The sequence below is a fragment of the Vipera ursinii genome (assembly GCF_947247035.1).
Source record: "Vipera ursinii genome assembly, chromosome: 3".
Lineage (NCBI taxonomy): Eukaryota > Metazoa > Chordata > Lepidosauria > Squamata > Viperidae > Vipera > Vipera ursinii.
Genome location: NC_139516.1, coordinates 36,310,759 through 36,382,847, shown reverse-complemented (window position 1 = coordinate 36,382,847; position 72,089 = coordinate 36,310,759). Strand labels below are relative to the sequence as shown.

The window sequence follows — 72,089 nt, the reverse complement described above, 5'->3', positions numbered from 1 at the left end:
CTGAAATTATACAGAATAGCACTTTGATGAATCAAGTCACTCAGAAATTAATTTAAAAACAAATCTTGACATGTGTAATACATTCTGTCTTAATTAAATGACAACAACAACAACAAACAACAACAACAACATAATAATAATATAATAATAATAATAATAATAATAATAATAATAATAATAATAATAATAATAATAAAAAATGGACCTTGGAGGTCATCTTGTCCAACCCCCTGCTCAGGTAGGAAACCCTATACCAGACATGTCAAACTGAAATGTATCGGAGCCTTCTATACCATTTCAGACAAATAGCTGTCCAGTTTCTTCTTAAAAACTTCCAGTTTTGGAGCATTCACAACTTCTGATTAATTGTTCTGACTGCCAGGAAATTTCTCCTAAGTTCTAGGTTATGTCTAATTGTGTCTCAAGCTCTAGAACTTGGTTAATCCACTTTTCCCTTTCCTGAAGTGTTGATCAATAGCTGTGTGCAGAAGTGGTAGATCTTCTGAAATGTTGCATGCCTGCCAAAATATACTGCTCAAAAAAATAAATAAAGGGAACAGAAAATAAGACATCCTACTATTAAATACAGTACATTGTGTTGTTTAAGTGTTCCCTTTATTTTTTTGAGCAGCATATTTCCTATCATAGAACTACTATGGCAGGAAAAGCTGCAGATTCAGGTGCACTCATTTACTTTGGCATTTTATTTGCAGTTGGCAATTACATTATGTTATACTTATTGCTGGACTGAAGTAGGGACTGCTCTGAAAGCGAGTCCTTTGATCCAGCACCTGTAGATTATGAACAAGGTTGAAATGCTGCTTCATTATTAGAAATACCTTATTCTATTGTTATTATACTAGCAATTGTCCCTTTCTGAAAGCCTCGCTGGCTGAAGGGGTGGGAAACCTGGGGGAACGGGAGGAAAAATATCCAATTGTCATTGGGTCACAAAGCACCCAACTGCAAATGGCAGATGACACCAGTCCATCATATTTCCCAATGACAATTTTTTCTTCTTCTCTTGCTGTCAACCCGTCAGAAAAATGCAGCCTTCCGAACGGGGGCCAAGGAGCAATGTTTGCACTTTTCCTATAGAAACAGCCCTCCACCAGCAAATACTTTTTTCTGATTTTTTTAAAAAAATCTGTTTAAGCATCTACTTCACCACAGAATGACAGATACAGAAGTCAAAGATGCAGATCTTTTGGTACGTTTTAAGAAATATTTCACTCCATTCCTAAAAAAACTATTCCGGCTTTTCTAATGCAAGAAGGCTTTCATACCCCCTAAACACGATTTTCCTTGCATGCTAGTGTCGACTTGGGAGGGGTTGCGAGACAAAAAAAAACGTAATGGAAATGAAATGTGATCGTACAGGCGCCCGTGAAAAAGGAGATCCCATTCCAACTCGGTCTTCTCGGGTCAGGTGACGGACAAGGATTCCTTTCCCTTCCCGCGCCCATTTACTCACCGGCTGCCGGGCTGCATCTCATTTGATCATGGGATTAAAAAAAGCGGCCATTGGGTTCTTCCTCGCCACACCATGACAAAGGCGCGTTGCGATTGGCCGCAGCAATTACAGCTCATCCAATGAGAAGACGTTCTACGCTCTCTACCCTTTCCTATGTTTTCCAAGTGTCAGTTCTTTGGAAGGTCTTTTTGGCTATTAGGCAGGGCTGCTTTACAACAAAAAAATTCCTTGCAACTTTTCCTTTTGTTTAAGCCCCACGGTCATCTCAGTACTCCCGCCTGTTGGCTGCATTATCGCTGAATAATCGTGTGTTTTTTTTTCTTTCGTTCTCCACCCGGCAGTGTCAGTTGCAAGCGCTCAAATTTACTTAAGAGTAAAGCTCTGTAAACACAGATTTTACTCCCATGTAGTTCTTCCTTTTACTCAGTCGTTCCCTCACTCCCCAGATACGTTGAATCATACGTTTCATGATTTTTGGTCACTAACCATTTGGTTAGAGCCGATGAGAGTTTAAGTCCTGAAAAGCAGTCGAACGACTCAGCAAGTCTTATACAATAGGCTACAAATTCATTATCAATACTTTTATTCCAGCTTTTGAGATTGAATGGCTTGCGCGGGGGAGGGGGGAGTGGGAGGTAAGTATATTATTGACGTCAAAACCTGTGTAGATTTACTTGGTACTATGATTTTGGTCTAATAAAAGCACTGACTGCACATTGCTGTTGGAATTTTTATTAATTTCTTCATTGTGAGATACTGAATGTCTGCAAAAACTTATTTTCCATCATGAGGTGGTAATTTTATTGTAAGGTTTCATAATTTTACTGACAAAAAAACCAGGCACATAGATTTTGGAATGTTTATGATATTCAACACGTTCTCATTCTGAGACATAGACTTTATGGTTTCTATTGCCTCACTGATGGCTGGGTTATAACAAAAGTTCCAACTCATTTTCTACCACTGGATGGAAAGACAATAATATGGAAAAAGCTGCCTTCTCAAGTCATCACACCCTAGCATCACATCACATTGGCAAGTGTGGTGAAGATATTTAAATCCTCCCTCCCAAAGCTGTATATTCAGAAGCTGTCACGTGGTTGTAAATTTTGCTGTTGTGCAAGACCGTGTGCTTAAAGTTTAATAAATACATAAAGTAAGCAAGTTAAATAAAGACCTTGTGTAATCAAACCAAGTTAATTAGAATCTTGGTAATTGGTTTTTTTTAGTCTGCTGTGCTATTGCAAATTTCTACAACTTGAGACAGGTAAACTCTTGTCTGTTCTTTGCCACTACCACCACTTGCCATATAATGAATGGCTCAGCCCCCAAATGTTATGAATCATTCAGATTAAGCCTTCATATAGGCAACTTGTCATAATTTTGTTTTTCAGAGAAATACTACTTTTTCTTTGTAGTAGGGATCCTCGGGCTTTAACTGGAACAGGTAACCTGCTGCCCCAGATTCCCATTTATAACCCTCAGAGCCTTCACTATCAGCAAAGCTTAAAATATTACAAATATTAGCAAGGTTAAAATAAATCCATAAATTCCATCCTTTAAACTCTTTCCAAATGGAAATCATTATCCCTGCCCACTGCTGTGATTTCATTATGGCACTGGTCATGCCCAGTGGGGCAGAGGAGTAGAAGCGAGATCCCCAGTCAAAAATGGTTGTGCTTCCCTGCTTTAATAGTTGTATTATCTTTCATTTTAAGACATACTGTAATATCAGTATGGAAACAGAAAATATACAAAGATGTAAAATGACAAAAGATGCATGAAGTAACATATTTGTGGGGGAAAAATACAATCTAAACAAAATATATCTTTACATTATACACTGTGATTTTTGTAACATTACAATCTCTAAGGAAAACAAATCCTTTGAATGTAGCTTTTTAAAAATGTATTCATAACAAACTCAATATTGAAGCCAATATTTATCTAGAACACTACAAAAATTAAAAATACTAACATTTGACTTCCAGCCAAAAAGCCCAGGCAGAGCAAGGAGATATAAGATAGTGTCAGATGAGGAAAGAGCAGAAACTGACACAGAAGATTAAAGACCCATCTGTGAGTAATGATATACTCAAGTAGGTTATTAATTTCAAACAGCCCAATTTCAGCAACTACTTTTCATCAATACCTGATATATTCAACTAGTTTCTGCTAGTTGAGGATTGGGTGTATATTTTTGGTTCCACTGTGAACTGTGGAATAGGATACACATTAAGGGAAATCTAGCTATACCAATAAAAGTGACCGTGGATATGCGGAGCCTCGGGATCTATTTTTAGTTCTGGTTGGGGTGACACTACCTCAGACAGACCTGGTGTGGAACTTGGGGTTTCTTGTAGGACTCCTGCTCAAAGATTTTTTGGCAGTTGTGGCTAGGAAAGCCTTCGTACAACTTTGTATGGTGCACCTACTGTGTCCTTTTTAGATTGTGTGGATCTGTGTTCAGTCACTCACATTCTGATTATTTTCTGCTTGCATTATTGCAATACATTCTACATGGGGCTACCCTTGAAGAACATTTGGAAGGTACAATTAGTCCAAAATGCAGTGGTGCAGACAGTTTTGGAGGCCCCTAGGGTGACACATGTTGCATTGGCTACCAATCTTCTGAGTACAATTCAAGGTATTGGTTATTACCTTTAAAGTCCTTTATGGCATGGGTCCAGGATATCTGTGGAATCGTCTTTCCTGAATGGGATTGGTGCACCCCACTCGTGTTGACAGAAGAGGCTGACTGTGGATCCCATTAGCCAAGGAATTTCAGCTGGTGGGATCCATGAGAAAAGCCTTCTATGCCATGGCTCCTGTCCTTTGGACCATCTTGCTGAAATCCGCCCCACCCATTTTAGAATGTAGGAAAAACCTAAAAACCTGGTTATGCTGATTGGCATGGGGTCCCTGACTAGAGGTAGTTGGTACACTGACAGAGAAGGTGCCCCACCTCTTTCCTCCAAACCCTTGTTTTTTTAGCTTGTTTTAATTTTTGTAATTTCAATCCATTTTTATATTTATAATCATTGAATGCTTGTTTTATTTTGATGTAAGCCTCTCAGAGTCAAACCATGAGACAAGTGGTAAATAAATTTGCTAAACAAACAAACAAACAAACAAATAATATATTTAGCTCAGGAGTCGAACTGTGGAGTCCTTGGTGCTTTATAATCTTGGTTGTTTGCTTGCAGATGTTTCATTATCAAACTTGGTAATTTCTTCAATGCAACAGTGGCGAATATCTGTAGCTCAGCTGTAGGATGAGGGTGACGGTTTGTTCTCCAAGCTTGTGGGTTGGTTTTTGGATGTTTCATTACCAGGCTTGGTAACATCTGCGAAGTTTAGGGGATGTCAGTGTCACATACCTAACTCACACCTGACCCATCCCCCTGCCACCAGTTTATCTCCCATTGACCCTGACCTGATGTAACCTCTCCATCACAAGACCCATCACAAGCCTCTCACTAATGACTCATAACTGACCCATCACTTGACACATCCACACCTGAAGCCCTTATAAACAGAACACTGACATTCCCTAAACTCCACTGAAGTTGTTACCTAGCCTGTTAACGAAACATTCGGAAACCAACACACAAGCTCAGAGAACAAACCTTCACCCTCAATGTCTTCAGTGCTAGAAGGGAGTGGGGTTTGCTGTTTATATACAGTAGTTTGCCTTGAGTTAGGGGTATTGTTTTCTACACAATTTGAATAGAATATTTAAGGGTACCTTAAAATTAGTAGTTGGGTTGTCTACCAAGCTCCATTTTACAAGGCATTCTATAATTATAAAGTTGTAGAAAAGGTTCATTGTCTTCTTTTGATTAACCTAGTAGTTTTTAATAGTATTGTAGATAGCAGCAAACAGAATTTTCTGTCTTCTTATAAGCAAGGCAAGATAAAAGAATCATTATTTATGATCTTAATAGGTGGACAGATTGATACCAAACAATATATATGAAAAATGATTGCCAGTCTTTTTGGAAGTGTACTGGTGTACTTATTGTAAAGTAAACTAACAAATACCCCCCCACTCATTACATTTCATTCAGATTATTTTTATTAGATTTCTGCATCAACTTCAGTAGAGAAACAGTGATAAAATGCATTAAGAAAACAGAGTATGTTTCAATGACATCAATTGATAATAACATTTACAATGATTACATGGGAAAGATGCTTAGTCTCCCATGAAAACAGCTTGATGCATGATGTTGCTAGATAGCAGAAACATCAGAAAGGAGGAGTATGTTTATTTACACTTGTATCAACATTTGGAGAATTAATGAAGTCTTTTGCACAAATTCTAAAATACACATTTCAAGGAATGAAAATACTAGTTATGTACAACTACTGCAATAGAAAGTAATGTATTCTTAAATAAAATAATGGATTCCACAAAGGGAATCTGCAGAGTAAGTATACAGCTATCTTCAGATGCTGGATCTTTCTGGCCTTGCTCGATCCATGCATAATTGCTGTGAGAAATGCAATCCCAGTTCTCCAGCAGATATAATCCAGTACTCCCTAAAGGCAGTGAAAGGTCTAAAATTCAGAATAATAATTCCCAGAGTTACTGAGAATTTGTATTAAGCAGGACAGAGCATCTATTAGATGCATAATGTGCCCATGGCTTTCTAAAGAACAAAACTAGGATGAGCTGCTGTTCAAAAGAAGGTTTAATAAGTGCTTTTTAAAGGCTCAATTTATTTGCTCCTTCTCCTATAATAAGGCACTGCTTTATACATTTGCAGTGTCATAGTGCTGAGGTAGCCTATATATCTATAGTGTAGGTATAATAAATGCTTTTTTTCCTGAAGACCTTTGGGAGAATCTAATCCTACAACCTCCACATCTTTCTGAAACTGTTGCCTCTAGTATATTTATAATGATAATTTGTTAGGATACAAAGACTGTATTCCTTAACACAGTTGAGAAAAAAAGGAAGATGTCAAATTTAAGTCAGTGAAGTAGTAGCACAGTTCAAAGGGTTTGTACTTCACAAAAATTAAAATGGCATCCATGTGCCGCAGTAGTGAGTCATCAGGAATATCTTATACTGTATCACAGGGGTGTCAAACTCAATTTCATTGAGGGCCGCATCAGCATTGCGGTTGCCCTCAAGGGGCTGTGTGGGTATGGCCAGGGTGGGCGTGGCCTACTGGGTGGGTGTGGCTAGAGTGCATATGGCCTACTGACTGGGCGTGGCCAGCTCTACATCGTTTGCATCAAGGGTGCCTATGGGGGCCTGGGCAGGAGTGGGACAGATCTGAGGGTCTCTGGCAGAAGGAGGGTCTCTGGGCCAGGGCCAAGGCAGTGGGGGCCGTTCCCTCACTGTTTCCAGGATGGCTTCGCGGGCCACATGAAACCACTTTGCGGGCCGGATCTGGCCCCCGGGCCTTGTGTTTGACATGTCTGCTGTATCATATAAACTTGGAAGAGAAGATGTGGGCTAGTTAGCATGGCTTTGGGTCGTTCTTAGCCCACCTGACTTCTTTCCTCTTAAGTGAAACAACTTAGAAAATGTATATGCCATACACATAATTTATATGCTATAAAAAAATGTAGTCCAAGAATTAACCCTTTCCAATATTCAAGATATGATGTTTCAGAGATGTAATTCAGTGTAAGGGACTACCCACCAAAATGACACTGGAAATTGTAAGATCAGGAGAATAGAGCCATGGTGTTTTTAAAGGCACTGGTAAGATTTTTTGACAGAGAAAGAATATATTTAATTCCAATCTGCATCCAAACACATATTCTTTTATTATTTTTAGGAGTAGATGATCTTAAGACAAATGTTAACAATTATATTCATAAAAATAAATACAGTGCTATGCAAGCAAGGAGATGGAAACTCACTTCACTAAGCTTCATGTTTGATTTTAATTTCAAAATTCTATTTATAGAATTGGTATTTTGTCCTGTTCTTCAAAAGGCACTTAAAAGATAAAGAAGCAGCCAAGCAATAATAGATAACTTTTTGGAAGCGAGATTGGTTTCTCTAATGAGTGCAACAACAAAATTTGCCAACACTCATACATTTTTTTAAAGTAATGGCATATGTGTATGGAGGAAGGTCTCCTGTTTTTCCATTACCAGACAGTGCATGTGTTTTCCAATCCATTGTCATAGCTATCATATTCACCTCCCTGCCTTCTCGTCCTGGTGTTTAAGCCACAGCTTATTTATCAGCATTGTTTAGCAAGGAGGTCTGAGGTCTATAAAGGACAGCCATTTCATAAAAATCACAAATGGTCACCAGCAGACAATTTGGAACCATTTATGACCTGGTACTTGTTCATTGATACTATTTTGGGGCTAGTACAGGGAGTTGGTGTACTTTCCCAGCATAATAAAGGAGAATATTTGTAGCTCAGGGTTGACATGAGGGGTCCTTGGTGCTCTCTGACCTTGCTTGTTTTCTTGCAGACATTTTCTTATTTGAACAAGGTAACTAGCACCGATGATGTTACCTAGTTCAGGTAATGAAACATCTGCAAGAAAACAAGCAAGCTCAGAGTTTCCCAGCATAAAAAATGCAGCTACCAGAATAAAACTACACTTCGCCGGTATTTACAGCAACAGCTCACCCAGCTCTTCTAAAACCCAAATGAGAAGAGAAAAACAATCAAAAATGAAAAACAGGAGTACAGATTAAATAGAATTTGTCTTCTGCTCCTGATGTGGAAAATTTGGAACACAGAAGATTTTTCAAAGTCTTTCTCAAAGAATTTCCCAAAATTATCCATGCCAGTTACATGGACTGTCCTGACGCAGCTTCCCAAAGACTTCTAAAGCTAGAATGTAGAACAGGAAACAGGGCAACAACATTGCCCAATGCTGATGTGCGATCCAGCTGAATAAGCCCTGAGTCTGCATGAAACACAGGAGGGCAAATAGAAGAGGCAGGAACAAAGCAGAGCTGAGGATTGTAGGACAGGGCGATCTCTATGGAGACTCAGAAATTTTTCCAGTGTTTCACATCCTGTTTCCCTTTCTAGGTTGGTTTTAGATTGCTTCTGGTCCAATTTGAGAATGGCTGGCATAATAATGAAAGAGATGTCAATTCTTAAGGATATTTTGCAGGTAGTCCATGACTTATGACCACAAGTGAGCCCAAAATTTCTGTTCCTAAGTGAAGCATTTGTTAAGTGAATTTGCCCCATTTTATGACATTTCTTGCCACAGTTGTTAAGTGAATCATTGCAGTTGTTAATCTGGTTTCCCCATTGACTTTGCTTATCAGAAGGTCACAAAAAACACATGACCCTGGGACACTGCAACTGTCATAAATATGAACCAGTGTCCAAACATCTGAATTTTGATCACATGTACCTGGAGATGCCACAACAGTCATAAGTGTGAAAATGGTCATGTCACTCTTTTCAGTGCCGTTGTAACTTTGAACAGTCACTAAATGAACTGTTGTAAGACTAGGACTACCTGTATTTTAAAAGAAAAACTAATTTCATGGGGAAATCAATTTTCAGTCCTTCTGCTTTCTTTTTATTCTGGAATAAAAATTCCAAGAAATCATTTTCAAAACAGAAAGTTAGCAGAAATTGATTCCAGACTCTTAATTTTATGATAGTTAATACCAATGACCTTTCTAAAGTTAAAAATTATTACATACTTATTTCTGTTTCTGTTGAACATAAATTTCTGATAGGAATTACTCCAGAACTGATGAAACTGCTTCCTAAGTAACCAGGCAGTTCATTTACTGTAGGTTCTCAGACCGCTAGTAATATCTTCTCCATTATATGGACTTCAGGAAAATTCCAGCATCCAACTGGTCTCAAGGGCAGTTGTGAATTAGGCATTTGATAGCTTTCCTTAGGTATATCCCCTATCTCTTGAGTTATTTTCTAATGGGTGCAAATAACCTATCTGGACTAAGCAATAGAGTTAATTGAAATTTGTTGGAGAGATGGCGTATAAAAGACTGAGAAAAAAACAGGGAATAACTCACACAACTTGGGGCACTTACCCCTTTCTCTCTTCGACACACATACACACACACACACTTGAGTAACTCCCTTTTTAAAACCCTGTAATCCCTTAATTCAGGGTAGAGTTGGGACAACTGGATGGAGCAGAGCATTTATTGCTGGATGCCCCTCCTGATGCCTAAGTAGAGTTCTCGGCACACTGAATTTCAGATGAAGACCCCAATAAGAAAGGTTTCCCCTGAAATCAAATATGCTTTGAATATATTTTGATGAAAAATGTGCATGAAACACATAAGAGGGTGTTTTATTAACAATTGAAAATTTCCTAACACATTGTTTAAGATGGCCTGTTTCTAGTTAAAAGATAAACAACTAAATAAAAAGAGACAGAAAGACTGAATTATTGCTTGAGTTCTGATTCTTAAAATTATAGCTTGTCAGGAAAGGGACATTTAAAAGTTCTCACAATGCACTTTCCATTTAAGTCACTGGTAGAACCCCACTGATTGTAGTACAGTATATTAAGACTGCACCACAATGATTTGCCTCTTGCTAGCTTAATTTTACCAAATTATTTTTAATATATAATTTAGTAGAAATTAATATAAACAAGACAAAGCACAGTTATAAGCTATAAACAGCCTTGAGGTATTTTAAGAGCATTGTATCATTTCTACATTTATCCAGTTTTAGATAGCCATGCCATGACTAGATAAAAGTTTGATGTAGTTAAAATAACATGCAGCAATTAGATTTTCAGAGATAAAAAAACAGAGTGTATTAAAGTACACCTGCTCACCTCTCAATGTTTTAATTTTAGCTCTATAGCTAGAACACTAAGGACAGGGTTTTAATTTTATGACTGATTTTGGCATGTGCTGTAAACATTTCTGGCAGGAACAAATAGCTTTTCTTGGAGCACTGATTGGCTGCACTAATTTCTACCAATCTGAGAACATAGATAAAGCAAAAGACTGAACTATGAAGATTAATTTGTCTGATATAATTTGTTTAGATACAGGATTTAGGAAAAATTTAAACATGTAGAGTTTCTTTCAATATAAGCTTTCTGCTTCTTTCCAATTGTATTAGTGCCCACAGTTCAAACAACTAGAGTGAAGCTTAATATGAATTCTGTGTCTGGGATGGTTGCATAACTGTCACCATTATTAGTTATTATTCTTGACAATCATTAATGACAATTCCTGTAATGTAATGCTGAACATTTGTTCATGGTCTTCAGGAACTGTCTATATTCTCCTATACACCTAATCCTGATCTGAAGTACTTGTCTAATGCTTTTGAAGTTTGCTTTGAGCTTCAAAATGCCACACAACTGCCTTGAGTATTTGTGGATAGACATGTTATTTTAAGAACATTTCTTTTAAACACACAAATATGCATACACAAATTGAGTTAATTTTTACCCAAGGTTTAGAAGTATTGATTTCAATGAAAGCACATGGCTAACTTGGATTGAAACATAAAAATAATAATAAATATTATTTTTATATTAGGTATGTTCCCTATTGTGTAAACCAGCATTCAATTGTTATAACAAATAAAAGGTTGCAAACAGCATTATGGTTATTATAGTCTCTGTGGCAAATAACTGAGCTGCATTCCTAAGGGTATTAATGAAAGGGTAAGTCCCAGTGAACAGGAATTGATTTTGTATCAACATACTTTAAGGGATATGTTGCAGTGGCATGAAAGGATATGGTGTGCATTGCGTAATCATCATAGTAAACATATAAAATAGTTTGGGCATCAATTTTAGATTATGCTACGGTAAGGTTTTCTGGTCCATATTAAAAATAATTAGGACAATAGATACGAAAAAACATTTGGAAAAAATAACCCAAGCAAGGAATAGTTTTTTGAGTGAAAGTAAGTTCCTGATCAAGGTATCTGGTCATGTTTTAAATAGACCCTATATAAAAACATGACTGGACAGGATATCTTGGTCCCAATAAAAGTTTGGGATTTAGCAGATCTCTGCTAGTTTGGTACTTTAACTGATCTCTGCTGGTTTGGTACTACCTCTTGGTTTTTGTTCTACTTTTCTTTAAAAAGGTCAGATAATTCCCCATCAATCTCTATCACATAAATAATTCTGCATATAAGTAAATATATAAATACACACACTCTTCCAAGGGGAGAGCTGGCAAGAAGCAGAACACATTCTTTAAATATAGTTATCCATAGGAGAAGTGGCAGAACCTGGAGCCAGAGTCAAAAGAGGAATCAGCCTAGAATCTCTACATACCCACAACTGGACTAAGTCCCCCTTCTTGACTTCCTTTGACCATTATCTAAAGTCAAAACAGTGTTACCCATTACTTGAGTAGATTACTTGCATAGGCAAGAGTAGTAATAAATCACTTTAATTGCAACTTCATATGTAGTCCTAGTCTTTCCTGCCTGACATTATCTTAAATGGCATATTCCAAAGATTGAAAGAAGATAAGACAGAGTACTCATTTCCCTAAAGAAATTTGCTTCTCCAAAAATGATTAGTAAAGAGGACCCCATTTTGAAAAACCTTTTACCAGGAAAAGTACCCAAGTGTGTGTGTGGCTATACACACATGTGCATGCATAATATACATATTGCAGAAATATGCATGCAGATAAAGATACTCACAAAACATACATACAATAAAAGGAACTGTATATACAGCTATAAGTGCATCAGCACCAAAACAAGCACACATACATACAGGGCCTATTCCTCCATACCTGTGCAAAGTCATACTTCAAATAAGTTTTAGTTTTAGATACCACTGATCGCCTTGAAAAGGAATTGTTAGCCTATTTTATTGCTCATATCTTAATTCTTTAAAAAATTTAAATGCAATCACAGGAAGCTCTTGAACTCATCATACACCCCTCTTTTCTGTCAGTTGATTAACTTCTAATTAAAATAGATTACAGTTGTTAAGTTGAGTGGGCAAGCACTTCTTCAGAATTGTGTTGCAGCTTTTCTTTCAGTCCTGGGTTCAAAGTTACATGATACAGGAAACCTTCTAAAGCATGTCTCTTGTATTTCGGATAGCACAACAAAGGACCATGCTGAAGACCATGCCAAAGATCTGAAAGATGAGAGCATTATTTTAAACTTTAAAAATGCAACATTTGTCACATATGAGCAAAGTTTCAGAGAATGTGAGTGGTTTTTCTTGGGAATTAATCTCTGTTCGCTAGACTTCAAGATCACAGTATGATACTACAAGTATTTTATAAGTTTTTTCTCCTTATTTTTCAGGAAAAAAACCCAAATGTCCAGATATTTGGGCTGTTGGTTTGATATCTGAGCTTGGCGATTTGTCTGCAAATGTTTTGTCTCCATTTGGGGGGTGGCATCTTCAGTGCGCTTTGAACTATGCTCGTCTGTCAGAGCACTGACCTTTACATACATTTTTGTGTGATGTAAATTGGTGTGGGTGCTATTTGTCCAGATGTTTCTGAGTCATGGTCTGGTTTTGAGCTAGTTGATTGGCTGGTTGTTGTTGCTGGGCCATAGTCTTCAAACCAGGCCAGTGCTCTGAGAGACAAGCACAATTCAGAGTGCACTGAAGATGTCCCCCCCCAATGGAGATGAAACGTTTGCAGCCAAATCGCCAAGCTCAGAGATCAAACGAATGCCCAACTACCAACCCGAGCTACTAATATTAAAATGCTTATCATCCAGGTATCTACCTGATTCTATTTTATTAGTATTATGTTCCCAGCCAGGTCTATGTGAATTATTCTGACTGGCAAATAAAACTCTGGAGGCTCTTGGTGCTCTGTGAGTTTACTTGTTTTGTTGCAGATGTTTCATTACCAAACTAGGTAACATCATCAGTGCTACCAGAGATTTTGCTTTAATGCCTGATCTAATGTCCCTATCCCAGAACCTACCTACATAGATAGATGTAGATGTAAATAGGTACATAGATGACCGTTTATTTTAAATTAAATAGCTAAAAGAAGTTAAAATATATATTTTTTATTTTTAGTGTTGTGTCTTTTATAATTTAAAAGTAAAAATAATAAATAAAAGTTGTTTGTTTATATTGTTTTTAGGGTTTTTTGTATACCACCAAGAGTGTGAGTGTGGTGAGCGGCCATATAAATATGATGAAATACATGAAATAATGTAATGAAGTAATATAAATATGGATCATTAAAATTTGAAGAAAGTCCTTTTACTTCCAAGATCCTGTTCTTGGTTGTGTGGAAGCAATTAACATCCATATTTTTCACCTAAAACATGCCATTTACAGAGAAGGATCAGGATTGCATTTATTTATTAATTATATGGCACATTCACATCACAATTTGATCAAAACACAAGGGATAAAATACAAAATATAAAAAAGATCTAAAATATTATATCTAGATTACTGATATACTTTTTTGCTTTTTTAGTCACAGCCAGAAAATTAACAGTCTCATTATAGGTTCTATTTTGGCACTCTGACACGATGTGTTGGAGAGTTTGTTGTTTGGCCACATAGTCATAATTCAGTGATAGTATTATGACTATAATGGTCAAGGAATCTTACATCTTGCAATGCTTTTAGAGCAAATTTTTCAAATCTCAGATGTATGGACTTCATCTCCCAGAATTCCCGCAATCAGCATGCCAGATGAGGTCCATGCAAGGGAGACTTACAGTGATTCTCAGTTCTCTTTAGTAATCTGCTATAATTTCAGTGTTTTGGAAAGATTTCAGGTTTGTGTAAATACAGTGTTGTTGATGATGACAACAATAGTCAATACAATCAGATAATTACTTACTGTGATTCCAGCAATTGTAATCCCAACAATGCCAAGTAAATGAAGATTTGAATTAACGAGAGTCTCTATTTCAGTCATACAGTTCTGTTCAAAACATGAAAGACATTAAAGTCTTAAATCCTTTCCTAAATTTATTAATATGAATTCTCAACAACCACCTCTACCTGTGGCAGATTTTTTTTAATCTAGCACCTTATTATCTCCTTTTCCTCTTTTCAGCTCTTTTCTCTGATCCTAAGAGATGCTAGAACACCCTTCCTGCTCATTGAAAGCAGCCTTGATTCACTGAAATAGCATACATAGGCATCTGCAGAATGTCAGGATACAAACTATGCCTCTTATGTTTTTGATGCAAGCTTCCTCTTTTGCCTCCCATGCAGATGCCTGCGACTACATTCTTTTCTTTCCCTGGATTTGTGCCTCTCTAGTTATGCAGTGCAATTTTCCAGGTCTACACATAGAGTCAGTCTATGAATAAAAATACTGGAATACAGAATTGCACTGTATCACAAAGTGGTGTGTGGCATGCATGGTTAAGCTTATATTTGCAGGCAGGAAAATCAGTAAAGAGAAGCTGAACTATATAGCATACATTATCTATGACAATCATATAATGTAATTCTATTTTCATTGAAAATAAAATTAGACTGTCAACTATGTATTTGTCTAGTTTATTTTGTTTGAATTAGCTATGAAAGTTCACACAACCAAAATTAAGTTCATTTGGTTAGGTCTGCCATATAATTCTATTTGGACCCAGCTCTAAGTACTTTCTAAGAGAAGGTCACCCGGAAATTTTGGCTCAGGAGAAGAAATCAGATTAAACTAAACCTCTCATGAAGCTACTCAGTAAGAGTGAGGGAACCAACATAATCCGTTAATCCTGCAAGTTGCATGAATAATGTAGACATCCTTGCATGTAGAGGTAGTGCTTAACTTACAACAGTTTGTTCAGTGACAATTGAAGTTACTATGACTCTGTAAAAAGTGACTTTTGACCATTTTTCACACTTTGCAGCATCCCCATAGTCATGTGATCAAAATTCAGACACTTGGCAACTGACTCATATTTATGACTGCTGCAGTGTATTGGGGTCATGTATCACCTTTTGTGGCCTTCTGACAAGCAAAGTCAATAGGGAAGCCAGACTCACTTAACAATTGTGTTACCCAATTTAACAACTGCAGTGATTCACTTAACAACTGTGGCAGGAAAGGTTGTAAATTGGATCAAAACTCACTTAACAACTGTCACATGTTGAGCTCAGTTTTAATCATAAGGACTATCTATACATGGTACATATTAACCAAACAATAGAATGTAGGTAATTATTTTCTCTTTTTAAAAAAATAAACAGCAAACTATACATATGATTACACTGGGGACATTAACCTTTTTTTCTGCATTATGAACTGGATGAGGATAATTCATCCACACTGCTACTTGCCATGGCATGACAAATAAATTTTAAAAAAAATTTGCTCTTATTTTTCATTTTAGCAAGACCAGGAAATGGCAATGACCAGTTCTGACAACCCAGGAGGTTACAAGCAAATTGGAAGGGTGGGAGAAGCAATTGGCTGCAATCAATACTGCTTGCTTTATTTTGCAGTCTTCTTCAGATATATGCATGTGTCTATAATTGGCAAAGCAAACAAATTGCTTACAAATCATCTTGCTGGCATCCTACTTTTGGTGCCAAATGGCTCCTGTCCAGGTCATCTCCTCTGCCTCTGGAGATGATATTCCCAACATGTCTCACCCCATTTCCAGGTTATTTTTGACTTCCCTATCAGGATGACATGACAGAGGATGACATGACAGAATAGAGGCACTTACTTTAGATGACACAATATCTTTTGGACAGGTGGGTTTTACTTGAGCGTCACTGTCTTTCCCACAACATTGAAGCTGGAGGGAGAGAGATAAGATATTACAAATCTTCCCACAATAATCATTTTCAGATGATTCAGAAAAACCCAAAATACGCTTATCACAATTATATTATTCAAAGTGTATACTTATTGCAAAGTATAACATGAATTAATAATTCCAATCCAATTTATAGATACAAAGGAATCATCTTCCATTCAAACTTGACTGGTCTGTATGGTTATGGATATTAGAGTTGCCTCAGTCTGGCTAGTATTCCACCTTTAACCTTGTTTGAATTAACAGAACTACTACACTGGTTCTCATATAGGTATGTGCATATGTGCCTGGTGTTCAGTAACCGTATGGTAATAATATGGATAAAAATTAAGCCCTTTTGTAATAAGGGAGACAGCTCAACTCCAAAGGCAAGCTCAGATCTGGAAGCAAATTCATTGCAGTTGTTTGTTTGTGGCATTTTTTTAAAAAAAGAAATTATTTACACACGTGCAACATGGAGAATAGACTATTGCACGTGGTGAAGTAAATTTTTAATGCTTAGCAACACTCTGGGTAGAAACTTCAGAGGAAAGTTTTTGGGAGACTTTATCCAGCACAGAGGCAAAAGAGAGTAAGCATTTGGGTTTCCTTTTCCTTTCTAAGAACCGTGAGCAACAGATCACGCTTTGGGAAACATTGATCTACGTCCTGCTAAGGAAAAAGTAAACTTAGCAAATGATGTCAGAAATATATGTGGCACAACATTATCTCACCATTGTCATGAGTAAAACAGACTATATTGGTACAGATAGTCTTGCGAAAACCAAGAGAATTATAATAAAGTTTTTTTTTAAGGAACGGTGGTAGAAATAGTTTTATACATGCTACCTTAACTGTCAGGATGAGTATAATAAATGCATACAGCCTCTATGCCAGGATTCTTATTATGCCTTCCCGGTAATGATGCCTGCAGTGTTTTCAAGATATCACATGTGACTTAATGAAACTTCAGGGCTTTACCAAAGTCTTCCAGAGGAAATGTCCATATTTAGGAAGATTTAGAAAGATGTGTTTACCAAGGTCTGGAGAGATTGCTGACCATTATAGTAAATTAAGAAATCACAGAAATGACTGAGAAATCAGGTACCACATAGAATCTAGCTTGATTTCAATAAGAATAAAAATTCCAGAAGGGGAAAGACAAACATTATGCAAACTGAATCACTGGATTCATTGTCAAATCATAGTATTCTGAAATCAACTAAAAGCAACATTGGTGAGCACAATTTCTGAATTCATATTACTCACTGCATCATGAAATCTGATGAGTGTTTTGTTTTTGCTTTGATCACTGATGTAGTTTTCATAAGCTTTCTCATAGATAACTTGGACTTCGTTGACTGCCTGCAGAAATAACAATCACAGTAAGCAGACATCCTAATTAGATATGAAGGATAGTGAAGAGACCAGCAGAACCTGTGGAACCAACTTCCCCTTGAGCTCCGGATGGCCCCGGATCTTCGGTCCTTTCGCCGCGGCCTTAAAACATTCCTTTTCCATCAGGCTGACCTGGACTGACAGGGATTTTTAAAATGTTTTAAACTTATTATTGGGGCTGCTAGTTTAATTCTTTTTTAACTTTTGTATTATTGTATTTTTATTGTTGTTAGCCGCCCTGAGTCCTTCGGGAGATAGGGCGGCATATAAGTCCCCAAAATAAAATAAAATAAATAAATAAATAAATAAATTTCAGTAACAGGAAACTCATGGCTTTCCTCCAGTCCTCTGGTTCTTCTACCACTTGAGAATGTGGTAGCAACAAAGAGGGCTGCAGTCGACCTTAGGGTAGAAAGTTTTATCTATTTAGAGAAATAGACATGTCGAAGAGTGAACCCAATTTGAGAGTACAAGAAAGCAAGCCCTAGGCTTCAGCTGGGGTACAACATGACTGATGGATGGGGCATTGTGGATAGGATGCAAAAGGAAATTGGGGAGGTTGGGTAATAAAAAACATTGCCACACCAATGACTGAATATGCAATTAGGAAATATCAGATCTGTACATTAGCCTAGGAAGTCAAGAAAAACCTTCTCCAACGAAAACAATAAAACCCCTTTTCTGTATATTTGCCAAGATACATTCATGAAATCACCAGAGTTTGTGTTTAATTTTTAAGAGATTTTACAGTTTTAAACTATTTTTCAGTTTAAGATATTTAGGGTAGCATGTGGTTAAGCATTTCATTTACCGTTTTCTTGCCCAGAAAAGCAAAAACCCCTGCAGCGATTTCAGCAGCAAAAATCACCAACAAGCAGGTAAAAAACTACAAAAGAATGGAGATAAGATTAGAGGTTAAACTTTTATGGAAACTTGAAAGCAACATGTAAATCCACTCTCTGAGATTTAGAAATAGCAGTTTTAATAACAGAAATACTTTACATAGGACAAGATTAATGATGCAAAAGGGAAGGTTCTAGTATCTAGTTCAACTTTCCTTAAATCAAAGTAATTTCAACCTTTAAGGAAAGTATGGGATAAAAAATATCAGAGAAGTATTTCTAACACTACAATATATCCAAAGCCTTTGTAGTAGAGTTCTTTTTATGCTTTGCTCAAGTGGTAAGTCTCACAAAATTGAAACAAGACAGATTCTAAAAAATTGAATACTGAATTGTAAATTAATGCTTCATGAATTCTTATAACCACTTAGATAGAAATATGTCCTGTGAAACTGACTGTGAATTACTTCTGACTAGGACTTTAGGGTCATGATGGGTAGATAATAAAAGGACCTCCAAGTTACTGTATTTACACAAAAGGTTTACATGTTCCACCTCCCTCTTTCTTCCAATATACAGCAGATTGATTTTAATATAGATGTCCTGGCTTAAAAAAACTGTAATTTATTTAGCAGGATATGATGTCAGATCCACCACTCTTTTGTTTTTAAGTCTCTTTTTCTTTTATGCCAGCTTTGAACTGCTCTCTGTTATGTCAGAAACAGATCTGTTTTTAATACCAGTCTGCTAACCAGGATCTTAATTTACAGTTTGATGTTTGAATTTAAAAACAGACTTTCTTGTTTTGGACTTGGAATAAAGCAAAATACAAATACTTTAGAAGAGGGACTTTATGTTCATGATTGACTTAATGTACAATGATTTTGCATCTAGAGAGAGCTCATGTCGTCTTACTGTACGTGTCGATTACTTACTGCTCCAAGCAGGCACTGAGACTCTCGTGCTGCTCCACAGCATCCAAAAAATCCCACTGCCATCATCAGTACTCCTGCTCCTATCAGGACATACAGTCCTATAAGGGAAGACAGAATAGGCAAAACAGCCATAAATAACTTTTTAAAATTCCAATATTGTAGACACAAAAGTTGGATGAATGATTTCTCCAAGGGAAGAATACATTTTCCAGGAATTTCTCAATGGGAGGACCCCCTTCAATCAACAATCTACTACTGAATCTGGAAGTGGAAGCCTGGTGTCCTCCTGATGTCTTATTTTGGGATTTAATTGAGGCACGGAGAGCTAGAAACAGTACAGTGAAAGACAGGACACTCAGATATGTCTCTAAGCCACCTTCATAATTAAACAATTCAAGTACACCACCCTGCATCCTTAAAATTTCTCACAAACTCTCTTCTGAGATGAATATGGGGGTCTCTGAAGGTATGCCTGTGCTATAGAGCTGCAAGCTTCTCAACATAACACCTAAGGGCATAACTCTGGTTTCTTGATGGTTAGTTGAAGGCTAATCTTCTTGCAGTTCAATGGATATATAAAATATAGCTCTGTTCTGATTGAGTAGCAGAGCCTCTGTAATGCTACACTTACGGAAAGGGTTGACAAGGTTGAAAGATGATTGTGTGGTGTGTCGCACAATTTGTTGCCACATGGCAAAAAAATAAATTGGGGAACTAAGTATTGCATTGGCAGCCATCTCTCTGTTGCTCTTTCCTGCAATTCATATTTCTTCTGAGTACTATATAAAATACAGCTAATAAAACACTGAATTATTTTCATAGTTCAGGTTTCCATCTTTACACTTTATTTAATGCTCTCACCTGTGTGGAACTATACATCTTAATGTTTTCCTCCAGCTTCTTTTTCCAAAGACTGTGTTACCCAAACTATTCACGTGTATCTACTCAAAAGTGGAATAAAAATATAGCACAGAATTTTAAGAAAACAAAACAAGTATTCAGGAATGTTTTTTATAAATATTTTAGTTTAACCTACAAGTAGGGACAGAGGCCATTATTCTGCCGTTCATAATGGAAGTCAAGTCTTCTGTGTCAAATTAATTAAAAAGTTTTTAATTCTGCAACATTTCCCAGCAGTTTGTTCTTGCCAAACCAGTTTATTGCATTATTTTCTGCCAAATAGGTGACTTTTATAAATTTCATTAATAAATACATTAATTACTTTTCAGAGAGACAAAAAATATAACAAGTTGCAAAGAAAAATATAACAAGTGAGGTATTCAAGATAACTCAGAGACTATATAAACTAAACAAAGGCTCAAAATCTGTCTTGTAATAAAAGATTATTCTGAATAGAGCATGTAGTCCTGTAGATTTATTCTGAATAGTCGAAGTGAGTTAGTGGATAGCTACCAAACACTTTTTCCTAATAAGCAACAGCTTACTACTAAATATTTCTGAAGCATAAAAGTAAACCAAGTATCAAGGGCTTACAATGATGCAATTTATGGTCTTGGAAATGCATAATGATTAATAATTAACTCATTTGAAATGAACATCTTCATGCACAATTTTAGGAATTGAATGGTTCAGCAATGTGCTTTAGGAAATACAATAATCATCTTTCAAAATCACACAACTTGATGAAAAAACGCTGCTGTTAAGCTAATGGCAAACCATGTTTGCCCTAATTAAACTTCTAAGAGCCCATTTCAACTTTGTTTGCACTTATTCTGAACGTCATTGCACTTACTTGTTCAAAATGGTCATGCCGTATTTCCCTCCTATTAATCACATTGAATGCAAATATGAAAACTGAGCTGATTTGGGAGTACACAGATTAAAAAGGTGGGTGATTATGTGAAAATACCTTTTGAGGTTGCAGGTGAAATAGGTGCAAGGCTCAATTGCTCCACAAGATGGCGGAATATACTCACTTTTTAAGAGGTTATTTTCACGATTTTTATTTCAAATGAATTTGTTAAAAATATGTCATTTTTTTCAATGACTAAACCTGCTGCCATAACACAGAGAATTTATTTTGATCCTTCAAAACAAGTTTTAGTTCTACCTATATTATGCATAAATTAAATAAAATTACTCTGAAAATCTAAATGCTTGCAACCTGAGTTTTGAAGCCACTTTCTAAAGCATATACTTACTCTAGCAGATATCTTTGGTATATGTATACCTTGTTATTTCCCAGAAAGTTCTGATCTTTGCAGGATGGACTATTTTTAAATACTTTTTTTTACCCCTTATCCTTTCTTTTCCTCCTCATTACTCTGAGGAATCAGTGGCACAAGCTTTTTAATCACATATTCTCTTTTCCAAATGCAACTGAACATTACCAAAGACAAAACCATGACATATGAATAATTTGACAATTTTTTTTAAAAAAATGTTTTTGATATTATATAAATATGATGAATCTTGGACAAGGGTCATGGCTGCTATTTTTGAAGGTAATAGACATTACAACAGTCACTCTGACAAAGAATGTATTTTAAGCATTTTAAAATATACGCTGCCTTTTCCATGCTGTAAATCAGCAAGCTCAAGCTGGCTGCCTTATCAGCAATTTCATTTAACTCCAACTGCTTCTTTAAAGTCAACTACGGAGCATGGCACTCCTTATATGGAAGAGAGGGTCAGCTTGAAAAATCTTGCTCCTCAGCCCTTCACTGTGGCCTCTTGAAATACATAAGCTCACCATCTGTGGTTTAAACACACTGTGAATGATAAAAACAAAATGTATGGGTCCAAAATGACTTTATCTTGTTTCAGTAATTTCTCTCATTCATATTTTCCAGATGATGTCACCATGAATGGAGGGAGGGATGCAACTCAGTACCAGGCTCTATTAGAACTTTGCAAGGCAGATCAAACCTGTTGAAGAGTGCTAATTGGCCACTCTTTTTATTCTCTGTAGATAGCTCTCCCTAGAGCACCAGACCCCTGCTCTTCCAGGAGAGAATGGGGTTGGTGAGATCCCTATTGCTTCCTGTTAGCAAGCCTTAAGAGAAAGCTTTACCTAAAAAGGACAGTTTAGCTTAGTGATTTATATGAGTGAAATGCCAACAGCTACACAAGTAAAGGGCAACCTGGTAAAAACTCGGAGTGTACAGAGCAGGGTATCATGCATTAAACCATCATTCAAGGGAATAAAAGAATAAAAGAACTCCTACTGTAGGGAAACCAAGGTTTGCAGGGGCTGCCATGAGCAAGGAGAGCAACATAGGCCATTGAGCAATTACTGTTACACTTTCTGTTCAACATTTCATAGATTTAACAACATTTTTCTTAGTACCTTTGCTCCGTGGCCATCGTCATTAAGGTAAAGGTACACAAGCAATCAAAAATTATTTGATGCATGAGAATAACATTCAATAAATTTAATTATATTCAGATTTTAATTTAATCTAAATAGAATTAAAAATTTTATTTGCCCATTTCCTCATTTTTTGCCCTGGTCAAATATAGCTTGAATATTTGTGGCTCCTCTCATGCTATCCAAGAGCCGAATGTCTCTAAGTAGGTAGCTATGGTGAAGATGCACACCATCTGTGTGACAAGCATCCTTGGAAGAGCCTCTGTGGTGAAATAAAATTGCCTCATGACCATCTCAGCTCTATTTTTTCCAGTCCTTGCCAAAAAAAAAAGGGGGGGGGCTTATTTCTTCTTACATGAGATCAAAGCTTTTCCCCCTTTGATTTGCTCTTAGCAATAAGAGAGTCCCATCTAAGTATGGCAGAGACATCAGTTGCCTTGCAACAAGGCTAAACATCTAGAAAGAAAGAAAAAGAGTACATTGTATGACGAACGAAGATGAAGACAGTCTTTGTACCAAATAGTGAATGCAGAATTCCATCTCACTGCACTGCTTATGGGATGGTTGGATAGGACTCTGCAGCTGCGCAGTGTGTAGCATTGTTGGCAACATGAACTACTATATTGCAGACAAGAAAGCTGGGCATTCATTGTTTCTTCTCTGCTTCAGAGCTCTGTCTCTAAGGTGACATGCAAACTTTCAGCTAGTGTTTCCACACATAATTAACCTCAGAGGAAGTTTCCTTGTTTATGCAGCTGATATCTAATTTACTTAAATCCCGCAGCACCAATTACACCATGTCTAATGATGTAAGTCCTTCCTAGCAAAGCTAGTAACTGCAACCATTGTGAAGAGACAAGACAACAGACAACTAAATAAGGAGCTCTGGTTGGTTTTTATATAAGCTGATTTAAAACAAAGCAAAACAATGGAAAACATAAGACATACAATATTTATTGTAACACCTTTATAGATGCATGGAGACAAACACCAACATCAACACTTCCAGTGTTCTTATGTTCCATCAATAGAATATAATTTGGAATATGGAAGGAACCATTTGTCTTGGTAATTTGGAGACAATTTGGAAATATTGGAGACATGTTGCTCAGATATGGGCATTATAAACTATTGGCTTCTTATGGCCTCCAATCATGAATTGTCATCATGAATTGCTATTGTTAATATTTCAGTAACTGTTGTCTCCAGAGTTTTCAGCATAAACCACTAAATAATAGACATACATTTTCCAGCTAGTTATTGAATTGAGTAATTTAAGCCACAAAAACTTTTCCTGAACCAACAAACCAAAAATGTCTCAAGTTCCATCTTGGTTTTTCTAATGACATTAATATGTCACTGTCCTCACCATGGCCTTTGCTCCCAAAAGGATGCACATTATGCACAAGGAAAAGTCTCTTTCCAGGGAGCTCCAGAACATTCACTTTTCTTGTTAGACCAGCTATTCAGATTGTGAAACAAAAACTTTCCAGAATAAAATTCCCTTAACTGGCATGTTATTTATGGTGTTCCAGACATGTTGCACATAATTATGGGTATGCATGTAGATTCCGAACTCTGAAGAGTTATCCTCTACTATCCTAATAGCCAGTCTGTAAGGTCAAATTGCATGGAAGAATTGATGCTTTTGAATTGTGGTGCTGGAGAAGACTCTTGAAAATCCTTTGGACTGCAAGAAGATAAAAATCAGTCAATCCTAAAAGAAGTCAACTCTGACAGTTCTTTGGAAGGAGAGATACTGAAGCTGAAGCTCAAATACTTTGGCTATAACTATAACTCCCTCCTGTGTTTTTGCATGCTCACGTTTTATCATGGCAGTGCTATGAAGCTGAGATTTGCTAGTAGCATACAAAAAAGAAATGATACTACTATCTTAAAATTATTGGTTTCAGCAATTATTTTCTTCGTAGTGGGTACTTTCCCAAGTTTTATTGCCAAGAATTCTAAATAAATTTCTGGAGCATAAACAGCTCCCACAAATGCAATTGCATACAAGAGGCAGATATTAAAAGAGGAATTAAGATTAAGATTTCTCATTTTGAAAGAGAATCCAGAGACTTAAAATGGCTCAAGATAATTAGAAGCAAGATAATTATATTTCTTTTCTCTCTTTCCTCACAATTCTGCCAGTAAATTAGAGAAAAAGATTATATAGATTTATTTGTGTACTTATTTAACTGAAGCAGGATTTGAAAGCATTTTACAGAATCAGATCACAATTGTAGAAAAATATTGTACACATATTGTCTCAAAACTTCTCTATGTCTGTCAAAATGTCTCTAATTATTATGTCTCATAATTAAAGATTTGGAGTGCAGCACTCTAGAATGTGTGTTACCACAAGTTTTTATTTGGGCATAGTTGAAGTGACTTGGTGGGGATGAACGTATCTGATTTCTCTACCAGGCCAGTTCTACGGCAGCCAGATTTGTTCTATTAAAAAAGGCTCCTAGGGAGCTGTATAGAAATTCCTATATCTCTCTGCTGTTCTCTAGTAATGCCCTATTTCTCTGCACCCACAAAATCGATAAGGAAATTTCAGTATCCTAAAAACTGCATTGTAAAGTAGCCTTGCAGTAGTAGCTTTAAACGATTAATTAATTTTCACTGTAGTTCTTTTGTTGTGGAAAAGAAGGAGGACAGACTGGGACAACCTTAGCAGTGTTTTATCAGAACCACTCAATCCACCTTTTCAAGTAGGAACTGGGACCCAAACAGCACGTTACATACTTTGTTTGAAATGACATCATTTCCCCCCCCCCTGTTTAATCGTGTTCTATTCTCAGAGACTGCCTAGACAAGTCCCTGCAGTTTGCTTGGCAAGATTATTCAGAAGAGACATTGCCTCTTTCCTAGGACTGAGAGAAAGTAAGTTGCCCACAGTCACCCAGTTGGCCAAACTAGAACTCATGGTTTCCCAACTTACAGAGCCCGGGTTAAATCTAACATGAAACCTAGGTCCCAACCAAATATCTTGCCTCTTTTCAAAACACTCCTGCTATAAAATACTAGACTTGTTCCTAATTACCTAAAGTAGAAAGCTACTAATTTAAACATATGTCTGCAGGAATTACCTTCAAAACTGTGTTAAAGCTGATTAAATGTAAAAAAAAGTATGACAGGTTGAAGATCTGAAAGTAAATAATATTTATTACCAGATTTACATATTATCCTAAATTCTGCCACATCACAAGCCAGTGTAACTTCTTGGCATCTTGTAAGAGCCAATTCTGGTTTCTTCCTCTTAGTATCCTCTTAGATTTCATTTGGCTTTCACAGTTTGCAAAGTCAATAAGCAGGGTTTAATCAAAAGTAGTAAAGCACCGAATATAATTTTAACTTGAGAAGAAAAGGAAAGCTGCAGTGGGGCTGGATGAAACAAGATGAAACTTGCTCTTATTTTAGCTACACTTTTGTGTAGGCACCCACTTCCAAGGAGGATATCTGTTAGCTTTGAGGGCAGACATGACTTCATATCCTAAAAGCACAAGCTGTTCCATTAGGTTTTTCTAAAACAAACACCAGCAGAACAAGCTCAGAAAAGGAAGGGTAGCCACTCCCTACCTAAGATTTTACCCAGAGCAAATCTGGCAACAAGAAATAATAAGGTGGTAGAGAATTGTGGACATTCTTCCCAAATAAGCCCAACAGAGGAGGTAAGAAATGCTAAGAAGACTAGGAAGAAGAGCCGTTTCTATCCAAGTATCCCCAAATGTTTTGGTTTGGTTGTTGATTAATGTAATATATATCTTTCAATAAAATGAATACCCACACAACTTTATCAAAAAGTGCCTGACCAGGCAAACCACTACAGCACAGCCAACAAAAGCTCTGAAAAAAAATGACATTGCCATACATCAAAAGCATTTCAAAAACAACCACATGGCATCGTCATTGCATCCAAAACCAACTAAAGATTTCACCATAGTTTCAGCTAGGAAACAGTGAGTATCCTAGACCAAGCTAAGTTAATAATAGAGTGGAAGGTTTGGAGAGTAAGACAGCAGTTATAGACAGATAATTGGAGAAAGAATTGGAGAATTGTGAGGAAGAAGACAAAGGCTCAAATTCTGCAACAGCATATTAATACAAGATTGAAGACTGATAATACAGGAATAATTGTCCTAAACAAAATTCCTATCAGACCTCTGGGTAAGGGAAAAGAATACTCTCTGATTATAATCCCATGAATTTGGTTTACAAAAAGAAATTTAGTTCTTTTAGAGGAAATTAAATGAAAGCAAGAATGGTTTGGGGTACAACCAAAGCTTATATGAGAGATTATTTTATACAACAAAAACTAAACTCAAAAAGAAGAGGCAAGGGAAAGCACAGGCTATTTTGGATGAGATAAAAAGAAGAATTAAAGAAATTTGCAGAGAAATATCTCTCATCAAATTAAACTTTTACAGTAACAGACATTGATGTTAACAGTAAGAGCAATGGAAATAACAATGAAGTATGTAAAGCAAAAAAAAAATTCAATTTGCAAATAAACCAGGGAAATGGTTGCTGTATAATCTAAGAAAGGAAAAAGAAAATTATATTGAAAATTCAAGGGGGAAGTCTGCCTTAACAGATAATATGGCTATGAAAAAAATGTTCCATCATTACTATCAGGACATGATGTTTCATCACTATAAAGGACATTATATTTCTTCAATATTTATAAAAACAAAATCTACCAAGGATTACAGAAAAACAAAGGCAAATTATGAATGGGCCTATAACAGAAGGGAAGTTTCTAAAGCTATTAAAAAGATTAAACCAAGAAAGGTGGCTGGACCAGATGGATTATTAGGTTTTTAATGTAAATGTTTTGAAGATAAGCGTTTCAACCTCTACAAAATATGATGAATTCTATTTTATAGGAACTTTGAAAGAGGCTAACATAGCACCCATATCTAAAGACAGACATGATTTGGTTTAATAAGAAATTACACACCAATATCATTACTGAATAATGATCATATGTTTTCCACAACATAAAAAATAATTTTGGAAGAATTTATTCATGAAGATCACTGTGGGTTTTTAGCCACATTGCTGTTTTTTAGCCAAAAGACCAAGTACAATGTTAGACCTGTGTTGGACATTGTGCAATATTTTACATAATAAAAAACAAGTTGTGTTCTTTTTTTTTGATGCAGAGAAGCCTGTTGGACTGGACTTTCATAATTAAAGTTTTAGATCAGAGGTCCCCAACCTTTTGGGCAGCAGGGATCGGTTTCATGGAGAGAGGTTTTTCTGTGGACCAGAGGGAGTGTGGTTTTGTGTGCTGCCTGCAACCCATGGATGGGGCTTTGCTTGTTTGTGTGGACCGGTTGCTGACATGCTGCAGCCCAGTACTGGTCCATGGACTGGGAACCTTGTTTTTTAGAGCATATTAATTTTGGAGACAAATTTATAAAATGAGTGAAGTTGAAAGCACAAATAGAAAGCACATTTTTTTGTTAGTGGAGATCTAAGAAAACCAAAGGAGCATGACAGGCTGTCTACTCTCTCGTGTCTTCTTTATTTTGGTTCCTAAAATTCTGAATAGAGATATACAACATGAGAAGAGGATAGTAGGAGTAAAAATTAAATAAAAGATGACATGAAAATTTGGTATTGGTTTTGGAAAATCCCTTAAAGTGAGTTGAAATATCAATGAACAAATAAAAAAAATTGGGTCATTAGCAGGTTTCAAGATTAACAAACAGAATACAAAGATGTTAAGAGAAAATATGAGCAAAGAGCAAACACAAGAGCAAACATAAAATATTTTATAGATGGCATTTGGATCCTAAAAAGTTGTCTTGTATGTATCCTAATTTACAGCCCAAATGTTGGAGATGTGGCAGTTTGGATGCTACTTATTTTCATATCTGGTGGACTTGTAGAAATATAAAAGCTTTTTGGATTAAAATTTGGTGGAACATTCAAAAGATTTTTAAGAGAAAGATAAAGTTTACCCCACAACTATTTTTATTGGGTGTTATTACAGATGGTGATACTAAAGAAACTAACTTGATGTTGAACTTGATAACAGCTGCAAGGTTATTGGTAGGGCAATATTGGAAGAAGGATAGTTTGCCTACTATAGAAGAATGGACGTTTAAAGTGTCAAATTTAGCAGAAATGGCTAAGATTTCTGCTTATCTGAAGGATCGTTCACAAGAAAGATACATTTCGGTTTGGAGAAGATGGATAGATTATATTCAGAATAAATATGGGACCAAAAAGTTCCATTTACCGGTAGCTTATGAGTAAATTTTAGATTGTTATTATTATTAATAGTTCATTATAGCAGAATTTTTATTAGTTTTAATTATATGGTATTATTATTATTTTTAGTATTAGTATTGTTTAATAATTCGTTTATGTTTTTATTATTACTATGTTCACTTTTATTTTGCTTGTATTTACGTTAAAGGGGAGTTAAAGCGCATTATGAACTTGGTTATCTATATAGTTGGTTAATGTTAGTTAGATTATGGATTATTATATTTGTAACCCTGTACTCAGCTCTGGGAAGTGGGGGAGGGAGAGGGGGGGTTTGGGGGGGGTTGGTTTTGGGGATTATATTGTAATTTTTATAAAAACTTTTTAATAATAAAAAAGAGCAAACAGAACTGATGAATAAAACAGGTTTTAAGATGGACAATAAAATAATTGGGTATTACTCTGATAAAGATGAATTGTATGTTATTTCAAAACCTGCTATGTTAAAATATGGAATAAAGTAAAAAAAAAGTAAAAAAAAAATGTTAAGGTGGGAGAAGATACAATTGTCATAATTGGGGAGAATTTCTCTGATTAGGATGAAGATTTTGTTATTTTTGTTTCATACCTGTTTTGACAACTAATGCATAGATCTTGACTTATGACCAAAATGGAGCCCAGAATTTTGATGGCAAGCCTTTGTGGTCATAGGTTGAGGTATCACATGACTGGATTCAATTTTATAATGGTTGTAAAGTGAGTTTCTATGGTCAGAAAGTGAATAATATGGTTGTTAAACAAGCCTGTTCTTCTTAATGGCTTTTTTTTGTCAGAAATTGGCAAAAAGCATAGGAAACTGGCAAAAAATGCTGTACGTTGGGATCATGCTGCAAGTGCCCAAAATGCAATCACAGTACTGTGGGAGCGGGACGAGCAGGAGTTGTAACTTCAAGGATGGGTTGTACATGGATTTTTAAAAGTCTGTCATAACCTTGAATGATCATTACACCACTGGTTATAAGTTGACAACTACTTGTTTCAATTAAAGGCAGAAAGAAGTTTTGATTTTGAGCAGTGTAAGACTCAGTTTGAAGGGTACAAATGATGAACATTGATAAAATGTATAAACTTCAAATTAAAATTTGAAACAGAAGAACAAGTGAAAGAATGTATAATAAAATGGTCTAAGAATCTGGGTTATAACATACAAACAGAACAGTGGGTGAATATGTGATTGAAAGGACTGATATTTATATTGTTATAAATATTATATTTTAATTTTTGTAAAATGATGGTAAATCACTGGTATGTATCACCAGAGAAACTGCGAAAATGCATAAAGGTACTTCAAATTTATGTTGGAAATATGAACAACAAGATGGGACATTTTACCATGCTTGTGGGGGGAAAAACTATAAAATGTTGGATTTAAATACATACTAATATATTAAATACTAATTCCGAAGATTTTTAAAAACTAATATACAATTGAAGACAAAGATTTTCCTTTTGGGACTGATAAATAGTTAGGAAAAGACATGGCATTTTGTTTTGATACATAATAACTGCAAGGAGGTTATTGTATGCACAAAGTTGGAAACACTTGAAATTACCCAGACTGGAGGAATGGATAGTGAAAATGTTGGAACTTGCTGAAATGGCCAAACTGACATCTTTGACCAGAGAACAGACATTATCAAAGTTTATTGTTAACTGGGAATCTCTTATAGACTTCTTATGTGAAACGGAAAAAAAGGAATTATGATCTATGCTTTTGATGATTTGAAAAAAATAGATGATTGAAAAATGAAAATCATATTGTAACCATGGTGTTGGTTGTCAACTTTAAAGCCCTACATGGCTTGGGACCAGGTTATCTGAAGGACTGCCTCTTACTGGTTACATCCACCCAACCCTCCAGAGTGGGGAGGCAAGGAATGTTGTGGATCCTTTTTCCTAAGGACACAAAAAAGGGCATTCTCTGGGGTGGCTTCCTTTCTTTGGAACATCATCCTCACTGAGATTAGACTGACCATCATTTTGAAGCTCTTTTGCAAGGCCCTGAAGACCTGCTTTTGCCAAAGGGCCTGGGAAACCCAAAGTGAGATGGAGTCCATCAAGTGCCTTGATTGCTTGCTTGTTGTCATCAGTGGGATGGGGGTGGTTGTTTTTACTCTTTGTATATTGAGTTTTTATTTTTTTGTAAGCCACCTACAGTCACTGAAAGTGACTGGCAGCCATATAAATTCTCTAAATAATTAAATAAACCATAGAGTAAGAGATAACTTTATACTTTTAACTTCTGTAAAGAAAATGGGAAGTTATTTCTTTATATATTTTTTCTTGTTTTTTACATTTTGGGTTTTCCATTTTTTGCGCTCTTTCTTTTCTTTATTCTAGATCAGTGTTTTTCAACCACTGTTCCGCGGCACACTAGTGTGCCGCGAGATGTTGCCTGGTGTGCCGTGGGAAAAATTGAAAAAACACTGACCTAGGAGACAGCGGTGAGAGGAGGAGGAGGAGGAGGAGGAGGAGGAGGAGGAGGAGGAGGAGGAACAGCCGCGGGCGGAGCGGCGCTGCAAGACTCTCTGGCGGGGAGCGCTGGGCACCGGAGCCTTGGCTAAGCTGACGGCCCTACTTTGCTGGAAGCAAAAGCCCGGGAAAAGAAGTGGGCTCAACCTCTCTAGGCACCAGGGCTCCACGGCAGCGTAGCTCCGCCCCCTTCTCTGGCTTCGGAGGGTCTCTTCCTGAAGAGAGAGAAGCTGGGGAGAGGCGACCGGCTCGCTTATCGAAAGATGACGGACGGGCGGCTAGCCCGGCTCGCCTGAGCTGTCGCGTGGTTGGTTGCCTGCAACGTTCAAAAAAACTCTTCTTCCCCAGCACGCGCCGCTTACTCCTTACTCCCCGCGCGGCTGAGGATGCGAGACTCCCACCTGGTCGGCTGCCTGGCTCCGCTTTCTTTGCTTGCCGCGACCCCTCGCCCCAGCACAAAATAGAGGGATCTGACCGCTTCGCTCTTGGAGGCTTTGCTTGCGTCTGAAAAATTACATGGCTGATTTTTTTTTAACCTGTCCTTATGATACGTTGCATAATAAAATGTCCTTTGGACCAAAGCAATTAAAAACCTTTGGGGTTTTCCCCCCCCTCTGGAGTGAAGTGCTTTTGATAGTAAAGGTGAGAAAGAAAGAAAAAAGGAAGGGAAAAAAGGAGAAAGGGGGAAGGGGAAAAGGGAGGGAGAAAGAAAAAAAAGGAGAATAGAAAAGAAAGAGAGAGAGAGAGGAAGGGAGGAAGGAAGGAAGGAAAAAAAAGCAGGAAGAAAAATTAAAAAGAAATGCAAGTAGCTTCCAGTTTCCACAACAAGTAGAAAGCAAGAAATTGAGAGAGGGAGGGAAAGAAAGTGGGAGAGAGAAAGGCAGGAAAGAAAAGAAGGAAGATAGAAAGAAAGAAAGAGAAAAGAAAGAGAGAAAGAAAGAGAAAAGAAAGAAAGAAGGAAAGAAAGAAAGAAAGAAAGAAAGAGAAAGAAAGAAAAATAAATGAAGGAGAAAAATGCAGAAAGAAAAATTAAAAAGAAATGCAAGTAGCTTCCAATTTCCACAAGTAGAAAGCAAGAAATTGAGAGAGGGAGGGAAAGAAAGTGGGAGAGAGAAAGGAAGGAAGGAAGATAAAGAAAGAAAAGAGAGGGAGGGAAGAGAGGGAAGGAAGGAAGAAAGAAAAGAAGAGAAAAAAGAAAATACAGAAAGATAAATTAAAAAGAAATGCAAGCTTTCCTTTTCCTTCACAGCAAAAACAAACAAAAGACCCAAAATAAAATAAAATAAAATAAAGAGGATAATAATAATAATAATAATAATAATAATAATAATAATAATAATAATAATAATAATAATAATAATAATAATAATAAGTTGGAAGGGACCTTGGAGGTCATCTATTCTAGTCCAACCCCTTGAGAACACAGGCCATCCTCGACTTACGACCGTTCGTGTAGCGACCGTGGGGAGGTCCAACGGTGCGGAAAACGGTGGAGTGCCTCGTGATTTTTTTCATGAAACAAGTGTGCCTTTGCCCAAAAAAGGTTGAAAAACACTGTTCTAGATATTGGTTTCTTTAAGTTTTTTAACTTTATTAAAATCTTAATAAAGTCAGAGCAACAAAATAAATAGCATCACTACTAAGGGACCTCAGACCCCATAAATATGGGTCCTGATCTTCCACTCCAATGCTACCTACAATGAGTACAATTGTTTCTGTTTCTTGAACTGGCAATCAGTTGTCTACTCCAAGTAGGGTTAACATATTTGGACTGCAAACCTGTGGAGTTTTTTGTCTCCCTTTGCTGCCATTTCATGGATCTCCAGATTTGTGCAGCCCAAATACAACAACCTTTATTCCAACATCTATTTCAGGTAGCAAATGAGAAGCATGAGTGGAAGGTGGAGTCTGAGCCCTAACTGGTTTCTAACAAACCAACTTGTGCTCTCACAATAAAGAGTTGATTTAAAGTCATGCTGCTGCTGCTGCTACTAAAAACAGCTGGAAAGTGGAACCATGTGCAAAATGGAGGAGCCATTCCCCCATTGTGTTCTATGATTCCTACACTGGAATGGCAATATACGCAAATTCAAATGTATAATTTATCATTACAGTTCTACCAGCGGTTGCCTCTGTATCAGAAACAAGTGCTCAGGAACAATACCAGAAAGGAACTATCACAAAGTTTTCCAAGGTTGGCTGTTGTGGCCTCTAGAAAGTTGGACTAGCAGCACTAACATTGGATTCACTGGGAATACTACTCCCTCTGATTAGTGTCAGATCTTCAGAGTTTTAGGAATAAAAGTTTAAAGTCTTACTCTGTGAGATCTAATTTAACTGTGAAATCATCAGCTCCTCTGATATTTTAAATAGCTCATTAGAATTGGTTGAGATGGAAGGCTAATTTATTTATATCCACCTTTCAGAAGTAAAGTTTGCAAATAATATATAAGAGCTGAGATTTTGTAAATGGGCACGAGAATCCTAAAGCACTGATTATAGATACCCAGTTCAATGTAAGTTTGTTACTTCCCAAGCACTATCATTTGTTTGTAATCTCTGAGATCATAACTCACACTTTGTTGGCAAGTGGATAGATTATGCAGAGATCGAATAGTGGGAGCTCATACTGCCTGACACCCTTTGTGGAATTTAATTGAAGTCAATAAGGAATTTTATTCCACCTGGCATGGCCTAACCTGTACACTGCAATTCATGTTTGAGCTATTAGCACAGCTGCCAGCCTGTTTCCAAGGGGACGGAACCGGTAGACGGAAAAGATGAGCTTTTAGAATAAGGCCAGGAAAGAGATCCAACAGCAAAAGCCTACTTTGTGGGCAGTGATGGGACTTTACATAGCAGGCATGTGCCAAGTCAATGGAAAGTACAGGACTATAACTGTAAATTATTGTAAAGTTAAAAATAGGGCAGATCTAGCAGAACCTGTTCATAAATACACAACAGACTGAAAGAAGGAAGCAAATTCCAGACAGTTTCTAACAGTTATAACCAGTATTTCATCTAACTATCAAGCTAATCAGATATTAGCAAAACTGACCTGAGCAGGAGGACAAACTAGTAACTTTTTAAATCTCACATACCAGTATCTCATTTCACAGCTTTTTCTAGTAGCTGTGTTTTGTTTTGTCCTTCAGCCATAGAATTTGCTCTAAATGTTTATTAGCTGACCAAGAAAAGTAGGTAAATCTGCTTATATTAAAAAAAGGGCAGAGAATCAATAGCCCCCAATGCCAGCATTCCTAAGTTACTGGATGTCTGAGAGTTAAAGTTCAGCAACCTCAGATTGGGCAGTTTTCCCATTCTTGTACTAAACAAAATAGAGGCTCACAGTAACGTGAAATTTTACACAAGATTTTGCAAATGTAAAACTACATTCATGCCAAATATCAACATACAATTTATAAACATTTGTAAAATTTAGATTCAGTCTAAACCGGACTGTATTTTTTTTAATGAAATAAGTGTTTTTGTTGGTTTATTAATTTATTTATTTCTTGACTGTCCAAAGGGACAAACGCACAGGTCTCCTCTCCTTTTATTTCCACGTTCATTCTCAGTGTAGGGTGAAAAAAAGTGAATGTCTGAAAATCATCCAATAAGCTCTGTAGACATGTCTCTGTGGGAGATTCAAACTTTGGTCTCCTGTTCAATAACTTAATCATTACACTCAGTCTGAAGCAAACTAGCTGGGCATGCAAAGCAAGTGGGGATGGCAGGAGGAAGCTTGGGAGCCCTGAAAAAGGTATAGCTGCTTAATGATTTGGAGAAAGATTTTTTTATTACATTGCAATGTACTTATTTCAAAGGATTTGCACAGCTCTACTTTACTAAAATAACTACTGGCTATGAGAAAGTTCAGGTGGAAGATAATTTTCTCCAGATACTTCTATGAGTCTTCAGTTGGCTAATAAAACTAGGCACTTGACAAATTTGTCGGCTCAGACTCATGTTTTTGTGAGATGAGTAGCCATATAAATGTGATGGGTGCACTGCCTTGTGGTTAAAATACTGGACTTGTCGACCAGAAAGTTGGCAATCTGAGACCCAAGCACCACATGACAGGGTGAGCTCCTGTTCTTGCCCCAGCTCCTGCCAATCTAGCAATTCAAAGGCATCCAAATGAAAGTAGATAAAATAGGTACCCCTTTGGTGGGAAGATAACAACATTCCGTGCACCTCACTGTGTAGTCATCCTGGCTACATGACTACAGAAGCATCTTTTGACAATGCTGACTTCCTCAGCTAGGAAACAGTGATGACCACTGCCACCTAGAGTTGGGCATGATTGGGCAGAGGAAGCCTTTTACCTTTTTATAAGTATGATGCACCCATGAATTCTGCAATGTACTGACCACTTCTGAAGTTTTTAACAAATTTGTCTTTATGGGTAATGAAACTAAAACCCAAACCTTCATTGTACATGATAGCTTGTCTAATGGGAGGCTTTTCATGCAAAAACGTTGGAGACAAATGCAATATATCCAGGATTGAATAATCCATTTAAGGAGTTTGCTTCAGGAAAGTCATACCATATCAAAGAGGATCCATCTAAAACCAACCTACTACATCCGTATAAATACGAAGTCTGTGATTCTTGAAAACATGATAAAAAAAAGATACCCAAAGAAGGAAATGTAACATTATTTTGGACTGATTTCATTGGAGGTGCTTGGTTTTGTGAAGACAGTGAATAGCTATACCACTGCCAATGTAAATAACTAGGAAGAAAGATATTTAAGGTAACTCAGCAGATTTACCTCTCTCTGACACATGGACTGCCTGTTTTTCTTTCTTTCACCAAACATTTGAGTAGTTGCCTTGCAGAAACACAACCACAAATTATATCAAGCTGTTGTCAGTTGTAATGGGCCAAAGAACATGAAACAGCACTGCCATTGATAATGGTAAAATAGCAATGTTTCCCATTCAGATGATGAATTGGGCTGTTAGGCTCCAGAGAAGAAGCAATAGTAGCCTTGGTGCATTACAAAGGTAGCCTCAGGACACTGAATGCAGCCAGTTGGCCCACCTTTGTGGAATTATGGATTCTGGCCATCTGTGTAGGCATCCTTATAGACTTTTTTTAATAGATAATTTTATAAAGTCTTGCTTCAATATATGTAATACCGTGTTTCCCTGAAAGTAAGACCTACCCTGAAAATAAGCCCTATCTTGATTTTTGGGCATAGGCCTAATATAAGCCCTACCCCCAAAATAAGCCCTAGTTTTTGAGTGAGGTGCACACCTAAAAATCAAGGTAGGGTGGGGGTAGGGGGCGAAGCTGCCCTATGCACCCCACACCCACTTACCTTGCAGCCAGGCCTCACATGAATCAACACCTGCCTTGCGTCGTTGGCCCACTTCTTCTGTGGTGCTCCCCAGCCTGCATTTCACGGTCAGAGGCCTTTCTGGAAGGCCTCTGATGGCAAAATGCTGGCCAGGGCTGATTCTCAGCTGCAGAGGCATTTCTTTCGGCCACAGAGGAAGTGGGCCAGCTGGGTGGGGCTGTTGGTGCCCCCGCCAGAAGGTGAGACTGTGGAAAAGAACCCCCCTCAAAAAATAAGACCTGGTGCCTCTTTTGGAGGTAAAAATAAAATAAAATAAAATAAGACCGGTCTTATTTTCAGGGAAACATACTACAATAATACAACTGATAGTCAAGAGCAAATTTCTACAATCGCTGTTGATGAAGAAATGGTCAAGAGCTGAATTTGATTTCTAATTATGCTTTCTTTCAAATTTTCATCGTTGATGAATTATTTAATACAATTTTCCTCCAGGGCATCATTAAATAGCAATCTTGCCAGACAGATCACTATGACCAAAATGAGACAATGTAGGGAATATTTATCTTGAACCTAATCATACTAAAGCCATTTTAAAAGAACAAATGCTTATCAAGTTATTGATTTCTTTACAAAAGTAGCCTGCCACTCTACTATTAAGAATTATATCTTTTGCTCAAACTTTCCCGGCTAATACATTTTTCTTTTGGTTAATATCAAAGCTATTAAAGAAGATAAAAATCTGCTTGGAGATTCTCTATATGTCATCTTTTTACCCTTAAAAATTCCTATCAAATACAAAATTGACAGGGCTTTGTTAGCTCTGGCATCTTGCCTTTAGATCTTACTATCAAATTTATCAAACATTGTTTTACTACAATCTTATTTTATAGCTGAGTTTTATCCTGTTTTTATTTTTATTTTTTATTATATAGTTTTGTTTATTTTTAAAACATCTTCTTAGTTATCTCTAGTGTTTCTGTTTAAGAGTAAGAAAAAAATATTTTATTACTTAAATGCTCTCTGGAAGAAGTGTAATTACACTGTGGTCCCCAAAGTATTTAGCTATAGTCCATAATAATAAAGCTGGCTTTTCCTGATCTTGGATGACTTAACTCACTTAAGAACAAAACATTTCTTGAGCTAACATCTATATTTTTTGTCTGGAGTGTCAAGATACTGAAATGAATTGCTGCACTAAGATTTCTTTCTGCAATATTGTAGCCCGGAGAATGAGCTTTTGTGCTCTCACATGCCTATGAAGAAATCAGATATTGCTTTTTATTTTGATCGGCCTTTAATATTACATCTGAGCATTAACTGCATCTATAATACCAGCTATAATCCATTTGAACTTCACAAACTTGCTTCAGAAGAATAGGGGGATGGAAGCAATTCTACTGTACCTCATATAGTAAAACCAAGCCAATGTGTGTCACTCTCCTTTTTTGTTCTGATTTTTCCAGTAGATGTCCCTTGAAACTAGGAGTCAAAGAAGGCTCTTAGTCTATAGTTCCCTGAAAACAGAATCTTGCTAACAGAATAATTAGTCATTACAGTGAGTAGAAGATTTAACAAAACATGGCTAGAAAAAATATTAATAGAAATGCTTTGCATTGTGGGATCTTGAATTTAAAGGTACTTTATTTTGGAATTTCTCTGGGGGCTACACTTAAAAATATCTATAGTGTGTGTGTGTGTGGGGGGGGTAAGTTTGCTAAAGCATGAGACCTCTAAAGATATTTAGACCTATTTAGTAAATAAGGTGATATACAGCAAACAAATTATCTTGTGCAGCACAATTCCTTTACAGATAACCAAATAGAGCAGGGGTGTCAAACTGCCGGCCCGCGGGCCGGAACGTCACGGAGAAACCGCGCCCATCCCATTTTTGGCAATGGGAAAAAGTTCCGATACGTCACGCGATGTCACGTGACGTCGTGAGTTTGACATGCCTGAAATAGAGGAACCTTCTAGAATCACTATTTTGCCAGTAAAGTAGGTCTCCAGTTGTACTGGGCTACAGTTTGCATCAATCCTGGCCAAAATTGCCATAGATGACACAGAGCAGGACCAGGCTGTGGTGCATCTGTTTTTAATTTGGAGATCAAACAATCTGCATCTACACTTAATGGTACTTGAGGAAATTTTCCTGAGGGAGGTTTATTCAAAATACTCTTGACAGCAATGAGCTCTCTGTTTTAATAAAGCAGGCACAAAAAAAGTTAAGAAAGCAAACAAAGAAAACATGGGTAGAATACAGGACAAAAAAGAGCAATCCTCAGAGTGCCTGAATTCTAGCAACTATTAATATATTCTAACTAGCAATTGGGATTTTATATATTTCTCCCTGCCAGGTTTACAGTCAGATTTGGAAAGATACAGAAGATTAAAGTGATACATATTAACAATGCAAGCCTCTATATCAGGGGTCATCAACCATTTTGGATTGGAGGCCTGGTGGAAGAGGGAGGGGCAGGCACCTTACGTGCACATGCGCAAACATGAATGTGGTTACATGTGCATGCACATGTACAAACAAGCTGTGAGCATGCACAGCATGCAAACGGGGTTGCAAGCATGCGCACAAGGCTCTCAGTGATGGCAGTGCCTGTGTGAGGCTTGTGATACCGCCACTACAAGGGTCTTGGCGATGCTACCACCAGCACAAGGCTCACACTGTGGCCTGCAGTGATGCTGCCTGTGGTGCAAGGTTCATGCTGCCGCCCTTGCACAAGGATTGCACCGTGGCCCACAGTGATGCTGCCCCAGCATGAGACTTGCACCCCTGTCCCTAGGCAAGTATTGCGCCACAGCTTGCAACAATGCTGTCCTGGTGCGAAGCTCATGCTGCTGCACCCACACAAGGATCGCACCACAGCCCCAGCGCGAGGCTTGTGCCACCACCCTTGTGCAAGGATCATGCTGTAGCCCACCTGCCACTTATGGTGCTGCTGGCGGTGGCACAGGTTTCATGGTAATGCCGCTGTCTGCATATGGCATGTCACCGCCCACCTGCTACATGCAGCACTGCTGATCCCCAGTGGCAACACTGCCACCTGCGCGATACTAGCAGCGCTGCCACTACCTGCACAACACTTGTAGCAATGGTTGGCACATGACGTACTCATGTGGCCTGGGGGCCACGAGGCCACGAGGCCATGGCCCGGTAATGGGCCGCGTCCCATAGGTTGGGGACCTCTGCTCTATATGATATTTAAGTCTCACTGAGTTCAATGAAGCATATAAGTATGTGACTGTAATTTCAGACTTAGATAATTTAGAATAGAATAGAGTTGGAAGTGACCTTGGAGGTCTTCTAGCCCAGCCTCCTGCTCAAGCAGGAGGACCTATACCATCTCAGACAAATATCTGTCTAGCCTCTTCTTAAAAATCTCCAGTGATTGAGCACCCACGATTTCTGGAGGCAAGCTGTTCCACTGGTTAATTGTCCTCACTGTCAAGAAGTTTCTCCTTAATTCCAGGTTGCTTCTCTCTTTGGTCAGTTTCCAACCATTGTTTCTTGTCCTGCCCTCTTCTTAGTGGCAGCCCCTCAAATACTGGAATACTGCTATCATGTCTCCCCTATTTCTTCTTTTCTTTAGACTCAAGGTGTTACATGGAGCAAGATTTATTTGAGGCTTCATTAGACATGGAATTCAAGAATGGTGTAATACCCCCCCCCCCCAATTTAAACAAAGCATATCTTAAACTTCATACTGATTAAAAAAATATTTGGACTACAAGATATTCTAAAACAATTCAGTTCAATATCTGCCCAGAAATCAAACTATGTTGAGAAACTGTTGCTAAGGGCATTTGTTAGAGAGCTGCCAATTCTTGGATATTTTGTTAGATAGATAGATAGATAACCTGTATTGTCATTTTTTTTACTGTGGGCACATTGGCACACATTAAAAATGAAATTTAGTTGCTTGCTCTCAGAAGCGTACAGATACATAACACACATTTGAACATGCTATATACAGCATATGTATAAATCTACACCCTTACATATAAATAACACATAAATATTAATCACTGTCCATCTTGATTTGTGTAATATGTTACATCTAATGATCCTTTATCCTGGAACGGCTGGGCTATGGGACTTTACTCTGTAAAAAAACACTTAAGCTCTCTCAACAGTGGTTAGAATTAGGCAAGAGAAAGAAAAGCTTTGTTACAGATGCTTTTATTGTATTCATTATTTCAAGATGCATAGTTTTGAAATTCTAATTTCACTTTATTCTGCACTGGTCAGAATTGCTGTCTAGCAGAGTGTCCAGTTCTGGACACTACATTTAAATATGTTCAGAAAAGGAGTAATGAGAATAATCAAAAGTCTAGAAACTAAGTCCTATAAAATTTCTGAGAAAAACAGGGAAGATAAAGAATATGATAGAATTTTTAAAATCCTGACAAAAGTGTCATCTTGAAGAAGGTGAAGACTTTTTCTCTATTATCCCAGAGGACAGGATATGGAATAATGGATGTAAATTACAAGAAGATGGATTTAGAGCAATTCAACAATGAAACATATTACTAGGAAGGTGATGATTTGAGCTCTCAACTGATGGATGTATTCAAGCAGAGGCTCCTCTCATGGAGATTTTAATTGAATTCCTGCACTGAGAAAGGGATTGAATGTAACATTTTAAAGTCTATCTTCTACCTCTTTGATTCTCTGTTGGTGGTTAAAAATCTCTATACATCGATTTCTTTGCCTTATGTAGAATTAATTATAAAACGCAGTTTTGATTTGCTGCAGGAACTTTATGTAGGGTCATATAAGTAGTTTTGTTTGTTCAGTACTAACTTTTAAAGATATTCTTTAAATGCATTATAAAACAAGTGAACTACAGAAACTATAAACTAATCAAAAGTGAAAGTTAATTAATCCTAGAAGGGAGAACAGATGTGTGACGTCTAATTGGTGACGGTGATAAGAAAAATTGTTCTCTCTAAAGCTAAATCTTTTGAGAATGTTGTAAACTGGTTTAAAACTAAGATTGGTGTTCTATGAAAGGAAAAATATATAACCTGTCTATGGATGGAATTTTCAGTGAAAAACATGTGTGAAAAAAAAAGAATTAAGAATCTCTTTCCCCATGAAGTGTACAGTAGCTTCATATCAAACTGAAGCCTCAATGAGTGAATTTATTAAAATGAAATAGATTGGGAAAAAATTAAGGAAAGACAAATTGCCAAATTATATTCACGCCACAGATAACCAACATGGTTTCTGTTACATAGTTCTTGATATTGGGCAGATGTGCATTTCTTGACTCTAAAAAGCCGGTACACCCAGCCAAAGCTTCCAGCCTTCAAACTTTATACACCTCCCATGGCTCTTTCTGTACATACAAAGATAAGAAAGTTGCCAGAGAATGTAGACGTATATGGGATTATTCCAGTGACTTTTTTTAAAAAAAACACGTTTTGCTTCCTGAAAAACTTTTGGTGATTATGATAGACCCCTTCAAACTGAACACAAATATAATTTCAGAATGTCTGTATAATATACAAATCTTGAGAAATATGAAATTAACTTTTAATGGCTATAAAGTATTCAGTTGAAGGTTTTCAACATGCTGCTTGAGTTCAACATAGCTAACAGAGTTCAAAACACTAACAGTGCTTGGCTGCTGATTTTCATTTGTACTCAGTGTCTGATGTGTTTCACTATAGTGTTCAACAAAAGTCACCCAGCATTGATGGGTTCTAGTTGTCCTGGTATCATTTTTCCATTGCAATAATGTCCTGGTGAAGAAATTTTCACCATCTTCATCACTGACTGCATTTGGATTTTGGGGGAAAGAAGCCCCAGGGCGAATGCCAAAAATGCAATGACATGTTGCACTTACAATATTGTAAGTGGTTTGGCAACCAGCTGAACATAGTTTGGTGCTCTGTAATTGCCAAGAAAATTCTCAATGACAGCCTTGAATGCTTTTCAGGTGATTTTCTCTGGTCCCACTAATAGATCTTTGAACCACTTGTGATATATCTGATCTGTGGACCAACAAAAATGCCTTCCTTAATCTTGGCATCAGTTATATTTGGAAACATCTGTCTCAAATAACAATAATAACTTCATTTTATTCATTGCTTTCACAATATTTTTCATCATCAGTTTTATGTAAAGATGAGGCAAAAATATTTTTGCTGGGTCAAGAGTGGTTCATATGCCATGTTTTTCTGTCCTGGAACCAAATTCTTTCAGAGTGGCCATTTCTTTTTAATGTAATGCAACTCTCTTGCATGGCTATCCTATTTGCATATTTAACAACAGTACTTGGTATATAGCTGCAGTCCAAGCAGGAGAGCCGCTATTTTTAGATTTCCACAGATATTTCAGTTATACTTGGTGTGTACTGGATGTGCTTCAACAACATTTCCATGTTTTCATATGTCTCTTTCATGTGTACGGCATAGCCAAAAGGTGTTATGTTTACAGCTGTTGTGTAAAACAGAAGATTTTGATAATAGTGTGTGATAGGTTATTTTCATGATTAATAGTCAAAATATACCCCAAAGTATTCAGGAAGCAAAATCTTTCTTCTCCAGTGTGATTATTGTTGTTGATAGCAAAGAAAAACTATATTTATACAGTAATACTTGATATGGAACTTACCCATATAAAAATATTCTGGGGAGGCTTCATCAGTTGCTAAATCTCTTATAACATTTCCAAACCGCAGCCATAGCCCAAATGCGATAACAGCTGAACCTGCCAACTGGAAAAGCAAACCAAAGGTTAAGTGCTGAAGGAAGATGGGTGGCAAGCACAGAAAAATCAGCAAACAGTTCCTTGTTTTTCCTGGAGACTCCAACAGCCATTATTCCAGAGCCTCATCTGCTCCCTACAATACACAGATGGTGAATGCCATTCACAGACCAAGATCATACTTTTGTGCACACCAGGGTTTATTAACGTTTTTTTGGGCCAGAGTACTCTCTGAAAGTCTGATAAAACTACAGTATATACAGTAGATAAAATGTATCTACTGTATATACTTTCAAATAAGCCCGTCCTTGAGTAACCATGGTGGTGCAGTGGTTAGAATGCAATATTGCAGGCTATTTCTGCCGAATGCCAGCAGTTTGATTATGACTGGGTCAAGGTTGACTAGGATTTCCATCCTTCCAAAATTGGTAAAATGGGGACCCAGATTGTTGGGGCAATAAGGCTGTAAGGCACTATGAAGCAGTATATAAGTCTAAGTGCTATTGCTATTGGTATAGCTAAGTCAATCCTCAAAATGTTCATATGTTATAATTTTCACAATTGCCTTATCTGCAGAAAATCCACAGATTTTTCATTTTTCATAATATTTTGGTTAATGTCAATTTATCCATAAATTGGGTTTATGTATGGGATGCAAGCATGTATGGGATATATGGGTATTTTTTAAAAAATTATGGTAAATATTATGCTTGCACATAACCCCATACATGGATAAGCCAAACCCAATTTTGGAAGTACATTTTGGCACCTAAAATTTGTAATTATATAATATATAGGTTAAATTTGTATTGTAAAGGAAACCAATTACACTCAAACTATTAAATATTCTTAAAATGATATATGTGTAATATACAATAATAATGTGTCTGCTTCTTTATTACTCCATTAACTGCATAACTCCATTAACTGAAGGAGCATGGTGGCTCATGAGGTTAGAATGCTGGGCTGATGATTGGCAGGCTTGTGTTCAAGACCTGATTGCTGTCATGGGGTGGGGTGAGCTCCCGTCACATGCTCCAGTTCCTTCCGACCCAACAGTTTGAAAGCAGGCAAGCACATGTAGATAAACGGGTACCACTTTGGTGGGGAATTTCCCAGGGACACAAAAGGAGCCACCACCTGGATGTCCCCCAGGCAATGGTGATGTCAGTGGCAAATCCTTTTATCATGGAAGCACTTTGGTGCTTTGGCGCTTCCAACATGGAAACATGGAAATAGTAGTAGTAACTGAATAACAGGACAATAATGTAGTCCTCAACTTATGACCATAATTTGGACTGGAATTTTAGTTGTTAAGTGATGAGGTCATTCAGTGAGTCATCACATGACAAGGCTTTTATTTTACAAGAACTTTTACTATAGTTGTTAAGTGAATCCAGCTCCCCTAATTGACTTAGTTTGCCAGAAGCTGGCTGGGAAAGTCACAAACTGCAATCGGAAGATGCTGCAACTGTTATAAATGCCAGACAGTTGCTAATCACCCAAACTAAGATCATATGTCTGTAGAGTGATGCAGTGGTTGTAACTCCAAGGGCAGGTTGTAAATCACTGTTTCTCAGTCCATCATGACTTCAAACCAAAATTATTAATACATATGACTAAATTAATTGTATGTTCCTTTTAGCTGTATAATCTTTCCTGCAGCAGAAACTAATATACCGTAGACTGGATTTGGCATTTTTATCCACTGAGTCCTTCCCAAGGATCTGGGACAGGCAAATGTTGTTATTCAGTAATATTAAAGGTATCATGCAGAATGTAAGCTATTCCAAATGAAGCTGCCTTTTGCAATTGATTGATGGTGATTTTGTCAAGTGGTGCTCCAGATGTTTTGAGGTGCGTATTACTATTCGTACTATATTTGGTTTCTTTTGCCGCAATTCTGTCTCTCTTTGCAGGTCTTTATATTTTGTTATTTTCTCCAGTTTCCCCCCCCTTCTATTCTGTGCCTCTACTAAGCTATTTCTTGAAGCTATAAATACAAATTGTGTTGGAACACAGAGGTTGAGTCTGTTTTACTCATCCTTTTAAAGTGCCCACTATACTCACACTGGCGGTCAGAGCTAATGCCTCTGCTCTTGAGCTCCACTTATGAAGAGGAGATTGAAACATTCTTACTAAATGATCAATACTCAGGTGTTTTAAAATGTAATAAAGCTATCAGTGCCTTTATGGATACTCCTTTCTCATTCTCAGCATGCCTAGCTTGGCTTTTTTATTTTGCCAGGAAAGCCCAGGCAATCCTTTGATTATCATAAAGACTTGAGACAGAGAATATGCCTCTTCCAATCAAATGAAATGGGGGAGGGGGGAAACAGAAAGAAGGCAATCCCATTTTCTCTCATGGCACAGGGTGACTGAACAAGAAACAATGGCTTGTGCTTTTGCAAAGCCAAACAACACACCACTTTGTGCTGCTGTTGAAATCCCAGCTGCAGCTGAGTGACACCAACCTCACAAATCTGTACTTCTTTACATTGCAGTGGAGTTATGTCTCACCCCTTTGAGAAAGGAGGGCATCACCCTCTGAGGTGGGGATGAGCCTACATCAAGCTTGGAATATGTCCCTTTTATTTTGACTGGATTGGTACAGATATAGGATCACTAGCTCTGTCCTGAGGCCAGGAACACATGATGTCATCCTCCGTACAGATTTTTCCATCTATGCATCAAAAATAGTGTTTTCTGACTTGTGCCAGCACCAGCAATGCTGTTTGGCTCACCCTCTCCATTTCATTTCATTGTAGGGAAATGCTACCACTCTGGTTGACTGCCTTGTGCTGTGGCAGGAAACCCTTTTGCGTCCAGTTGTTATCCCCCAGGGCCATTTTATTGTGGTTGTCTGACTCCTCCTGGTGAGCTTCCTTTTTTTCCTCCTCACTTCACTTCAGACTTATTGTACAAGTTGGTGAAAAGTGACCAGCTTGATACAACTTGTACAATCTGATACAAGTTGCAGAGTGGTGAAAGGATGTATGTTTTAAAAAAAGTTCATAGGTGGATATCAAAAGACTGATTATTCTTTTCTTACAAGATCACTGATGCTAGTGAAAATGTAGTCCTTGCTCCCTCCCGTTTTAGCCGAACTGATCAGAAGAATGGAAAAACAATAATTTTCTTTTTCACAGATCTACCAGTAGACATACCAGACAGGAAAGTGGAGTTTCACTACTCAACTAGGTAACATCTTCAGTGCTAGAAGGGAATGAGGTTTGCTTTTTTGTTTATATACAGTGGCTTGCCCTGACAGCATTGGTGGAGGTCTTATTTTCTACTTGGTATCCTTGATAGGACTGTTGTTTCCTGCTTCATTGTTTGTCTGGTGTTAATCCTGGCATTAATTCCTGTTTATCTGGGTGTTGATAGCTGGTGAGGAAGTATCCTGGTCTTTATGTTTTCTTTTTAACTTTTTAAAAATATGGTATATACCGCATATTTTTTATGTCAATGTGCCTTTTGATGGCTGATTTGTCTGACTACCAAGCTTCCAGGAATTCTCTAGTAGTTTAGGATTTAGCTTGGTCTAGGATGCTCAGGTTCCCAGTCAAAACTATGATTAAATCTGTCCACGAGCTGTGAAATTAAGCAGTTTCCATTGTGTCTTCTGACTGTTAATTAGCATTCATAGATAATGCTCTGCTAATCTTCTACATGTCTGTCCTACTCAGTGGCTGTTACAGCCCTTACACAGTATACTGTAGATGACTCCTGTTTTTTCTTATTGGGCTACTGGACCTTTTCGTTTTCTTAAGGAGTTTTGGAGGATTTAGTTGCTTTTTTGTACTGTTATTATACAGTACTGTTATATTACTGTTATATACAGTACTGTTGTTATTATTATGGTTGTGTCTGAGATGTTTTTGATATATAACTGCTAACTTTTTCATAGCTTTAAAAACAAGCACCGCCATACATGAGAAATGTTTAAAAATGATAGCTTCTGTTATTCATAAACCATTCATAAATGTATTTATGAATACTTATTTATTTCTACTATTCTCCAAACCTATGAACTGCACACTTACTTTCCAAAGCACCTGAAGGCATGACAAAAAACAGTGGGTGGAAGCTTGTTAAAGAGAGATCCAGCCAAGAAGTGAGGATAAATTTCCTGACAGCAATAACGGTTAATCAACGGAACAGCTTGCCTCTTAGAATTGTATCCATCACTGGAGGTTTCCAAGAATATACTGGACAACTATTTGTAAGGACTCGTATCTTGACCCAGTGCGTGTGTGTGTGTGTGTGTGTGTGTGTGTGTGTGTGTGTTTGTGTTGGATTAGTAGACCTCAAAGATTCCTTCCAATTCTATGATTCTATGCCTCTTTTGCATATGAAACCATTCCTGATTTTTCCCTAAGGTTTCATCATTTCAGCACCTGGATTTACAAGTCTTACATCTTTATATTTTTGTCTTAGAGTATTTGATTAAGGCATCAGAAATCATTGTTGAGCCAGATTTACCAATACATTATGATCTTCCTCCGCCCACTTGAAGTGTAGGAACCTCATTTTTCCCCAACATAATAGAGCATTTTAACTATATCAAGTACATTGTATGAATGATTGCTATTCCTTGAGAAACAATGAATTATGTTTCAAAAGTAGAAATATGTGTTACTGCCTATAAAGTTTACCCTCAAAAGGACACAATTTTAATGGAATAATACATGTTTGAATCCAAAATAATCATTTTGGCTTATCCAGGCAGAAACCTGCTTGGAGAGCTAAGCTTTTCTAACGTCTTCAAAAGAGACTTCTATTTTTCCCCAGTGATATGGTTACTAATTCCCTGAACACAGTAAAAAAAAAATCCCAGTTCCCTCAACTGCAACTTAATATGTTTATTTTCCTTATAGGAACAAAACCCCTTGGTGGGCAGACAACTGAATATTCCCCAATTGTACAAGCAGCAAACTTGTCTAAAGGGATTCTTATTACTACTATTTCTCACATAACACTATGGTTCCATCATACTCTGCTACCTACTAAGCTCTAAAGGCAACTAGAGCTTCCCTACTATGCAAGTTATTTTGTCTGGCCCCAGGAAAGTTTTGATTATAAATTTTACCTAAGGGAATCCTTCTCAAGGAAATTGCAAGCAAGTTGCTGAAAATATGTCTGTTAGAAAATTAACCTTTACCAGGCACTACACTGAAAGGGATTTCAGATTTCCTAGGAAAATGAGAAAATATTCATTTAATGATTCCAATCACCACTATGCTCACAGGACTCTACCAAGGTAAATATGAGGTCCATTTAAAGTGGAGAAGACTATCAAACTTCTTCACTAAAGTTAGTGTTTTTCAACCTTGGCAACTTTAAAATGTATGTACTTTAACCCCCAGAATTCTCCAGCCAGCACTGGCTGTGGAATTCTAGGAGTTGAAGCCTACGTATCTTAAATTTGCCAAGATTGAAAAGCACTGTCTTAAAATGTGAGGTGTAAAGATTCTCTTTCTTTCAATACAAGCCTTTCACGATAAAGAACCTCAAGCAGATTTTTGCTTCAGTCTTCTCATTAATACAGTAAAATGGAAATTAAATACTGACAGGGCAGGCCATTAGTATATAAAATGAGAGCAAACCCCTTCTAGCACTGATGTTACCTAATTTGGTAATGAAACCTCTGCAAGAAAACAACCAAGCTCAGAGAACACCAAAGACCGCACAGTTCAATCCTGAGCTAGAATATTCTCTTACGTTGGGAGATTTAAATAGTAAGATTAATAGAAAAGACATACTTTCCCTCACACAGTCCCATTATTCCTACCTGTGATAAACAATCTATATCTTTTTGTTTCTTTTTAAACTGGCCAAATCTTCTGCCCAAAGCCGTTTTCTATTATTCAGGCACAATCTCCTCATTCTCATTCCACAACTCCCCACATCCTGCACACCAACTGCAACTAACTTTGTGTATAATGCTTTTTATTCAAGTTTCTAGTGCAGCATTCAAGAATTTTCTCCCCTCATATTTTATCCTCACAAAAAGTTGTTTTTAAAGTAAGCTATTGGCTTATCCATGAGAATTCAGATGATTTAGGAATAGATGTATTGAAATTAGTATTTCCAACCTTAGCTAAATATTCTAACCACGGTGCCCCCTTCCCCCTCACACACACTAATGAGGTACACTTCGAGAAGTCAAAGGTCTTCTGTTACAAATATCCATATTCATCCACTTGGAACTAAAAAAAATCATTTGGCAATATTATTTTCTGGATTTTTATAGAATCTACTTCACTACTTCTTATTTAGAACAGTTTGTCCTTCCTGTCTCTTTGTTAATTTACACAATCAACCTATTAAACATAAGAATATGACTGGAAGAGAAAGAATTTGCCAGTAGTGAAAGAAATAAACATTCCTTATGGCAGTTTTATTATTATATTCTTAGAGAAACTGAGGAATCAGCAGGGGCTAAACTCTCTTTTCTGGCAGGCTTCTCTGCAAGTGCAGTGTAGAGCACTTTGAGCAAGCACTAAGGGTGGTGGTGGTTAAATAACCAGCCATGTCCAGAGCAATTACTCTAGGTATATGCGGACAGACTTTTGCAGGTCTGAAATCATCAGGAAGGTGTCTCTGTGCTCAGTTGCAGATTTGTAGATAAGCAGAAGTTGAAAACTTACTATCTAATTTTATTTCAGAAAAGCTCAAAAGAGAGAATGCTGCTCTGTTTATTTTTTCATTTATGGAAGTATGCATATTTCTAATTATAGTTATATGTCTTTAACTTTCAGAAAAGGGGAAAAAAGGCAATCTGTAGCTCCTCCCCCCACATGTATTTAAAGGGGTGTGTGTGTGTGTCTGTGTTTCCAGTTAAACTTTGCAAAAGCATTTGTCTTTAACTTTCAGGAAACAGTAGATTTAAATGATATTTTCCCCTGTTTTTCAGGCACTGATTTTAAAACTTAAAATGTAAAATATAAAGTTACAAAACATAACTTTATTGAAAAAGGACAAAACAGGGCAAGGATTACCTACGGTTGATATATTCAAGAGGAGAGTTATGTTAATCATTAATTGTAGGGCAGCTTTAATGGCATTAATTAGGGTCAGATCTGGTAAAAAATAAATAAGTGAATAAAGTCTGTAGCTGTATTTTTTCCTGTGCATTTAAGACACTGATTTTAAAACTTCCACAAAAAATAATATTTCATCAGAGCTTTCTTTATTATAAAAGTGCAGGGGTTGCTTAAAAATAAAGGCTTTCAATAGAGAGGACCTAATGTTACTAGGGGTCAATGTACTCCAGGGGAGACTTAGCTTAATCATCAACTGTAAGGGCTGGCAAGCAGCTGTTCTTGATGGCATTGAGTAGCGCTTCTTATCCAATAGGCATGTGACCTGGAGACAGGGCATTGGATGGAGTTTGTTTTGATAGTGTCACTGGTTAAACAAACAGATAGGTTCTATGTACTATAGACCAGGGGTGTCAAACTGCTCTCCCTGGGCCAGTTGCATCATGCAGAGGCCACATCCACCCCAGCTCTAGCAATGCAAAAAAAGTTGCGATATGTCACAACACGTCATGTGATGCAGCGAGTTTGACAGCCGTGCTATAGACTATTTAAGAACACATTTTCAGAGTGAAAAGCAAATTATACCTCTGTTCTCTTAGTACAGGAAGTCCTCAATTTAAAACCATTTGTTTAGTGACCAATCGAAGTTACAATAGCACTGAAAAAAGTGACACAATTGTTGCTACATCTCTGTGGTCATGTGATCAAAATTAGGGCATTTGGCAACCAGCATTCATTCATTTATTTATTTATTTAGATTTATATACCACCCTTTCCCGAAGGACTCAGGGCGGTTTACAGAGCATTTAAAAGAAAATCAATACAAACGTTAAAACAAATTTAAAAAGATTAAATAAAACCCTGAGAAAAATAAAAAAACCCAGTTAAAATTAAAATTAAAAAAAAGTCTCAGCCTGGGCCAGAGAGCTCGAAGAGCCAGGTCTTCAGGTCCCGGCGGAATGAACGGAGGTCGGGGGCAATCCTAAGCTCCGCAGGCAGCTGGTTCCACAGGGCAGGCGCACCCACTGAGAAGGCCCTACCCCTGGGTGTTACCCGCCAGCAATCTTTAACCGGTGGCACCCTGAGAAGACCCTCCCTGTGGAAGCGCACTGGACGAAAAGAGCTTGATGCTGGCAGCAGGTGTTCCCTCAAATATCCCAGACCCTCGCCATTTAGGGCTTTATAGGTCATTACCAGCACCTTGAATCTCACCCGAAGGGCAACCGGAAGCCAATGCAGCTCGCGGAGTAGAGGTGTTACATGGGAGTATCGGGAGACCCCCATCACGACTCGCGCGGCTGCATTCTGCACCAGCTGAAGCCTCCGGGTGGTCCTCAAGGGCAGCCCCATGTAGAGAGTGTTGCAGTAGTCTAAACGGGAGGTCACGAGTGACTGTGCGTAGGGCATCTCGGTCCAGGTAGGGTCGCAACTGGCTCACCAGGTGAACCTGGGCAAAAGCCCCCCTGGTCACGGCTCCTATATGGTCTTCAAAAGTGAGCCGCGAATCCAGGAGGACGCCCAAGTTGCGAGCTCTATCAACAGGGGGTAACACCTCACCCCCCATCGTTAGAGATGGAATAGTCTGGTTGACCCGAGATGCCGGTATGCACAGCCACTCAGTCTTGGCAGGATTGAGACGAAGCCTGTTTCTCCCCATCCAGACCCAGACCGCTTCCAGGCAACGGGACATCACGGCGAGGGCATCGCTGGGTTGGTTTGGGATGGAGAAAAAAAGTTGGGTATCATCAGCATACTGATGATACCCCACCCCAAAACCACGAATGATCTCACCCAGCGGCTTCATATAGATGTTGAACAGGAGGGGCGAGAGAACCGAACCCTGAGGAACTCCACAAACAAGAGGCCTCGGGGCGGACCTCTGCCCTCCCGTCAACACCGACTGTGAGCGGCCCAGGAGATAGGAGGAGAACCACTGCAAAACAGTGCCTCCCACTCCCAACCCCCTGAGACGCCGCAGTAGGATACCATGGTCAATGGTATCGAAAGCTGCTGAGAGATCTAATAGGACTAGGACAGAGGAACAACCCCTGTCCCGAGCCCGCCAGAGATCATTCACCAGTGCGACCAATGCCGTCTCCATGCTGTGCCCAGGCCTGAAACCCGATTGGTACAGGTCCAGATAATCAGTTTCATCCAGGAACAGAGGAAGCTGATGGGCCACCACACTCTCAACAACCTTCGCCAGAAAGTGGAGGTTGGAGACCGGACGATAGTTATTTAAAACAGCTGGGTCCAGGGCAGGCTTCTTGAGGAGGGGTCTCACCACTGCCTCCTTCAGGGAGGCGGGGAAGACACCCTCCTTCAAGGAAGCAGTTATTACTGCCTGGAACCAGCCTCATATCTCCTCCCGAGCCGCATAAACCAGCCAGGAGGGGCACGGGTCCAACAAACAGGTGGTGGAGCTCAGCCTCCTCCTCATCCTGTCCACATCATCAGGGGAAACAGGATCAAACTCAGTCCAGATAACATGCTCAAGACCGTTCCATTTACTATGATTGCAGCATGCCAGGGTCATGTGATCACCATATGTAACCTTCCCAGCTGACTTCCAATAAGCAAAGTTACTGAGGGAACCCAGATCCACACAATGACTGTATGATTCACTTAACAACTGCACCTAATTGCTTAACAACAATGGCAAAAAAGTTTGTGAAATTTGGGCGCAACCCATTTAACAACTGCCTTGCATAGCAATGGAAATTCTGGTCCCAATTGTGGTCATTAAATTGAGGACTACCTGTAACTCCTTTGGTATACTATTATTTTTCTTATGTGCCATCAAACTCTTCTGGATTTTTAACAACTATATAGATAGATTTTCTCCCTAACTTGGTTATTTAGGTCTTTCCATTGGGCACTCATTGCCACTTCAATTGAGTTCATCCACCTTGCTGCTGGTCATCCTCTTCTTCTCTTTCCATCCACCTTTTCCAGTGTTAGAGACTTCTCCAGAAAGTTATATCCTCACTCAAAGTGTCTGAAGTAGGATAATTTGAGCTTGGTCATTTATTCCTCAAGTAAGAACTCTGGATTGACTTCTCAGATGATGCATTGGTTTGTTTTATTGGTGTCCCTGATATTGTCAAGAGTCTCTCCCAACATCAAAGTTCGAAAGCCAATGTTCTTCCTATCCTGTCATTAAAACAATGAATCTTCACTTTTGTAGGATATCACAGAGAATACCATGGCTTGTATGATGCTGAACTTTTGGTTACAATTCAGGCTAATTAAAAAGCAATTTTTGTGTGCCAGGCAGAGACAAAGGGGGCATGCCAGGCAATACACACTTAAAACCAGCACTTTGGATTTGGAAGAAAAAGATTTTTTGGAACAGGTGGGGATATAAATCTATCTTGGACTCCTTAAAAGAATCTATCTGCAACTTCTTAAATAAGAGGCAACTTTTCCTGGAATCATGTGGCTGCTGCACTGTTATCCTGGGAAAGGAAATGGTCCATATAAGGACTTAACCATTCCCCCACACTCCAGAATATCTTTTTGCTTTTGTATCCTAACACAACAAACAGTATAAAAAGAGAGTGCATTAAAAATATTAATTAATAGTCAAAAAACAGCTGTTTCAGGTAGCAGAGAAAACAGCGATCTGTTTCAGGTAACTATAGAAGAATGTATTTCATTAGATCATAGAGCAACAGGATACAGGCATTTTTCCATACAAACATAATGTAACTAAAATGCATACCTTTCTAACAGTAAAAAAAGACAACAAATTTACACCATCATATACTTTGAGAATATGCAAAATACTCCAAATTCTTTAGAGTAGTCCTGGTAATTTGGGCCAGTATTGTTATGCCTAACACAACTGTACTGAAGTGCAACTGAATCACAGAATGATTTGTCTAACACTGCATCATGATTATTAAAAAGCAATTGTATAGTTGGTCCTAGTGTAACCACCCTAATTGGGATTTGAGTTTTCATCACCAAATGGTTGTTAGATGACACATCATGTGGCCACACCACTTGGCAACAACAGCTTTGGTACTCATGAATGAAGGCAAATATACGTGTCCCAGGATAATGTTGCAGGATCCCATCTGGGTCAGTCACTGGGACCAGAGGTTTAGTCTTCTGAGCTTTCAGGCTTGGAAGTCCAAAAGCTCAGAAGATTAAACCTCTGGTCCTGGTGACAGACCCAGATTGGATCCTGCAGCTTTGGTATTCTCAGTTGCTATTGTTAAGCCAGGACCACACTGTCATTAGGCAAGGGCCTTATGCTGCTCCTGTCTTGCTGTATTTGCCTCCTCTTCAAGTCCCCACACCCCCATAACTGCCTCATTTCTGACCTTTTGACTGCCCTATGCTCTGCCTTGCTAGATCTAGCTACTGTATAATACTAAGAGTTCCTTCTTTCAAAGAAAAACAGAATAGGATTCAGACAAGAAAAGGATCTAGAAAGTTCTTTTGTCCCAGTCTGCTGCTGGTTTTAAAGTCCTGAGAACTGCAAGGAATGTAGATGGACATTTCCTGACTAAACCCGAATTTGAGATCCTCTGCTCCAAACTGGCACAGTTAGGGTGAAATTGGCAGGAAGAAGAGTAGTCAGAAACATTAGATATAATTACTTTCAAAGCTGCTTTATTTAGTTGTCTAGATTCATTTTTGTTTATTTTCATTGTTTAGATTTCTAGTTTTCATATAACTTGGTTTAGCATTCAATTCCCCAACGATTTATTCCATTGCATGTATTAAATATAAAAATACTTTATTCAGTGTTGGCTCAGTGCTGGATTTCTACTAGGCCAGTTCAAAACTGCTTAAGTCAATTCACCACGATACAAGGCAACATGGAGCCATTTGTTTAAAAGTTTATTCCTAAGGAGGGTGAGGAAGGGAGATTCCAGGAAGGGAGATTCCAGAGGCCAGAAGAAAGGGGGTGGCATCTCCCAACTCAAGAACAGGTGAGGGTAGTCCAATTACCAGTCCTGAGTAGAACTCTTACCTGGGGAAACAGTTCCATTCACACACCTCAAACTTTACATAAGAAAGGTGGAGAGCTCAGATCAGGTTGTAGCATTCTATGACAAAGCTAAAATATTCACACTGTTTCCTGCCTTGCCCCTCTGCATCAGTCTGCAGAGCAAAGATAGGGGAATCCAGCTTTTCCTTTGGAGAAGTAAGGAAAGAGAGGTAGAACAGATCTTCTTATGTTTGGAATAAGAGTAAGCACCACCATTTGCATACAGTGGCAAAAAAATCAGGAGTCTGGCACTGGGAGTTGTGCTGCAGATCCTAATCATCTCAATTCATTCAAAGAGCATTATAAACTCTCCAAAGTTCAGAGACAGAACAACCATCATGTATGCAGAGGCTACTTTAAGAATCCATTTTTTAAAAACCAATTGTACCCCCTCCCTGCTGTTTACCTGAATGATCAGTGCAAACTAGGGGAAAAAGAGAATGAAATAGAATAGAGAAGGAGGTGGCAGGACTCATTTTCAGAGCAAATCAAAAAATATTTTCTTCATATTTGAAATTCACTGACTGGTTTCCACAATATGAATTAACCGAAAATAGCTTTCTGACATTTATGGTTAAGACTGCTGTAGAAAGTCAACTACTGTCTTAGCAAAGGGGAAGACAATCCATGAATTATACGGCAGGAATTTTGGTGGCACATTTTTTACCTTCAGAATTAAGAAGCCTTATTCTCAAAGAAAATGAAAAAATATAGCTTTACTCCTTCCAATGACATCACCCTATTGCTAATTGTTTTCCTATAGCCTTGCAGAAGGTCAGGAGGCCCCAATCCTTAAATGATGCCCACTTTTCTTAGCACACTAGCTGAACCAGGTTATTATATGAATATAGTGGGTTGGGAAAGCATTTGGATATCCTCCCTTCGTATCAGATCTTCAGGTATAGGAAAACAATAAAAAACCCTTCTACCTTGGTGTTATGCTGGAAATCTTTGGGCATCACGATAGCTCCAATAATATACATCCATCCATTTCTCAAAGTCATAAATGTTTTTCTGTGGGTGGCCCATTTTGGTGATAGGCTAAGCAGAAAGTTTGAATCTGTTCTTACATGTTTTTTCTTAAAAACAAACCAAACCAAACTTGACTTGTCCAAACCTTTTTACCTCCCAGGTTTCTGAATATCATATACTATACATCAAACAGATGCAACTTCATCTGAGTGCCTCCTTCTGAAAGCCTTACAGTTCTCACTGTGCTTAAATGGATCAATGTCATTATTTGAATGAGGTGCTGCTGCTCTTAAAGCAATGTAATTATAAGCTCCTTTGCCACAAAATATGTAAAACCCATCGCTTTCAAGAACATAAGAAGAACCCCAATGAATTAAGGGTCCATCCAAACGTTACACTGACTATTTACCTGCCTTTAGAAGTAACATCCCTTTTATACAATCACTTTCTAGCAAAGAGAATTTGAAAAAAAATGTTATCTGTGATTAAAGCTAATTATCTTCCAGGACAGGCATGAAGTTTTCGAAACACTTTACTTTTTACTTTTACTTTTATTAAATTTGTATACCGCCCTTCTCCCGAAGGACTCAGGGCGGTGAACAGGGCACATATAAATAGAGAATACAAAAATTAAAAGGAATTAAATAATCGCCCAGATAAAAACAATAACAGTATAAAAACCCCATTAAAAACCCTAACATCCCCCCATCAGGCCAGGCCAGCTTGTTCAAATAAATGGGTCTTCAGACCGCGTCGGAAGGAGCGAAGGTCCGGTGCCGTCTGGAGCTCGACCGGCAGCTGGTTCCATAAAGCTGGAGTGCCCACAGAGAAGGCCCTCCCCCTGGGGGCCACCAGCCGACATTCTCTGACCGGAGGCACCCTGAGGAGGCCCTCTCTGTGGGAGCGCACAGGGCGGAGGGAAGTTGACGCCGGCAGCAGGTGGTCCCTGAGGTACACGAGGCTTCACAAATAACTAATAAGTCTAATAAATGCTTTGAATAACAATATTTTGTGTAGAAGGTTATGCAGACTGGTAATGATTTTCTCAGTATGTGCTTTGAGGAAAACAATAGAAGCATTTGTGAGACTTCTTTTTAGAGTCAAATTTGTGTTTAGCACCTACCTAGCCACTTTTTCCCCCTACATCTTGGTGGAAAAGCTCTAAGATTTAGGATGATACCTAGAAATGATACCTAGAAACCTTCCTTGGAATTAAAATAACTTTATCTAATGCTTAAAAATCAGAAGTCAAACTTATTCTTAATCCTAGTGTCTGATTTGGGTATTACTCTGCTGTTTCATAACAATTCTTGTTGAGATGTTTATTACCATAGGAATCCTGTTCTGAGACTTAGACTCCCCCCACCTGCTTTTTACGAAAAGCAAACCTGTTCTTGAATGAATGAATGATCCATTTATTGTCAAAGTACAACCATGTATACATTGAGATTGGCTGAGCCTCCCTTCGTGCACCCCCCCCACAACTCACAGTCACAATAAACCCACCATCTTGTTACACCATGTTAGCTAATTGCACATCACACCGGCCTCGCAAGTCTATCATACATAAAGTTATTTCCCGTTCATGATGATGTTACCTAGTTTGGGTAATGAAACTTCTGCAAGAAAACAAGCAAGCACAGAGAGCACCAAGGACTCCTCATTTCAACCCTGAGCTACAAACATCCTCTTTTATTGGAAAGCAAAGTAAGACCAATATTAACAGGCATCTTTGGGGTGCAATCCCAAAACAAATGGAGACCACTTGAACGCCATAAGCACTGAGAAATTCACCATCAGTCAATTGCAAAAGGCAGCTTTACTCAGAACAGTTTACATCCTGTGATTAAACATCAACATCTGTCTATCCCAGGTCCAGTTATAAGATTCTGTTAATACCTGTATATCTGTTCCAATAAAGGTATTTTAGATCTACATGGAATTGGTTTCTTAGTCTAATTTACCTTATAGAACTGAGCAATTAACAAACATCAGCAGACATAAAATCAGGAAGGCTAAAGCACTAAAGGTTTGCATTTGGGAAAACAACAAAGAGGGGGGGGGGTTTGGCTATGCCAGTAGAGAAAGAAAAGAAAGGGAGGAGCTGGGCCCACCGCTACGAGAATGTGACAACAAAGGGCAGAGATGGTCAGGTCATGTTTTGGACACCCAAAAGTTACTCCACTGAAGGTATGGACACATTACAGATTCTTTTTTCTTCCTAAGGGAAATTTCTGGATCTAAAGACATCAGACAGTCAGTCATGCCCTGGTCACCTCAAGCTTGCCTACTGCATTGTAGCCAGATTCTGGGTACATTCAAGAAGCTGGTCACTACCTGTAAAGCCCTATATGGCATAGGGCTTGGATACTTAAGGGATTATCTATGTCTCTAGTATATGCTTGGCCAACCCAATCTGGCATGGAGAGCATGCTCCAGGTTCCACCATTTAAACAATGGTATCTCTCGGGACACAGGAGACTTGCAGCTGTCCTGCCCTCTGGAATGAGGTTCAAACAACCCCACAGTGCTGTGATTTCAAAGGGCCCTGAAGTTGTTGCCTTTGGCCAGCATGACTGAAATCTTTCCTTTTTCTTCTTTGCTCTCAACTGGATTTGTTACTTCTGTCATCTATTTTGTTTGTTAAACACTTAAAAAACACACACAGTTGTAAATGGCCCAAAGTCACTGGGAGTTGGGTGACATATACAAGCCCACTACACAAAAATTCCACTGTAGCTTTATCCTTGTGTATTAGTATGCTACATGAAGTGATTTTTTTAAAATTTGGTTTTGAGAGTAACAGGAAAACAAAAAATAAATTGAAAAAATAATGTATAAAAATGGTTATAGAGTAAATAAATCATCCCTTTTTAAAAAATAAACCTTTGACCATATGAAATATTAATTGATTACAGTTCCAGCTCATAAAAGGAAAATTAAAACACTGTGATTGAAGTTTTTTCTAACATTGAAGAGTTACTTTTTGTTAAATTAACCTCTTTAATAGCATAACATTTAATGAATCTTACCCACTGATAGGTTAATTTGTGATATACCAATTTTTTATTCTGAAGTTCTTGCAAATAAAAACCAATATTCATGTTAGTAGTACTTTATTTGAAAAAGTACTGTAGACTTAGAATGATCTAAAACACATTCTACCATTTTTGCAAATTTAGGAAACTAAAATTCCCCTTATATTAATCCAGATAATTTAAAAGCTTAACTGGCAATAAGCTGATCTAAAAGTATTAATATCTCAACTTAACCAAGGCTTCCCAAAAAGCACAAAGTAAAAAAATAAACACCTGTTACTTTCAAAATACTAACCCCTGCCATGTTATCAGATTAAAAAAACTTTCTAATTGTTTCCATAGCACAATGTTCTTCTCCATGCAATTACAACAGTCTCACTGTAACACATTGTCAGCCACAATTCATAGGCATGTTCTTCTGTCCACACTGCTGTGAGGTAACAAGATCAAGCTGAGCAGTCATTCTCCATGTTTGTTTAATGGGGTGTCACATCTTTTTGTTTTCAGCAAGTCTTTGCAAAGAACAAAGGAAATGACCAAAGTCCTTACTTTACTCCCATATTTCATCTCTACAGACATATATTTCAAAGGAGCTGTTAAAAAAAAAAGAAAGGCCTGGGTTTTCAGAGGGATAGCTATGTTTGTCTCTGAAAGCAGAAACAATGTGGTGTCTTGTGTACCTTAATGATAAACAAACTGATGATGATGGTTGTAAGGGTTTGTGATTGACATTCCACTTCATCAGATAAATGGAGCAGTTAGTGAACAGGAGGGAGGATGAATGCAAGAGCTACTGCCAAGGTTTTGAGGGCTTGTGTGTCAAAGGAGAGTACTTTCTGTGCATCAAGCAGGAAAGAGAAAAGAAAGAAATGGTACAAAGTATTAGGAATCCTGCAATGACCAAAGGATGAAATTTTGTACATGGCAATGGCAGGCAGAGCCCTGGAAGTCTTTACATTCATATTTCAAAACACCAGCTTTCTAGGCTTTTTGAGTAGGACTGTAAGCTCAAAACATATGGAAAAAATTGTTAAAGAGCTGCAACCAGGAATGGCATGCAGGATTTCTACATGTGATGTGCTGGGATTTGGTACATTTTCCCCTCTGCAGTAGAATAAACTATATTATCTGTATAACCTTAATTGGCACAATTAGCTGAGCAATCTCAACTCTTTGTTTAGCTTTCTGGATTTGGGGTACCTGTGTGTGTGTAAAAATGAGCTTTGAATAATTCCTGTTTCAGATGTCAATGCAACTGCAGTTCTAAGCTAATTGTGTACCCATATTTATAAATTCAATAATGACTTCCTTATGAATTTTGTTTTTGTTTCTCTTTAGATTGGTGATTAACTGCACTGTTCAAGCACAGAAAGCCACATAGCTCTAGAACATGTTGATAGCAAAGAGTGTCAAGGATAAACAAATGTGTCCCATTTTGGTTGTTTATTTCCTTTGTTTTTTTTAATAGTTTCAGTGAAGGGACTTTTTTCAACTGAAATAAGTAGAATAATAATAATTAGCATGAAAGGATACACAAGTTATAGAGTGATATTTACCAGCAATTAACATGTTCAATTCTTCAGAATTGGGGATAAAAAGTGAAACGACATTCTTTTATTAATGGAAACAGTCTGGCTGAGACACATCAAAGCACTGGATTCTTTCATGCTCACTAGAAAATTTCAGAAGCTTAATTCCAACACTTAGCAAGATAAAAAGCAAACTTATGTTAATTATATAGCTTAAAATGAACTCAGCCTCATGGTTATTCCTCTACTTTTGTTAATAGAGCTGTTGAAATTAACAGATCATAAATGTGATCACAACGCTGAAGGCAGAATATTAGTCTATGGGACATATGAGTCTCAAAAAAGACTCTTGCTATCCCCAAAAACTAATAATTGATAACAGAACTTGACTGCAGATTATAAATTAATGATGTTATCTGGGGGCTATATAAAGATAACCAATTGATGCCAGTCAAGGAAAGAGCCTTCCATGCTTATTTTCCTCCTTGAGATCAGAAGCCTTCTTCAGTTAAAAAAAATAACTGAAAAATACTACAAAAAATAATCTAAAATTTCAGTTTACATTTTTTTTTAGCTAATAAGGGTGGGTTAAACAGTCATGATGGTGGCCACATGATCAAAGCTCCACAACTCTGTGCAGTGGTGGCTGTCATTTTGACTTTTTTTGACCCCTCAAATATATCCTTGTTTAAGAGAGATATCTTGGGCAAGGAAGTATTGTAATAAAAGGCAAACTAAAATCTTTTGTGCCCAAACTTTCAATAAATGATTGTGTACTATAGCAGCTTTCCATATCTACCCACCCCTGAAGTTTTAAACTATAATTCCCATCAACCCCATCTAGCACTACCTTAAAGTTATCAGTCTGTGTTAGCATTATTTAAGGGAAAAGCAGCCCTGATACATTGTAGCTTGGCTTTTTTGCAGTGTTTTGAGGAACACTTAGATACAACATTTCTATTTAAAACTTGTAAAAGTGGCTTTTGACCAACTTCAGATAACAGGAATAGGAATCCTCTATTCCAGTATTTTGGGGTCACACCATTATTGGGTAGTTGTTGGGAAGTACTGACAAGCTGATCTATATGTCCTAGATGGCTATGAGGATGAAATTATTGTTAATGCACCCAGATTCCTGGCAGTCCCCACTTCTGAACTGCGCCCAGCATTGTTGGCAGCCTCTCCCTGCCCTGGCTAGGGAAGATGGGAAATGTTATACAAGACAAGGTGGCTTTTGGCATCAGAGGTGATACTGTGGAATCCCCAGTGTTGCTAGCTTCTGACGAAGGCCACCACACACCTCAGTCCATCGTATATAAAAGCTTATTTTCACACAATCCTCTAGTTTGCATGTGCAACAACTACTGCAGAGAGAGAGAGAGAGACTACAGAAGTGGGGCTCCAACATGAAAACACGCCTACTTTTCCCGATGCACACATGTCCTTTCATTGATTCCCTGCTGAGCCCCCAGGTTCCAACATCGCTATCCTTTGTTTTTCTTATTTCGGATTGCAACCCAAAGACGCGACGCCGCGGGACTCTCGCGTGGGAAAGGATGCTCGGTTGAAGGGAGCAGCGGGGATTCGCGGGTTGGGACGGGCGCGAGGTGCTTCCACAGCGGACAGCACCGGACAAGTAAGCCCGATCAGTCGCCGCCCCAGGCGGAGGGAGAGCCTGGCACGAGGTCGTCTCTCTCAACATCACGCCACAGTTTCCTGATCAACAGCGCGCGCACATGCACGTGTACACATGCACGTATAGACATGCACACACTGAGCCGGCACCCCGATCCCTCACACCCCTTAGCCCCCGAGCTTCGCCTTCTGCTCCTCCGGCCCCGCACTGACCCAGAAGATGAAGTTGAAAAGAAAGAGCAGGAACTTGATGCAGCGCATCCCTCCTTGCACTCGCCCCATGGCAGCAGCGGCTCTTCCTCGCGTGCTCGCTTCCTCCTTGGGCAGCAGCGGACAACAACCCCGGCTATCCCTCTCGCCCAGAAGCCGCGGCAGCCGCCTTTAGCCCTTTGCCGCTTTCCAGCCGGGGAGGGCGCAGGGGCGGAGCCTGCGAGGAGGAGGCGGGGCGGAGCTGCGGTTGTTTAGGAACCTTTGACCTTCCGCTCCCAATGGAGACTTCACCCGGACTCGGTTTCTAACGTAAAAAAAGGCTCGAGGGTGCTGAGAAACGGCCAGCTTTTTCTTTTGTCTTAACTGGGACGGGACGAAGATGCGCTTTGGCGGGAATCGTACCCGCGTCGAGGCAGAATTCTGCTCACGGGAACCGCCTCCAAGATTACATTTTGGCACTAGACTCGTTCCTTCCTATCACACCTCCTTAGCTGTCTTCAGGATCCGTTTAATTCCATTAATGCTTGCCCAGGACGTGTTTCTGAATATATATAAATACCCTTGCGTCTGATAACTAGGCTGGGAATAAAAGCTACCCTGTCCTTATAGCAGCTGTGTTCCCACAACAGCCAGTCAAGCAAAATAAATTCACCATTTGAAGTCTAGACTGACACCCGGCAGTTTATGGTGTGATAGGAAGGAACGAGTCTAGTGCCAAAATGTAATCTTGGAGGCGGTTCCCATGAGCAGAATTCTGCCTCGACGCGGGTACGATTCCCGCCAAAGCGCATCTTCGTCCCATCCCAGTTAAGACAAAAGAAAACTGGATTATTTAAGCAGACTGCAGAAAACTGCATTATTTAAGCAGACTGTAGTTAAATTCACGTGGCCCGGGACAAAAGTTTGCAGCTGCAAATTGATGCTGTTCTAAAATGTTTTTCTCATATTAAAAATAAAAGGTTTCAAAGCTTTCTGCAAATAGATTTTATTTTCCTAGGGAGGAAAAATGACTTATAGTGTTATGCACAGCATCACTTTTCTACCAGTAACAAATTTTCATTTTACACTAATACTGGATAGCACTAAAAGAGGTCACTGTTTTTAATGAGTATATTTTTAAATGGGAAAATAGTCTCAGCATTCAGTTGTATGCCTAATTACCACAATAATAAAGTCCATGGTCTAATATTTCAATTAAGACAGCAATTGGAACACTTGATTTATTTGGGGACTTACAATAACATTTGAGGACAGTTCCTTCGTGTCAATGTTGACTCCTGGTGATTGTGTAGACCAGGGGTGTCAAACTGCTGACCCGTGGGCCAGAGCATCACGGAGAAACTGCGCCCATCCCATTTTCGGCAATGGGAAAAAGTTCCGATACGTCACGCGATGTCACGTGACATCGCGAGTTTGACATGCCTGGTCTAGACAAATCCCTTGCAGTTTTTCTTGGCAAGGTTTTAAGAAGTGGTTTGCCATTGTCTCCTTCCTAGAGCTGAGAGAGAGTGACTGGCCCAAGGACACCTAGTTGGCTTTGTGTCCAATGCAGGGTTAGAACTCCTAGTTTCTTGCCTGGTGCCTTAATCACTACACCAAGCTGGCTCTTATAATAACTTAATAACCACATATTCCCATTTAAGAAAAGCTTGACCCATGAAGACAAGTGCCGACCACCAAGCCTTATCACAAAAAGGGCTACAGATGACTGCTGAATCACCCTGTTCTTACCTCTGCTGTTTTTAAACCATGCATTTGGAAGGCAGGGAATAATGGCTTGGATTTCCTCTCAAAAGGGAAACACAGGACAGGAAAGAAGGATGCAACTGCTTGTCTTTCCATCATCAAGGGGGAAGAAAAAAATCTCCATGGTGGCTGCACAGCTGGATATTTGGACTAGCTTGCTTCATGGTGGGGCATGGCACTTCCTGGACCAGATGTGACATTTCCCTCATCTCTGAGAACAAGTGATTCCCAATTTAGGAATCATTAGCTGTACTAAAATGTTATCATGCTGACATCCCTCTTCACCAGCACTGTGGCAAAATAAAGGCTAGCATGGAATTTGATGGTCTAAATTTTGTAGGGACTCTGTACATTTAAAACAGATTATTTAAAAAGATATTTCAAATTGTTGTTTTTCAGGGTTGTAGAAGGCAGTGGATCAGAATACAAATTGCATGAACAAATGCATGAGGACTAGAATGCCTCAATATAGTTTAACTGTTGTCTATTTCAAAAAGCTAGGAATTAAATGCTTTGCTTTTGCTTCCCTTGCTAGGAGAAATGTTTTAATATATAAGATATAAGAATTTGGAGTCTGCACATAGAAATGACAGAACATAATCTGCAATAGTTTATAAAGGAGGCTGTTTTGTGCTCTAACAATCCTATGTGGTTTGCTTCTTGGAAAATGTTTCTGATAAAACTGTTCTGCAACCTGGGAAGTTTCATCATCTGGCATGTAAATTTGTCTAAATGTTAAAGCCACATCCTTATATAGACAAACTACCATTAAAAGGATCAGCCCAGTCTTTCTGTATATGCATGAAATCATTGTTGGCTTATTCTTAGTAAAGGCACAATTTTAACAGCACACAACCCTCCTCATTTACAGTTTAAGTCTAAATTTTAAAAAATCCTTAACAAAGAGATATGAAGGACATGAGCAACTTGTATCATTTAATGATATTTAATCTGGCTCTAATAAACATTGCTCAACAACTGAATTTGGTAGATAAGTTCTATAGCTTTACCCACATGATAAAATCATTAAAATCCACTTTCTGAACCCAAAAGCTTATTCAGAAGATCAGTTACAGAATACAGAATAATGAAGTTGGAAGGGACCTTGGAGATTTTCTAGTCCAATTCCCTTTCCAAGCAGGAGACCCTATACCACAGGTCTGCAACCCGCGCCTCCGGAGCCGCATGCGGCTCTTTCAGCTGTCTCCTGTGGCTCCCAGTCCTCTGCCATGTGCAGTCCCCCCCAAAAAAAAGTGGGACTAAAAAGTTCAACCAATCAATTCAAATATGCAGGGTAGGTGCATATCTCACCTTGGCTCCACTCTTCAAACCCTGTTCTGCGCATGTGCGCATGTACGTGCATGTGCACACATTTTTTGTGGCTCCCAGTTTTTCCTTTTGTGAGGGAACTGGTTCCGAGTGGCTCTTTCACTGTTTCAGGTTGCTGACCCCTGCCCTATACTATTCCAGACAAATGGCTGTCCAATCTCTTCTTAAAAACCACACAACTTCTGAAGGCATGCCATTCTACTGATTAATTGTTCTCATTGTCAGGAAATTTCTCCTTAGTTCTAGGTTGCTTCTCTCTTTGATAAGCTTCCATCCGCTGCTTCTTGTCTTGCCCTCAGGTCCTTTGGAGAATAGATTGTCCCCCTCTTCTCTATGACAGCCTTTTAAATATTGAAAGACTGCTATCTTGTCACCCCCTAATCCTTCCCTTCTTCAGACTAGACATATCCAGTTGCAGCAAGCAGCCCCTCAGTCATCTTTGTTGCTCTTCTCTGTACTCTTTCCAGCATCTCAAAATCTTTATGTATCCTGGTGACAGAACTGGATGTGGCATTCCAAGTGTGATATTACCAAGGCAGCATATAGTGGTACTAATACTTCACATGATCTTGATAATATTCCTCTGTTGATGCAGCCTAGGAAAGCATTGACTTTTTTGGCAGCTGCAGCACACTGCTGGCTCATACTTAAGTATTTGTCTCTAGGACTCCAAGACCTCTTTCACAGTTATTGCTATTGAGCCAAGTTTCATCTAATCTGTACCTATACATTTGGTTTTTCTTGCCTAAGTGTAAAACCTTACTTTTTTCTCTATTGAATTGCATTTTGTAGGATAGGGCCCAGTGTTTAAGTCTGTCAAGTTCTTTCTGGATCTTCTAAAATGTTGACCCCTCCTCCTAGATTGGTGTTGTCTGTAGGATCTTGGAAGTGATGGAAGATGCACCATTTCTTACTATTAATACAAATGCTGAGTCTACCATAAAAAGGGTGAAGAAAAGTAAATGTCTTGTTGCATACAAAGAGAACATGTGAGTCAGTTCAACAGGAAGTTGAAAAAAAACACAAGGTGAATATGAAAGTTTCTTGTTAATGAATGTAGTGGGACTTTCCAGCCCTTTTAGTTTGCACAAAAGATAATTGAAATAACAATTATCTTTTGAGAGAGCTCATTGTACGATTATGTCTGACATGGAAATACAGAATTGTTCCTCCCTTGAAATCAGCTGATATACTTATTCAGAATAGATTCTGTATACCTCTTGAATGGTATTTTCCTGTTTCTTATTATCTGATTATACCTTTTCATTTTGCTATGTCTCTTTCAATCTGATAATTCTGTTAAACATTTATACTTATTTTAATTTGTTTTATTATTGTGCACTGCTTTGATAATGCATATGCATGAAATAATACACCAACAGTGTAAGTATAAATCATTAGGTAAACAGATCTGACATTTCAATTGTGCTAGCTTATTTAATTTTGTCTCATATTTTCTTCAGCAAATGTTGAAGGGAATGTATGTGCCTTTCTCCTCCATAGCTAATCCCTGTTAACAATCAGTGTGTTCATTAATAGAACACAATTGCTGCATTTTCATAACATGCTGTGTCCAAATCAATAAACTATAGTATGACTTCACAAAATGGCCTGATACACCTGAAGAGCTAAATTGATTGCTCAGTTTACACAACACTCTGAGGTATGCATTATTTAGCCCTACTTTAGCCTGATTGAATATATTATATGAATCTGGGGATGTGTGCCTTTTCCTTACAATAACCCATGAGATGGAAAGGTGGAGATAGAGAGAGGAATTCATAGATTTACCTAGTGAGTCTAATGTCATGGCTGATTATATATTGATTCTGGATGTGGATCTGATTCTGGCCAATCCTGGTTTAGTATTTCAGGCACCACTATCTGCATGCAATTAACAGGAACCTATTCTGGTAATGGATGGGATGCAAGACTATCATGAAAAAAATATGAACGTGTTAGTTTCTTAATGTGGTGTTTTTCAGCTCTATGGTGCTCTGAATCTCTCTACATATGAAACATTATTTTTTATTTTTTTATTTTAATTCCATTTATATCCCACCCTTCTCTGAAGAGTCAGGGCGGCTTACAAGCTTTAGACAATGCAGATACATCTGCTAATTAATGCATGTAAAGGAGACTTTTCAGACCATATTTTGGGAATTCCTAGAGTTATATACAAAAAAGCCCATAATAGCAAATAGTTTTCCCAAAATAAAGTTTTTCCAATTACCTTGTTTCCTGGCTCATGCACAAGGGAAGAAGAATTGGGATGTCCTGGAATAAATGTACTTAGGATTTGGGGAACAACTATAAGCACTTGCTATTAGCATACACTCTTTATTCCTTTCAGAAATTCTTTGTGAAATGTGGTCTTTAGCAGATACACTAATATTGAAAGGGCTTCCTAAAATCTACTGCCTATCACAGTGAAGTAAAATTAATGCTATTAAACATGGGCTGCAAAACTCCAGATACCCATTGGATGGCATAAGGAAAGGCAGAAAACTTAATTCCTTGATTGCATCAAATGTGCTACTTGTCCTCCTTGCGCTTTAAACATACAATGGTATGAAATTTGTTGCTTTGATGTCTGGGCTGGTGCAGTCCTTTCTATTTTAGTGTGGGGAAAGTTAAGAAAAGCAACTAATGGATTGCTCTGGCCGTTTCCCTCAGGCCAAGCATTGCCTGCTAACTGAAAAAGATGGGTGGGTGCTTGGAATGACAGGTTTCACCCCACTGAATTGCCTTAATAACAGGAGACAGTAGTTCATACCTGTGACTCATCAGGCTGTTTTTGGACACAGGTAAACCTTCGTCCTAAATTAGTCTGGCTGACAGGTTGCAGAGTTGGAAAAGACTAAACCTGACAAAATCCTCCCAGAGGATAAGAAGAGGCAATGGAGGAGAAAACTGTCTGACTGAGGGATCTCTGGCTGGAAAGATCAGATCTAAGCATCAGAACCTGCAACATGCTGTAGCCTCCAAGTCTGTGACAATGGTGTCATTGCTCAGTGGGAGACCAATGCACTGAATGGCATGAAAGTACAAGCAACAAGCCTGGGCTCCTCAAAAGTAAAGTGATTTCTCAGAGTGGATCACTGTCTCTTAAGAGGTAAAAATTACCAGCTATGGTGGCCTCTGCATAAAAGACTTGGACAGAACGCAAGTGATACAAATCATGTTAGATATATTAACTGCTATCTCTTCTGCTTATGTAAAGGCCTGAAGTTTAGTTTGCTTTTTGACTCTTCTTTACATTTGTTCTGATTTTGATTTTAGTCTCTGTTGTTTTAAATCCTATGTTGGACTTGGATCACCAATACAGCTTTCTCAACGTTATAAGTACCTTTTGCATCCTTGCTTTTGTTCTTTTTATTGCATCTCTTTAAAACTTTATAGGCCTGGGTATATCATGTGGATGCATGATCTGAGAACAGAGTTAAAGATATATTTGCATTTACTACATAGATCCCTAATCCTTTAATAAACAAAGGCATATAGTTTTATATATGTATCTATGTATGTAAACATAGGGACTCTGTGGCTCAGTTAGGACGCTGAACTTATTGATCAGATGGTCGGCAGTTTGGTGGGTCGAATCCCGAGTGCTGTGTAACAGAGTGAGCGCCTGTTACTCGTCCCAGCTTCTGCCAACCTAGCAGTTCGAAAGCACGTAAAAATGCAAGTAGAAAAATAGGGACCACTACGGTGGGATGATAACAGGGTTCCGTGCGCCTTTGGCGTCTAGTCATGCCAGCCACATGACCATGGAGCCGTACTCGGACAAGCACTGGCTGTTCGGCTTTGAAACGGAGATGAGCACCGGCCCCTAGAGTTGGAAATGACTAGCACGTATGTGCGGGGGAACCTTTACCTTTAACCTTTACCTTAATAATCTTTTATTTTTTAAAATTCCATTTATATCCCGCCCTTCTCCGAAGACTCAGGGCGGCTTACAAGCTTAGCAGTAGCCTTCATTCTATGTATATGCCTGCTTGTTAGGGCTTTCACACACACCCCAAGTGGCATTTTTTACAAAGTCAGCTTAATTGCCCCCAACAATCTGGGTCCTCATTTTACCTACCTCAGAAGGATGGAAGGCTGAGTCAACCTTGAGCCTGGTGGGATGCGAACCTGGACTAATTGCAGGCAGCTGGTGTTACTTAAGTAGGCATTAGCCCACTGCTCCACCAAGGCTGACGTACTCGGACAAGCACTGGCTCTTCGGCTTTGAAATGGAGATGAGCACCAGCCCCTAGAGTTGGAAACGACTAGCATGCATGTGCGGGGGAATCTTTATCTTTACCTTTATGTATGTAAACATATATAAGTATACATATGTCTATATCTGCATATCCTTGTTATTTAAGCCTTCTCTTACCTCATTTTTGAATCAGTTTTGAGATTGGGTGGCTAAAACATTTTTACTGGCCTTTGAGAGTTTCCTAAGATCTGGGCATTGTGCCATTGTGTCCAATGAATAATCCAATCTTGGCCCTTGGACAGGACAAAACCACCTTATTCTTTCAGTGTGTCTTGGCTTAAATTAATGACTATATTCTCTGTGGTCTGAATGCATGGAAAATTAAAACTTTGGCTTTCCTTCCTAAACATAAATAAGAATTTGATATACTGCTAAGATTGGTTTCAGTGGTATATAGCTATACCACTGAATATATTTGAACAAATGTGTTTTGTGCTCTTTTTTAAAAAAGTAATCTATAGCCATAAGTTACCACAATCATTGTTATTGCGCAAAGGAAATTGTGGTTTTAGTTTCCATTCTTGTAAGACAGATTGTTATTTCTAAGAAATACCTGTTTTCAAAGTCTGCTTATGCTCATACACTATATCACACCTCACTATTCTTCCTAAAAGCGTACAGGTTTAGGAACTTGGGTAAGGGTTCCTGTCCTATGTCTTTCTGTACATTCCAAAGAATAGGTTTTTGCCTGAGCATACAAGGCACTACGTTGAAATTGGGCTGAGGGGACCTCAAAATGGAATTCTATCATTTAATTTTTCTAAATCACAAAGACTTCAGTGCAGTTTTTAGTTAAGGAAAAGTCATATCCACAACTTTAAAAAGCACTGGAAAGTTCTGTTCTATTATAGATGATCTTCTCTAAAATTGACTTCCGGTCCTGCGTAGAAACGCAACAGTCGGGTTTGGGACTCCGTGCCCTTTGGCTGAATTTTTTCCTGTTAGGGGACCCTAAATGGGCCAGAAGCTGCCCCGAAGAGGTGGCAAAGAAGGAAGGAAGTCCAGGGGACTTTGGAGAGATGGTGGTCAACCCAATCAGTCCAGGAGAAGCCTTCCAGAAACAAACAGGAGAAAGGCTAGCCTAACTTCAAAGTCTAGCCCAAGCTGCAAGCAACTGAAGTCAAAAGCACTATTTTAAGCTGATTGTAAACAGCGCATTTGAATCTGGGTAAGAACTTTGATTTTCTTTTTTCTTTTTCTTTTGTATATATTTTAATGGTATTTTTTTTAACATAACATAGCATTCCATTCCATAGATCTAATCATCTAATCCTTTAACTCTCATTCAAAACACATTTTTATGCTTTTCTTATCGTCACATTTAAATAACTAAAATGTTTGCTTTGTTTAAATCATTTCAACTTTTTTTTACAGGAAGGAAAAAGAAAAAAACATATTGTATTAATTAAAAAATAAAATAAAAAATTCATCCCTCTAAAAGTAATATATTTCAAAGTTTTTCCATTTCTTTAGCCATATTCAAAAAATGTTTCTTGTTGTATTTGTTAACAAGAAAAAAAATCATCTCTCTAAGAGTAATATATTCCAAAGTTTTTCCATTTTTAGCCATATTCAAACAAATGTTTCTTTTTTAAGTATTCTCTCTGATAGGTCCCATCATCTATTTTCTTGATTTCCATTTTAATCTTTTTTTCCCTGGCCATTGCCTTTCTTAATCAGTATGTTTTGCTGCATCATTTGTTTCCCTGTAAAGTATTTTTTTCTCATTCTTTTCCTTATCTTCAAAGTTGCTTGGACGTGTTGAAATATTTCCCATTTGAATTAAATCATGATTTTTTATTTTATACAGTTCCATCTTTAAATCTCTATCCTCAGAATTATGTTCAGTCATCTCTACTGTATT

General features: G+C 38.2%; 1 protein-coding gene across 1 annotated transcript; it reads right to left on the bottom strand.

Annotated features, from left to right (window-relative positions):
* Positions 1 to 12,239: 12,239 nt before the first annotated feature.
* Positions 12,240 to 63,051, bottom strand: TSPAN2 (tetraspanin 2). The gene is made up of 8 exons (XM_083359732.1): positions 62,887 to 63,051; positions 43,356 to 43,458; positions 19,325 to 19,422; positions 18,359 to 18,433; positions 17,419 to 17,514; positions 16,078 to 16,149; positions 14,238 to 14,321; positions 12,240 to 12,544 (listed from the first exon to the last, which is right to left on the bottom strand). Exons 1-8 carry the CDS (start codon positions 62,953 to 62,955, stop codon positions 12,479 to 12,481), a joined length of 663 nt encoding a protein of 220 aa, XP_083215858.1. The 5' UTR covers positions 62,956 to 63,051; the 3' UTR covers positions 12,240 to 12,478.
* Positions 63,052 to 72,089: the final 9,038 nt, after the last annotated feature.

Coding starts and splice junctions, on each gene's coding strand:
- TSPAN2 (XM_083359732.1), bottom strand. CDS start 62,955: ATGGGGCGAGTGCAAGGAGGGATGCGCTGCATCAAGTTCCTGCTCTTT. Junction 19,423..43,355: donor CCCAGAATATTTTTATATGG/GTAAGTTCCATA, acceptor CTTCCCTTATAG/GACTGTATGTCCTGATAGGA. Junction 18,434..19,324: donor CTCAGTGCCTGCTTGGAGCA/GTAAGTAATCGA, acceptor ATTCTTTTGTAG/TTTTTTACCTGCTTGTTGGT.